The 72,089-nt window shown below is 36.1% G+C and overlaps 1 protein-coding gene across 1 annotated transcript; it reads right to left on the bottom strand.

Annotated features, from left to right (window-relative positions):
* Nucleotides 1-19,186: 19,186 nt before the first annotated feature.
* LOC131748104 (sodium/hydrogen exchanger 2-like) lies at nt 19,187-59,278 on the bottom strand. The gene is given in 10 exon segments (XM_067023163.1): nt 19,187-19,204; nt 21,250-21,361; nt 24,670-24,834; nt 28,248-28,318; nt 30,653-30,739; nt 43,433-43,629; nt 45,926-46,052; nt 54,829-55,083; nt 55,610-56,073; nt 59,104-59,278. Coding segments are annotated over 10 exon segments (1,671 nt in total).
* Nucleotides 59,279-72,089: the final 12,811 nt, after the last annotated feature.

Below are 72,089 nucleotides of genomic sequence, written 5' to 3' on the forward strand. Positions count from 1 at the left end.
ACCCCAGAGATGGGCATAAGATGCTAAGGCTGTTGCTTCCTCCATGAATAAGCCTGTGTGCAAGCACAGATCACTATCCACACCTCCCCTCCAGGGAGCCTGTGCAGCCCACCACTGCCAGGGTCCCATGATCCAGGGACAACTTCCCTAGGAGAATGCATGGTGAGCCTCAGGTTGGTGCAACGTCACGTTGGTCTCTGCCACAGCAGGCTTGCCCCACGTCCGTACCCTTCCCTCCCCCCAGCCTGAGTGAGCCAGAGCCCCCGAATCAGCTGCTCCTTTAACCCCATCCTGTCTGAGCGAAGAACAGATGCCCTCAGGTGACCTACACGCAGAGGCAGGGCCAAATCCAAAGCTGAAACCTGGGAGCTGTGCGAACAAAGAAGAGAAAATGAAATTTCCAAGCAGCCTCAGGAGCAGTGGATTAAAGCTCCACAATCAACTTGATGTACTCTGCATCTGTGGAACAACTAAATAGACAATGAATCATCCCAAATTGAGGAGGTGAATTTTGGAAGCAAAGATATATTAATTTCTCCCTTTTAAAAATTATTTTGTGAGTGTGTATGTGTATTCTTCTGTGTGTGATTTTGTCTGTATAGCTTTACATTCACCATTTGTCCTAGGGCTCTTCTGTCCTTTTTTTTTTTTACTTTAAAAAATTTATTCCTTGATAATTATTTTTAATTTATTTTAATAACTTTATTTTCTTTTACCTTATTTTATTTTATTCTCTTTCTTCCTTTCTATATTTTCCTGCATTTATTCTGAGCTATGTGGATGAAAGGCTCTTGGTGCTCCAGGCAGCAGTCAGCGCTGTGCCTCTGAGGTGGTAGAGCCAACTTCAAGACACTGATCAACAAAAGACCTCCCAGGTCCATGTAATATCAAATGGTGAAAATCTCCCAGAGATCTCCATCTCAACACCAAGACCCAGCTTCGCTCAATGACCAGCAAGCTACAGTTCCAGACACCCTATGTCAAATAACTAGCAAGACAGGATCACAGCCCCATCCATTAGCAGAGAGGCTGCTTAAAAGCATAAGAAGGCCACAGACACCCCAAAACACACCAAGAGATGTGGCACTGCCCACCAGAAAGACAAGATCTAGCCTCAGCCACCAGAACACAGGAACTAGTCCCCTCGAACAGGAAGCCTACACAACCCAATGAACCAACCTTAGCCACTGGGGACCAACACCAAAAACAACAGTAACTATGAACCTGCAACCTGTGAAAAGAAGACCCCAAACACAGTAAGTTAAGAAAAATGAGAAGACAGAAAAACACACAGCAGATGAAGAAGAAAGGTAAAAACCCACCAGACCTAACAAATGAAAAGGAAATAGACAGTATACCTGAAAGTGTATTGAGAATAATGATAGAAAAGATGATCCAAAATCTTGGAAATAGAATGGAGAAAATACAAGAAACATTTAAAAAGGACCTAGAAGAAATATAAAGCAAAAAAACAATGATGAAAAACTAAATAAAGGAAATTAAAAATTCTCTGGAAGGGACCAGTAGCAGAATAACAGGCAGAAGAACGGATAAGTGACCTGCAAGATAAAATAGTGGAACTAATTACTGCAAAGCAGAATAAAGAAAAAAGAATGAAAAGAACTGAGGGCAGTCTCAGAGATTTCTAGGACAACATTAAACATACCAACATTCGAATTATAGGGGTCCCAGAGGAAGAAGAGAAAAAGAAAGGGACTGAGAAAATATTTGAAGTGATTATAGTTGAAAACTTCCCTAATATGGGAAAGGAAATAGTTAATCAAGTCCAGTAATCACAGAGAGTTGCATACAGGATAAATCCAAGGAGAAACATGCAGGACACATATTAAGCAAGCTATCACAAATTAAATACAAAGAAAACATATTAAAAGCAGCAAGGGAAAAACAACAAATAACACACAAGGGAATCAGCACAAGGTTAACAGCTGATTTTTCAGCAGAAACTCTGCAAGCCAGAAGGGAGTGGCAGGCCATATTTAAAGAGAAGAAGGAGAAAAAGCTACAACCAAGATTACTCTACCCAACAAGGATCTAATTCAGATTTGATGGAGAAATTAAAACCTTTACAGACAAGCAAAACCTGAGAGAGTTCAGGACCATCAAACCAGCTTTACAACAAATGCTAAAGGCACTTTGCTAGGCAAGAAACACAACAGAAGGTAAGGACCTGCAATAACAAAACCCAAAATAATTAAGAAAATGGGAATAGGAACATACATGTTGATAATTACCTTAAATGTAAATGAATTAAATGCTCCCACCAAAAGACATAGATTCACAGAATGGATACAAAAACAAGACCCATATTTACACTGTCTACAAGCGACCCACTTCAGACCTAGGCACACATACAGACTGAAAGTGAGGGGATGGAAAAAGATATTCCATGCAAATGGAAATCAAAAGAAAGCTGGAGTAGCAATTATCATATCAGACAAAATAGACTTTAAAATAAAGACTATTACAAGAGACAAAGAAGGACACTACATAACAATCAAGGGATCAATCAAAGAAGAAGATATAACACTTGTAAATATTTATGCACCCAACATAGGAGCACCTCAATACATAAGGCAAATACTAACAGCCATGAAAGGAGAAATCAACAGTAACACATTCAGAGTAGGGGACTTTAACAGCCCACTTTCACCAATGGACAGATCAGCCAAAATGAAAATTAAAAAGGAAGCACAAGATTTAAATGATACATTAAACAAGATAGGCTTAATTGATATTTAAAAGACATTCCATCCACAAACAACAGAATACACATTCTTCTCAAGTGCTCATGGAACATTCTCCAGGATAGATCATATCCTGGGTCACAAATCAAGCCTTGGTAAAATTAAGAAAATTGAAATTGTATCAAGTATTGTTTCCTCCCACAATGCTGTGAGACTAGATATCAATTACAGGAAAAGATCGGTAAAAATACAAACGCATGGATGCTAAACATTATACTACTTAATAACGAAATGATCACTGAAGAAATCAAAAAAATACCTAGAAACAAATGACAATGGAAACATAACTATGCAAAACATATGGGATGAAGCAAAAGCAGTTCTAAGAGGGAAATTTATAGCAAATACAATCCTACCTTAAGAAACAGGAAACATCTCGAATAAACAACCTAAACTTGAACCTAAAGCAATTAGAGAAAGAAGAACAAAAAAAACCCCAAAGTTAGCAGAAGGAAAGAAATCATAAAGTTCAGATCACAAATAAATGAAAGAGAAATGAAGGAAATAATACCAAAGTTCAATAAAACTAAAAGCTGGTTCCTTGAGATCATAAACAAAATTGATAAACCATTAACCAGACTCATGAAGAAAAAAAGGAAGACGACTCAAATCAATAGAATTAGAAATGAAAAAGGAGATGTAACAACTGACACTGCAGAAATACAAAGGATCATGAGAGATTACTACAAGCAACTCTATGGCAATAAAATGGACAACCTGGAAGAAATGGACAGTCTTTGAAATACACAACCTGCCGAGACTGCACCAGGAAGAAATAGAAAATATGAACAGACAAATCACAAGCACTGAAATTGAAACTGTAATAAAAATCTTCCAACAAACAAAAGCTCAGGACCAGATGGCTTAGAGGTGAATTCTTTCACACAATTAGAGAAGAGCTAACAGCTATCCTGCTCAAACTCTTCCAAAATATAGCAGAGGAAGGACCACTCCCAAACTCATTATATGAGGCCACCATCACCCAGATACCAAAACCAGACAAACACGTTGCAAAGAAGGAAAACTACAGGCCTATATCACTGATGAACATAGATGCAAAAATCCTCAACAAAATAATAGCAATCAGAATGCAACAGCACATTAAAAGGATCATACACCATGATCAAGTGGGGTTGATCCCAGGAATGCAAGGATTCTTCAACATACACAATCAATCAAGGTGATACATGATATCAACAAACTGAAGAAAAACCGTATGATTATCTCAATCGATGCAGAGAAAGCTTTTGACAAAATTCAACACCCATTTATGATAAAAACCCTGCAGAAAGTAGGCAAAGAGGGAAATTTCCTCAACATAGTAAAGACCATATATGACAAACCCACAGCCAACATCATCCTCAATGGTGAAAAACTGAAACTATTTCCACTATTATCAGGAACAATACAAGGTTGCCCACTCTCACCACTATTATTCAACATAGATTTGGAAGTTTTTAGCCTCACCAATCAGAGACAAAAAAGAAATAAAAGGAATACAAATCAAAAAAGAAGAATTAATGCTGTCACTGTTTGCAGATGACATGATATTATACATAGAGAATCCTAAAGCTGCTACCAGAAAACCTCTAGAGCTAATCAATGAATTTGGTAAAGTAGCAGGGTACAAAATTTCTCCACAGAAATCCCTGGTATTCCTATACACTAATGATAAAAAATCTGAAAGTGAAATTAGGAAAACACCCCCATTTGCCATTGCAAGAAAAAGAATAAAATATCTAGGAATAAACCTACCTAAGGAGACAAAAGATCTGTATGCAGAAAATTATAAGACACTGAAGAAAGAAATTAAAGATTATACAAATAGATGGAGAGATACACCATGTTCTTGGATTGGAAGAACCAACATTGTGAAAATGACTCTACTACCCAAAGCAATCTACAGATTCAATGCAATCCCTATCAAACTACCATTGGCATTTTTCTCAGAACTAGGACAAACAATTTCACAATTTGAATGGAAACACAAAAGACCCTGTATAGCCAAAGAAATCTTGAGAACAATAAATGGATCTGGACAAATCAGGCTCCCTGACTTCAGACTATACTACAAAGCTACAATAATCAAGAAAGTATGGTACTGGCACAAGAACATAAATATAGATCAAGGGAACAGGATTGAAAACCCAGGGATAAACCCATGCACATACGGTCACCTTATTTTAAAAAAGGAGGCAATAATACACAATGGAGAAAAGGCAGACTCTTCAATAAGTGGTGCTGGGAAAACTGGACAGGTACATGTAAAATTATGAAATTAGAACACTCCTTAACACCATACACAAAAATAAACTCAAAATGGATTAAAGGCCTAAATGTAAGGCCAGACACTGTCAAACTCTTAGAGGAAAACATAGGCAGAACACTCTATGACATAAATCACAGCAAGATCCTTTTTGACCCATCTCCTAGAGAAATGGAAATAAAAACAAAAATAAACAAACGGGACCTAATGAACCTTCAAAGCTTTTGCACAGCAAAGGATACCATAAACAAGACCAAAAGACAACCCTCAGAATGGGAGAAAATATTTGCAAATGAAGCAACTGACAAAGGATTAATATCCAAAATTTATAAGCAACTCATGCAGCTCAATAACAAAAAATGAACAACCCAATCCAAAAATGGGCAGAAGAACTAAATAGACATTTATCCAAAGAAGATATACAGATTGCCAACAAACACATGAAAGAATGCTCAACATCATTAATCATCAGAGAAATGCAAATCAAAACTACTATGAGATATCATCTCACACAGGTCAGAATGGCTGTCATCAAAAAATCTAGAAACAATAAATGCTGGAGAGGGTTTGGAGAAAAGGGAACCCTCTTGCACTGTTGGTGGGAATGTAAGTTGATTCAGCCATTATGGAGAACAGTATGGAGGTTCCTTAAAAAACAAAAATAGTACTCTCATATGACCCAGCAATCCCACTCCTGGGCATATACCCTGAGAAAACCATCATTCAAAAAGAGTCTTGTACCAAAATGTTCATTGCAGCTCTATTTACAATAGCCAGGACATGGAAGCAACCTAAGTGTCCATCAACAGATGAATGGATAAAGAAGATGTAGCACATATGTACAGTGGAATATTACTCAGCCATAAAAGGAAACGAAATTGAGTTATTTGTAGTGAATTGGTAGGACCTAAAGTCTGTCATACAGAGTGGAGTAAGTCAGAAAGAGAAAAACAAATACTGAATGCTAACACATATGTATGGAATCTAAGATAAATGAAAAAAAAAAGGTCATGAAGAACCTAGGGGCAAGACGGGAATAAATACGCAGACGTACTTGAGAATGGACTTGTGGATATGTGGAGGGGGAAGGTTAAGCTGTGACAAAGTGAGAGAGTGGCATGGACCTATATCCACTACCAAACTTAAAATAGATAGCTAGTGGGAAGCAGCCTCAAAGCACAGGGAAATCAGCTTGGTGCTTTGTGACCACTTAGAAGGGTGAGGTAGGGAGGGTGGCAGGGAGGGAGACACAAGAGGGAAGAGATATGGGAACATATGTGTATTGATAACTGATTCACTTTGTTTTAAAGCAAAAATCAAACATACCATTGTAAAGCAATTATATTCCAATAAAGATGTTAAAAAAATCCTAATATAAGATCGGACAGCATAAAACTGTTAGAGGAAACCATAGGAAAAACAATCTTTGACATACATCACAGCAAGGTCTTTTTTGACTCAGACAAAATAGACTTTAATTTGAAGACTGTAACAAGAGAAAAAGAAGGACACTACATAATGATCCAGTGATCAATCCAAGAAGAAGTTATAACAATTGCAAATATATATGCACCCAACATAGGAGCAACTCAATATGTAAGGCAAATACTAACAGCCATAAAAGGAGAAATCAACAGTAACACAATAATAGTGTGGGACATTAAAAAGCCACTTTCATCAAAGTAAATTTGATCCAGACAGAAAATCAATAATGTAACACAGGCCTTAATGACACATTAGTCCAGTTGGACTAATTGACATTTATAGAACATTCCATCCAAAACCAGTGCAATATGCATTCTTATCAAGTGTACATGGATCTTTCTCCAGGATAGATCACATGCTGGGCCACAAACAGAGTCTCAGTGAATTCAAGAAAATTGAAATCATATCAAGCATCTTTTCTGACCACAATACTATGAGATTAGAAATCAACTACAAGGAAAAACACTATAACAAACACAAACACATGGAAGGTAAACAATATGTTGCTAAACAACCAATGAATCACTGAAGAAATCAAAAAGGAAATCAAGAAATACCTAGAAACAAATGACAATGAAAGCATGATGACCCAAAACCTATTGGATGTAGTAAAAGCAGTTCTAAGAGGGAAGTTTAGAGCAATAAAATAGTATCTCAAGAAACAAGAAAAATCTCAAATAAACAACCTAACCTTACACCTAAAGCAACTAGAGAAAAAGAACAAACAAAATCCAAAGTGAGTAGAAGGAAAGAAATCCTAAAGATCAGAGCAGAAATAAATGAAATAAAAATGAAGAAAAGAGGAACAAAGATCAATGAAACTAAAAGCTGGTTCTTTGAGAAGATAAACAAATCTGATAAACCTTTAGCCAGACTCATCAAGAAAATAAGGGAGTGGACTCAAATGAACAAAATTGGAAATTAAAAAGGAGAAGTTACAACTGACACCACAGAAATACAAAGGATAATAAGAGAGTAATACAAGCAACTATTTGACAATAAAATGGACAACCTGGAAGAAATTGACAAATTCTTAGAAAAGTACAACCTTCCAAGATTGAACCAGGAAGAAATAGAAAATATGAACAGACCAATCACCAGTAATGAAATTGAAACTGTGATTAAAATCTTCCAGCAAACAAAAGTCCAGGACAGATATCTTCAGAGGCAAATTCTATCAAACATTTGGAGAAAAGCTAACACCTATCCCTCTCAAACTCTTCAAATAAATTTCAGAGAGAGGAACACTTCCAAGCTCATTCTATGAGGCCACCATCACCCTGAGACCAAAACAAGAGAGAGATATCACACAAAAAGAAAATTACAGGCTAATATCACTGATGAAGCTAGATGCAAATATCCTCAACAAAATACTAGCAAACCAAATCCAACAACACATTAAAATGATCATACACCTTGAGCAAGTGTATTTATCCTTAGGATGCACGGATTCCTCAATATATGCAACTCAATCAATGTGATACACCATATTAACAAATTGAAGAATAAAAAACATATGATCTTCTCAATAGATGCAGAAAAAGCCTTTGACAAAATTCAAGACCCATTTATGATAAATACTCTCCAGAAAGTGGGCATAGAGGGAACCTACCTCAACATAATAAAGGTCATATATGACAAATATACAGCTAACACCATACTCAACTGAAAACATTTCCTCTAAGATCAGAAACAAGACAAGGATGTCCACTCTTGCCACTTTTATTCAACATAGTTTTGGAAGTCTAGCCATGGCAATCAGAGAAGAAACAGAAATAAAAGGAATTGAAACTGGAAAAGAAGAAGTTAAACTGTCTCTGCAGATGTCATGATACTATAAATAAGAAATCTTAAAGATGCTACCTCCAAACTACTAGAACTCACCAATTAATTCAGTAAAGTTGAAGGATATGAAATTAATACACAGAAATCTGTTGCATTTCAATAGACTAAGAACAAAAGATTAGAAAGAGAAATTAAAGAAACAATTCCACTTACCATCACATCAAAAAGAATAAAATACCTAGGAATAAATCTACCTAAGGAGACAGAAGACCTGTACTCCTATAACAATAAGAAGCTGATGAAAGGAATCAAAGATGACACAAAGAGATGGGAAGATATACCATGTTCTTTGATTAGAAGAGTCAACATTTTTAAAATGACTATACTACCCAAGGCAATCTACAGATTCAATGCAATCCCTGTCAAATTGCCAATGACATTTTTCACAGAACTAGAAGAAAAACTCTCAGAGTTTGTATGGAGACACAAAAGACCCCAAATAGCCAAACAATCTTGAGAAAGAATAACAGAGCTGGTGGAATCAGGCTCCCTGACTTCAGACTATGATACAAATCTACAGTCATCAAAACATTATGGTACAGGCACAAAAACAGAAATATAGCTCAATGGAGCAGGATAGAGAGCCCAGAAATAAACCCACACACCTATGGTAAATTAATCTATGACAAACGAAGTAAGAGTATACAATGGAGAAAATACATTCTCTGCAATAAATGGTGCTGGCAAAACTGGAAAGCTAAATGCAAACAAAGTGAAATTAGAACTTTCTTTAACAGCTTACACAAAAATAGATTCAAAATGAATTAAAGACCTAAATGTAAGACTGGATACTATAAAACTCTTAGAGCAAAACATAGGCAGAACACTCTTTGACATAAATTGCAGCAATACAGCAATATCTTTTTGGATCTGTCTCCTAGAGTAATGAAAACGAAAACAGAAATAACAAATGGGACGTAATTAAACTCAAAAGCTTTTACACAGCAAAGGAAACCATAAACAAGGCAAAAAGACAAGCCAAAGAATGGGAGAAAATATTTGCCAATAATTTGACAGACAAGGGATTAGTCTACAAAATATACAAACAGCTCATGCAGCTCAATATAAAAAACAAACAAACAATACAATCAAAAAATGGGCAGAACACCTAAACAGACATTTCTCCAAAGTCAACATACAGATGGTCAAGAGGCAAATAAATATATGCTCAATATCAGTAATTATTAGAGAATTGCAAGTCAAAATAATACAATGAGATAACCCCTCACACCAGTCAGAAGTGACATCAACAAAAATGTACGAACAATAAATTCTAGAGAGGGTGTAGAGGAAAGGGAACACTCCTACACTGTTCATGGGAATGTAAATTGGTATAGCCACAGTGGAGAACAGTATGTAGTTCCTTTAAACTACTAAAAATAGAGCTACTATATGATCCAGCAATCCCATTCCTGTGCATGTATCTGGAGGAAAACATAGTTTGAAGGGAAATATGCACCCCAGTGTTCATTGCAGCACTGTTTACAGTAGGCAAGACATGGAAGCAACCTACCTAAATGTCCATTGACAGATGAATAGATAAAGAAGATGTGGTACATATATACAATGAAATATTACTCAGCCATTAAAAAGAATGAAATAATGCCATTTGCAGCAAAATGGATGAACGTGGAGATTGTCATACTAAGTGAAGTATTTCAGAGAAAGTCAAATATCATATGATATTTCTTATATTTGGAACCTAAAAATAAAAGTGATACAATGAATTTATTTACAAAAGAGAAACAGACTCATAGACTTAGAGAACGAATTTATGGTTAATATCAGGGAAAGGTGGCAGGGGATGGATAGGTTGGGAGTTTAGGTTTGACATGTACACACTGTTATTTTTAAAATAGATAACCAACGAGGACCTATTGTATAGCACAGGGAACTCTGCTCAATATTCTGTAATAACCTAAATAGGAAAAGAATTTGAAAAATTATAGATACATGTATATGTATAACAGAATCAGTTTGCTGTACACCTGAAACTAACACAACATTGTTAATCAAATATATTCAAATATAAAATAAAAATTTAATAAATACTTAAATAAAATAATAAAATGCATAAACTTTAAAAAATTGATTTCTAGAAATCAAGCAAATATGAGTTAATTTTTCAGACTCTGGGTACACAGTGATAATAATAATATTAATAAAAATAATACTAATCACATTAAGATTGTATTGAGCACTGGTATATCAGACACTAAGCACTTCACATACGTTATCATATTTAATCCTCAAAACAATAACATTAGTCCAAGTAAAATTATTTTTTCCATTTTTCAGATAAATGAATTGAGATTTAAAGTATGAAAATAAATTGCCCAAACCAGTACCTGAGAGAACTGGGATTTAAATTTAAGTGATCTGAACCTAGGCTCTATGTTGTGAACTACTATTTATTATTGCCATTTAATTAACTCTTGGATCAGGAGTTGGTTCAAAAGATGCCTATTTTTCCCCTATATTCCATGGCCAGACCCAAATATGTGAATCTGCTACCATTATTTTTATGCAGTCATATAATAACTTCACTCTTGACCCCCCATCTTGGAACTAAATTATAATAGAGCTTGGTGTTCACTGTTTACATCTGCTTATGTCTGAGAATCTCAGAGTGGGCAAACCATAAACTATGGTAGTTCTATCTGTAAGACAGACTACATTTGTTGTAGGTGCTCCATCTGGGCAATATCATTCCTACTGCTCTAATACCATCTAATCCACTAAGGAAGAAACTGGACAAAAAAATGTCTCCTTGTATTCTCATTGCAACCTAAGCTTCAGTTCCATGGCAAAGGAAACAACTGACCTTTGTCCCAAGGATGGCAAGTTCATACCATGGTATATTCAGAGATATCAGATAGTTTTATAAATCAAGTCCAGCTTCAGCATGCCCAGCCGCTCACATTACTCACTCCTGGTATAGAGTGTAACCTAATAAATCAATTCATTCATGCACTAATGCATGTTTTCTTCACAGAATTTGAGCACCTACACTGAATGCATTTGAATTCTGATTCTTGGATCAGTTATCTACTTTTCCTTACTCATCAGTTTCTTCATTTATAAAACGGGCATAATGATAGTTACATCAAAGGGAATTGTGAAGATTACATGAGATAATATAAAATGTTTAAAATGGTTACTGCAGGCTTCCCTGGTGGTGCAGTGGTTGAGAATCTGCCTGCCGATACAGGGGATGTGGGTTCATGCCCCAGTCTGGGAAGATCCCACATGCTGTGGAGTGGCTGGGCCCGTGAACCATGGCCGCTGAGCCTGCGACCCATGGCCGCTGAGCCTGCACGTCCAGAGCCTGTGCTCCACAACGGGAGAGACCACAACTGTGAGAGGCCCACATACTGAAAAAAAAAAAAAAAAAGGTTACTGAATAGATAGTAAAAATTTAGTTAGTGTTACTTATCATATCAACACCACTATTATTCATTGCTACATGCTAGGCACTATTGTCAGGTGATGGAGACAGAGTGGTAAACAAGAAAATCATAGGCCACTGTTTTATGAAATTTAGAATCTAACCCACGAAGACTATGTACATTGAAGCCAATCACAAACTGCCTAACTTTTTCCCCAATTCTTACCTCCAACTAGCTGGATTACTACTTAGAAAATCCGAACCTTAGACTTCACCTCCAAGTTTTGCCACTAGCATTGTCTGGGGGACCACAGGGCTCCCTTTCTACCTATCTTCCTCCCCTATGTCCATCCTAAATTAATATGGTAGCAACAGGTAGTGTTTCTAAATAAGGAGATAGAAAATATAGCCCTATACCAAGAGTATTAATGCATTGTTTATTTGGTACCCAGATCCCAAGGCCCTGTTATATGGTCATATTTAACTCCAATATTCAAACTGAGGTCTTCCAGAACCGTATCAATAATAATTTGTGGCGAGAGTAAATCACACCTTTCACTTCCCCTGTTAAGGCCTGACTACAAAGAAGCTGTTAGAAAAAGTTCAGGTAATCCTATTTCTCGTACAGGGGAGGGAAGGTGCCAAATAAGAACTAATTAGAACAGCTAGAAGAAAGAGAAAATAACTTTATATATACCTCCTTTTGAGAGTGATTAGAGTCACTTTGAGAAAGACTTGGCTGCAGACTCTTGTGTCGGTGAATGAGGATTTCCTTTCCTTGTTCTGCTGTTCCTGTTTCTCCTGGAAGGGTATACCTGTTATATGTTGGAGACTGGTTAAAATATACAACACAGAGGTTTCAGAATTAAATTGCCAAGAATATGATTATTAATGAATAAACACAATCTATACATAAATAAAATTATTATAACTGTTAATGTGTGAAGAGCATTAGAGTTCATCAAAGAAGTTCAAGAAAATATGAGACTTCTTTTTATCCATTTTTATAAGTCTCCACTGAGCTAAGGAGTGAGGCATATTTCTCAAGGTAAAAATATTCAGAATGTCTGCAGTTAAAAGAGCTCAAAAAATGTAACAGAACAAAAAATTACATTTGACATTTAAACCATATTTATTTTATAACCATATCACATCTTTAGAGATTTCGAGTGATACTTTTGAAACTGAGTATATATTCCAATTTTGATGACAGAATTAATCACCATTAAAAAATAATGTTGATTATTTTTTCAAAAAGAAAAAAATGGAATTACAACCCACAAACTAATTAAAAACTTATTATATTTAGGTGGAAGGAAAAAGCAGTGTAGGAGGAGATAGCAATGAAAGCTAGACTTATCTGAATGTATCCTGCACTATACATTCAACTATAGAACCAAGTAAATGTTTTACATAATCTTTTAAAAATATTAAAAAGGAAAAAAAAATTGAAAACAAACTGGGTTCCAGCCAAGATGAAGTAATAGAGATCAGACTTAACCTCTCCCCTGAAACAAACAAATTAAAAAATTATAGAAAACAAGGATGTGCAAAACACTGTAAATCAAGCAATGTAGGAGATTGAAGCCAGAAAAATGGGCAACTAAAGACATAAGCCATGAAATTGTCTCAGCTAATTGCCTTGAGAGAGCCCCCATGCTCTGATGCAGGGAGAGGAAGCCTGGAATAAAATGGGTCAATTTACAATGATAAAGCAGTCCATCCTGGAGTGACATCAGCAAAGATGGCAAAATAGGAAGTCTGTAGCCATTGACCTCTACAGAAACACGGATTATTAGTTATCCACAGATGAGAATGTCCTTTGAGGGTTCAAAACTCCAGGGGAGAGGTGACAGCACTCCAGTAGAACACAAAAAAATGAGAAAAATGCATCCTAAGAGGTTAAGAAAAAAGGTTTACTTTTTTCACATTGTTCTTCCCCCAAATCAGCACAGTACGTCTAAGGATATATACAGTTTGCAATTTCTCTGTTGAGCGAAACATAAACTGAAGTGGACACTGAACTTTGCCAGCATTTGGGAAAATGCCTCTGAGGCACATTTCTGTGTTACCTCATGCAGAAGACTGAAGGAATTAGTACAGGTAGACTACCTGGGGACACCTAGAAAAAAACTAAAACGGGCAGGGGAACTCAGGAGTAAACATGCACAGATCTTAGAAGTAGCCCTGCAATCCCTGAAAGCTGAATGGCAAGATCTTGCCTCCTTCACGTAACTCGCCCCTCCCCCGATCCTCTGCCCCTCTGGCAACCACCACCTTGTTCCCTGTATCTATGACTGTTTCTATTTGCTTATGTTTGTTCATTTGTTTTGTTTTTAGATTCCACATAAAAGTGAAATAATACAGTGTTCGTCTTTCTTCATCTGTCTTATTTCTCTTAGCCTAATACCCTCTAGGTTCATCCATGTTGCCACAAATGACAAGACTTTATTCTTTTTAATGGCTGAGTAATATTCCATTATATATTCCATTGTATATACTGAGATATATATATATATATATATACACATATAATTGTATATAATGCTGCAATGAACATTGGTGTGCATATATCTTTTTGTATTAGTGTTTTTATTTTTTTTCAGATAAATACCCAGAAGTAGAATTTCTGGATCATATGGTTGTTCCATTTGTAATATTTTTTAGGAATATCCATACTGTGTTTCATAGTGGCTGCACCAATTTACAGTCCCACCATCAGTGCTCAAGGATTTCCTTTTCCCCATATCATCACCAACACTTGTTATTTGTTCTCTTTTTGATAATAGCCATTCTGACAGGTGTGAGGTGATATCTCATTGCGGTTTTGATTTAGATTTCCCAGATGATTAGTGATGTTGAGCAGCTTTTTCATGGGCCTATTGGCCATCTGTTTGTCTTTGGAAAAATGTCTATTCAGGTCCTCTGCACATTTTAAAAATTGAGTTGTTTGTTTTTATGATGCTGACTTGCACGAGTTCTTTGCATATTTTGCATATTAACCCCTTGTTAGATATATCCTTTTGTTTGGTGTAGTCCAATTTCTTTTGTTATAATCTTTTAATTTTATTCCCTTGTTGTCAGAAAAGACACTTGAAAATGAATTCCATGTTGTTAAATTTGTTGACATGTTTTTTTAATCTAGCATGTGATCTATCCTTGAGAATATTTCATGGGCACTTGAAAAGAAGCTGTAATCTGCTACTGTTGTGTGGGATGTTCTGTATATATTTGTCAGGGCCATTTGATCTATAGTATTTTTCAAGTCTGCTGTTTCATTATTGATTTTCTGTCTCAGTGGTCTGTCCATTATTGTAAATATTGAATTGAAGTTTCCTACTTTTTTTATATTGCTGTCACTCTCTCTCTTCAGGTGTGTCACTGTTTGCAATATATATGTGCTTTGATGTTGAGTACATATATATTTATAATTGTCATATCTTCTTGTTGAATTGACCCTTTTGTCACTATGTAATAAGCTTCTTTGTATCTGTGACAGTATTTTACTTAAAGTCTATATTTGCTGATATAAGTAAAACCACCCCATATCTCTTTTGGCTGAGTTGCAATATATATTTCCATCCTTCCACTTTCAGCCTATGTGTGCCCTTAAATCTAAGGTGGATTTTTTTTTAGACAACATATAGTTTGGTCTTTTTTTCTTATGCCTTCAGCCACTCTATGTCTTTTGATTGGTGAGCTTAACCCATTTATATTTAAAATAATTATTGATAGTTAAGGACTTACTATTGACATTTTGTTAATTATTTTCCATCTGCTTTGTAGTTCTCTTATTCTTCTCTTCTTCTTTTGCTGTCTTTATTTGTGGTTTGACAATTTTTTGTAGTGATATGATTTGATTCTCTTCTCTTTGTCTTTTGTGTATTTGTTATAGTATTTTTTCTTCATTGTTACCATGAAACTTGCACCAAACATCTTATAGTTATAATAGACTATTTTATGCTCATAACAACTCACCTTCAATTACCTTAAAGAGCTCTACACATTTACTCTTGTCCCCACACTCCATATTATTAATGTTAGAGTTTAATTATTTTTATATAGTGTATTCATTAACAAATTTTTGTGGTTATAGTTATTCTTAATACTCTTGTATTTTAATTTTATACTAGTAATAAAAGTGATTTACATACATCCATTACAGTATTATGATATTCTTTGTTTGTCTATGCATTTACCCTTACCAGTGAAATGTATACTTTCATATGCTTTCATTTTGCTGCTTAGTGTCTCTTCATTTCAATTTGAAGAACTCCCTTTAGCACTTCTTGTAGGGCAGGTCTGGTGGTGACAAACTCCATTAATTTTTGTTTATTTAGGAAAGGTATTTATCTCTCCTTCTGTTTTTGAAGAACAGTTTTGCCATTCACAGTATGCTTGTTTGGTCATTTTCCTTTCAATACTTTGAATACATTATCCCACTCTCTCCTGGCCTGCAAGGTTTCTGCTGAGAAAAGGTATATATTCTTATAGTGGCCCTTCTAAATTTGTGATGAGTCACTTTTCTCTTGCTACTTTCAAAATTCTCTCTTTGTCTTTTGACAATTTAATTATAATGTGTCTTATATAGATGTCTTCAGGTATAACATATTTGGGGGTTCATCTGAATCTGAATGTCCATTTATCTCTCACTATATATATATTTCAGCCATTATTTCTTTAAATAAGCTTCTATCCTTTGTCTACTTCTGGTACCCCTCTCATGCATATATTTTTTACTTGATGGCTTCTGATAAGGCCCATAGACTTCCTTCACTCTTTTTAATTATTTTTTCTTTTTGTTCCTCTGATTATGTAATTTGAAATAAACTGGCTTCAAGTTCACTAATTCTTTATTTTCCTTGAATGAATTTGATATTGAAGCTTGGCATTGAATTCTTCTCTTCAGTAATTATATTATTCAGTTCTTGGATTTCTGTGTTTTTTTTTCCCATGGTTTCTTTTCTTTGTAGAAATTTTCATTTTGTTCATGTGTTGTTTTTCCTGTGTTCTCTTTTAGTTCACTAAACTTATTTAAGATGACTATGTTTTAGTATTTGTCAGGTAGTTCATTGATCTCCATTTCTGTAGGATTGTTTGTTGGAGCTTTATTAGTTTCCTTTGGCAATATCATGTTTCCCTGATTCTTTGTGATTCTTGCATACTTGAGTTGGCATTTGAACATTTGAAGATGTGGTCACCTCTTCTGGTCTTACAGGCTGACTTCAGCAGGGCAAGATAGTTATTAGTCAGCAGAGACTTTGATTCTGAGAAATCCAGCTGGCTGTGCCCATAGGCAGGCAGTGTATTCTTCCAGGGTCTGCTAGTAGCTGAGAACTGCTGCCGGTTTCTGCAGATAGGCTGGGCCTGTTGCTAGGATCTGTGGTCAGATGTTGACTTCTAACAGCAACCTCACCTAACCACAGAAGAGTGCCACACAGACCTGCCCAAACTGGGAGGCTCCCAGTAACAGCCCAACACTGGATCACTACCAGCAGCCTTATGCAACAGTGGTACCTGTAGACTGACCCATGAAACTGTAGAGGCAAGCCAGTCAGCTGCAGCCAAATTTGGAACCAAGCCTACCACACCTGCCTGACCATGGAGCTCCACCAGTGACATCACCAAACCATGGACCCTGCCAGTTACCCCATGCAACTGTAAAGCCCAACCAGCCCCACTTGACTACAGAATCCATCCAGTAGGCTCTGCTCATCCATAATTACCTACCCATTCATGGAGCTCTGTTAGTTGCCACACCTGAGCAGGAAGCCCATCCAGCCAACTCAACTAACCCTTCACTTTTGCCTTCTGTCCCTGAGTGACAGCATAATCCTGCCAACAATGCTGACATATCATGGAGAACTGTTAGGAAAGGATAAAAGCACTCCTTTCAGGAGTATGGCTGCATGTAAATCACTTTTATTACTAGTATAAAATTAAAATACAAGAGTATTAAGAATAACTATAACCACAAAAATTTGTTAATGAATACACTATATAAAAATAATTAAACTCTAACATTAATAATATGGAGTGTGGGGACAAGAGTAAATGTGTAGAGCTCTTTAAGGTAATTGAAGGTGAGTTGTTATGAGCATAAAATAGTCTATTATAACTATAAGATGTTTGGTGCAAGTTTCATGGTAACAATGAAGAAAAAATACTATAACAAATACACAAAAGACAAAGAGAAGAGAATCAAATCATATCACTACAAAAAATTGTCAAACCACAAATAAAGACAGCAAAAGAAGAAGAGAAGAATAAGAGAACTACAAAGCAGATGGAAAATAATTAACAAAATGTCAATAGTAAGTCCTTAACTATCAATAATTATTTTAAATATAAATGGGTTAAGCTCACCAATCAAAAGACATAGAGTGGCTGAAGGCATAAGAAAAAAAGACCAAACTATATGTTGTCTAAAAAAAAATCCACCTTAGATTTAAGGGCACACATAGGCTGAAAGTGGAAGGATGGAAATATATATTGCAACTCAGCCAAAAGAGATATGGGGTGGTTTTACTTATATCAGCAAATATAGACTTTAAGTAAAATACTGTCACAGATACAAAGAAGCTTATTACATAGTGACAAAAGGGTCAATTCAACAAGAAGATATGACAATTATAAATATATATGTACTCAACATCAAAGCACATATATATTGCAAACAGTGACACACCTGAAGAGAGAGAGTGACAGCAATATAAAAAAAGTAGGAAACTTCAATTCAATATTTACAATAATGGACAGACCACTGAGACAGAAAATCAATAATGAAACAGCAGACTTGAAAAATACTATAGATCAAATGGCCCTGACAAATATATACAGAACATCCCACACAACAGTAGCAGATTACAGCTTCTTTTCAAGTGCCCATGAAATATTCTCAAGGATAGATCACATGCTAGATTAAAAAAACATGTCAACAAATTTAACAACATGGAATTCATTTTCAAGTGTCTTTTCTGACAACAAGGGAATAAAATTAAAAGATTATAACAAAAGAAATTGGACTACACCAAACAAAAGGATATATCTAACAAGGGGTTAATATGCAAAATATGCAAAGAACTCGTGCAAGTCAGCATCATAAAAACAAACAACTCAATTTTTAAAATGTGCAGAGGACCTGAATAGACATTTTTCCAAAGACAAACAGATGGCCAATAGGCCCATGAAAAAGCTGCTCAACATCACTAATCATCTGGGAAATCTAAATCAAAACCGCAATGAGATATCACCTCACACCTGTCAGAATGGCTATTATCAAAAAGAGAACAAATAACAAGTGTTGGTGATGATATGGGGAAAAGGAAATCCTTGAGCACTGATGGTGGGACTGTAAATTGGTGCAGCCACTATGAAACACAGTATGGATATTCCTAAAAAATATTACAAATGGAACAACCATATGATCCAGAAATTCTACTTCTGGGTATTTATCTGAAAAAAAATAAAAACACTAATACAAAAAGATATATGCACACCAATGTTCATTGCAGCATTATATACAATTATATGTGTATATATATATATATATATATCTCAGTATATACAATGGAATATATAATGGAATATTACTCAGCCATTAAAAAGAATAAAGTCTTGTCATTTGTGGCAACATGGATGAACCTAGAGGGTATTAGGCTAAGAGAAATAAGACAGATGAAGAAAGACGAACACTGTATTATTTCACTTTTATGTGGAATCTAAAAACAAAACAAATGAACAAACATAAGCAAATAGAAACAGTGTCATAGATACAGAGACCAAACAGTTGGTTGCCAGAGTGGAAAGGGATGGGGGGAGGAGAGAAATAGGTGAGAGAAATTAAGAGGTACAAACTTTCAGTTACAAAATAAATGTCATATGTCTGAAATATACATTGTGGGGAATATAGTCAATAGTTATTTAATATCTTTGTATGGTGATAGATGGTAACTAGACTTATAATGGTAATTATTTTGAAATGTATACACATATCGAACCACTATGTTTTGTACCAGGAACTAACAAAGTGATGTAAGTCAATTATACTTCAGAAACAAACAAACTCATAGAAAAAATGATCAGATCTGTGGTTACCAGAGATGGAGGTGGGAGGAGGGTGAATTGGATGAAGGCAGTCAAAAAGCCAGAACTTCAGTTATAAGATAAATAAGTACTAGGGATGTAATGTACAACATGATACATACATACTGCTGTACCTTATAAATAAAAGTTGCTAAGAGACTAAATCCTAAGAGTTCTCCTCAAAAGGAAAAAATATTTTTTTCTATTTTTTGATGTAGTTTCTATGTGTGATAATGGATTATTAAACCTATTGCACTAATCATTTCATGATGTACATGTCAAATCATTATGTTGTACACCTTAAACTTATTCAGTGCTGGATGTCAATTTTACCTCAATAAAACTGGAAAATGACTATACGCAGTTCTTTAAAATGAGTCTGACTTAATGAAGAATATAGACCCATTTGTTTATAACTCATTGAAAACTATAATTACTTCATACTCTAATGTAATAGGTAGTATTTAAAAATAAGAAATGCAGAGAACAAAGATGTTACATTGATATGCCAATTTGAGAAAATAATTTGGATCATGAGCAAGCTTGCGTTAAAAGAGTAATATTCATTTATTATTATTAGATGTTTATTGCTCTAATTACTTTTCAGCTTTTTCCTCAAGAGCTCAAAGTGCTTTTCATATCTATTGAGCTTTATTCTCTAAGACTCTCCACCACACAGTAGCTCTGTTATCCAGCACACTACTAAACAGAATGCTTTTGACATTTATGTTAACTGGCATTTCCATTACATTTCTTTTACAGGGTTGCAAAATGCACACAGGCAAAAAATTGTTTTAACAGCAATGACTTAAAAATATACAAATTTAAATTGGGCTGTTTCTAACCTAAAAGCCAACTTTTACATTTCAAAATGAGATTGCACATACTGATCTGCAGACAAGATTTTTTTTCATTGAATAAGGAAGAAAGATAGGATTCTAATATGCTTAGAAATTTTCAGATTTCTGAATTATTCAAGAAATATTACATACTCTCAATCTAGATGTATTAGGTCTATTTTATCATGTCTAAATTTTTTTAAATTTGGAATTCGGCAGCTCTGTAGTAACCAAAAATAATTTACTAACTAAAATACCCCATTTTTATAATATGCTAAATAGAATAGGGTTTACTGTAAAAAAAAAAGTATACTTAAAAAATGCTATTATCTATTAGGACTCTTGGACATCATGTAATGCACTGCACTGGCAATTAAATAGAAAATGTTAAAGCACTTTCCTATGAATAACAAGTTGGAATGTGACTTAAACACTGACCTGTCATTTCGTTTACCCTGCTAATATTCCTGTGATATATATGGGGGCAAGTTTCATTTGGAACTATAAAATGAAAAGAATATAGATTTATTCCATTTGTGTGACAAATAAAGTAATATGTACTGAAGAAGATCTTACCACTCCTTTGATTTTATAAAGGCTTGTGGTCAGTATTTCTTGAATATTATCCATAAGATCTTGATCCAGAGGCATTGGGGATGGGGCTGACTTGGCTGTTCCATGACTGTGGCTGCAAAAAAATGTACTGGATTTATTATATGCATGCAACACATAAATATACAAATTCCATAAATTAATTCATGAAAGATAAACTATCAATAGATGCATTATGAAGGTGGTCTGAAAGGCTAATTGAAGGTGGAGTGGAGAAGGAGGAGTGGAGAAAGGCTCATTGTAAAGAAGAAATCTGAACTTTAAGGGTAGCAAATTCAGACATTCAGGGAATTTCTACTTTTAAGTCCATTTATCTCAACAATGCGCTAAAAATATTTCAAAGGACAGTTCTCTTTTTGAGTACTAAAACTTTTATAATCCATACCTCTGTTTACTCTATATACTACTAAAAAAGTATTTATACAGTATTGATAGTACTTCTTCAAAATGGCTTTAATAAAGATATAGATTGAATACCCATTGAAATTTAAGTTAAAGTACTTATTCAATCATTATGCAAGGAAAATGGCAAAACAATTTAACTATGATGACTGAAACCAGGCATCAGAATTATGCTGTTTCATACTAGCATTTCAAATGGCTTTTGAGATTTTTCTTTTACTTTATTCATTTTAAGCATTTTAAAAGGTACAGTTCAGTAGCATTTAATATATTCACAGTTTAATGCAACCATCATCACCATCCATCATTAGAAATTTTTCATCTTCCCCAAATAAAACTGTACCCATTAAATCATAACTCCTGATTCTCACCTTCCCCTAGCCCTGGAAACCACCATTCTTCTTTCAGTCTATGAATTTACCTATTTTAGGTACCTCATATAAGTGGAATCATGCAGTATTTATCTTTTTGTAACTGGCTTATTTCACTTAGCACAATGTCTTTGAGGTTCATCCATGTTGTAGCATTGTTAAAATTTATTTCCTTTTTAAGGTTGAATAACATCCCCCATTGTATGCATATACCACATTTTGTTTATCCATTCATCAATATCCACTTAGGTCACTTCTACATTTTGCCTACTGTAAATAATGCTGCTATGAACAAGGGTGTACAAACATCTGTTCAAGTCTCTGCTTTCACAACTTTTGGGTAAATACCCAGAAGTGGAATTGCTAGATCATACAGTAATTCTATGTTTAATTTTTTTGAGGGATCACTGTATCATCTTCCATAGCAGCTGCACCATTTTACATCCCCAACAGGAATGTACAAGTATTCCAATCTCAGCACAATCTGGCCAACACTTGCTATTTTCTATTTATTTATTTATTTATTTTAAATAGCCATCCTAATGGGCATGAAGTGACTTGAGATTTTCCTATATATACAAGCCTACAACAATATTTTTATGATAATTATGCAATTAAAGCTTTAGTCTCCATCCAAATTCTGACATATTATCATTAATAAAGGCTTATAAATTCCTAAATATTTAGGATACTTCTTATCCTAATATTAATGCCAGATTTATACTATTACATCAAAGGGAAATGTCAATATTTCTGTGGTCACTTCAGACAATGATGAAAGCCAGTTTGTGTGATTTACATTAAGTGAAATTCACATTTAGGGTCCTGAATTAATCAGAATTGCTATATATATAACTCAAATATATCAAATTTATACTTAGCTCTCAACTTTGTTTTGATTACATATACCTGGCTTAATAAAAAATTACTAACATTCCTAAATAGGTCCAAAGCCTACTCTATTCAAGGATTTACAGCATAAAATTGTTACCCGTCTATCTGTCCTTCTCTGTAGCCAGTATACCCTTACTTGATACAGAAGATCCAGCTAATAGCAGAAATACTTTATAGCAGAAAATACTTCAGGAGGTCATCTGATGCAGTTCACTTTAAAAAGGCAAGTCAAAACCTCAACAATAAAAAAAAATATGTCCTAATTAATAATATTTTAAAACAAAATTATTTTGTACTATATTTTGATATCCTATTCCAGTGTTTATTTGCTAACTTATTCTTGAAAAGGCATCCCTTAATTTTAGTCAATTGTTTGGAACCCAGAGGATTCACATTCTTCAACTGTGGAGTTTGGGATTTTTTTTTTTTACCTTAAGTTCTGTTTTGCTTTTGCTTTTGAATTTCCTTTCCTGGATACCTTTACATTTTTTTTCTGGTTATAAAATTAATATATACATACACCAAAAATATATGAAAATATAAAGATAATACAAAACTCAAGTCATTACTTAGAGACAATTACAATTAACTCTTGGTGTATACATTTTTAGAATTTTTATGCACATATACAGATGGAGGTATATAAATTATATTTTCTACAAAAAATGATCATGCTATACTTTCTATTTTTCAACCTTCTTATTCTAATCAACATTGTGTCCTGGATATAGTTCCATGTCAACACATACCATATATATCTAAGGGTTGCAATAGTATTCTAGCTAATTACTATTCAACAATGGCTAAACTTTGAGGCCTTGACTTCTGAATGTAGAATAGAGAAATGAGTTATCCGCTGGTGAAATGTATTCCTGTCAAAATCAAGCACTTCCTGGTTGAGAATGATGAATCCAAGCATAAGTTAGTTAATCCTTTTGTCATAGGCTAAATACACAACTACAGTCACCTCATACCTGTTAAAACAAATTATTCTGGAAAGATTTTTTAAATTCTATAAAAATTTAATAAAAAGAACCTCCCTGCCTCAAAATCTCATGATGCAGGAAACACCAATTCCTACTCAAACACCAAATACAGTAAATAATTATTTATAGTAATATTTTCCTTCCTTTATTACTTTCCCTTTGTTATATTTTCCCTTTCCAAGATCTCTCTACAATTGTCTCCTAACAATTGTCTGAAGACTTACATCAAGGAAAACTCCAAATTATATTTTTGTCTATTGACTTTCCCCAGCAAAATAATAATAAAAAAACTAAATACATTTTAATACTCAGTTCAGTCCTTAATCAACAAAAGCTATTGATAAATTATTTTACCTAACATGAGTCTTTAAATAAAATAAAAATACAAATGTACTTCTTGGAAGATAGATAACTTTTTTAAACTTTTAGAAACTAAAGTTTCATAGAGTTTATTTAAGTTTCATAGACAGAGTTTATTTCATTACGCTTTGTTCACCACTGTATGCTAAACAATGCAGCCTGTGGTACTCAAAGAAATGTTCTCCATTTTATCTAAGTTTTTCTTCATATTTTCCCAGGAGGTGATGCAAGGAAAGATAACTGTGCTTGAAAGGGAAGGGACTTTAAATAATTCTGTAATTTTTGTGTGATATCTCATTAAACAAATGAAGACACACAAACATGCACAAACACATGGGTGTATACACACACACACACACACACACACTTACAGAAAAGATGCACTAGATGGTGTGTATATTAACTGGCCGGCTTCTGCTAGTTCAATGGCATGTTTTCTTTCAAGCTTTTCATAAAGAAGCACAATGCTTGATTTGAGCTGGTCATATTCTCTGAGCAAAATCTTCTGCAGATACTTGCTGTTGAAATACTCCAGTCTGTTCAAGAAGCATATAAGATAAAAAATTACTGTCATTTTATTCAGCATTTTATACACTAGCTAGATGGTCCCAGAACTGGTTCACCAACTGCCTATTCTAAATGTGCTTTGTTTAAATGGAAAAAAAATAATCTATGGTGTAAAAAGAAAATAACGTAAGAAATTTTTACTTAATTTCAAATATGTCTTTATTAGGAAATTGATGTTTTAGGTTTATCCCATTAATGTCAACCAAGCCAAGGGAAACACAGACTATGAAGATAAAACCTTTGCACCAAAGACAGAAATATTGGCCAAGTAGGGTCTATATTTCAGCGAAGGTCATTGAAGGAAGAGGGCTTATATAGTTCATTTCAATGAATGGGAAAAAAATAGAACAACTGTGTTAAATGTTTACTTAGGGAATCTGAATTTAAACTCACACAGTAAACTCACAAAATGAAAAATAAATCATGTTAAACCACAGTTTCACAACACCTGAGTGAAAATGTTCAACTAAATATAAATTTATGGTCAATAAGTTCATATTTTTAAAAACATGCACCATAATCTTGAATAATTTCCTGAGGTCTACTTCTTTTTCAAATTTTTACATATTAAAAGGCACTTTTTCTGCACTCTTATTCTATAAAAACAGAAAAATTGGAAACACTCATAATGCCTAACAATAAAAATAGTTAATTAAGTGCATTACAATTCCTTCATGTCAGGAAATATTTTAAAACCATTTAAAATGATTTTCATTAAGAGTTTTAAGAATTTGTCAAAATGTGTGTAACTATTCTAAGTGAAAAAGAAAAGCAAAATTATATATATGGTATGAGCATAATAATAAAAATAATAAGCATAGGAAAAAAGACTGGGAAGTATACCAAGTGATTGTTACTTAAGAATAAGATGATATTTTCTACTTTTCTGCATTTTTAACATTTAAAACAACAAATCATATTTTACTTCTTTAAAGGGAAAAGTAAACTGTATTACATTTTTTAAAAAAGGCACTTTCTGATGCTCCAGGAGTCTAAGGTGACCTTGACTCTGTGCTCAAGTTGTCAACCTGAAATTGGCTCAGGAAGACAATAGGTGGCAGTATCAGAAAAACAAAACAAAAAAACTGTAGAATGTTAAATAGCAATTTTTATCAATGAAAAAAATCGGACCCAGAAATTTATAGAGCTTGGTAGAGATGCTATTTTAGAGGAAGAGGATATTTGTGAGAATAGGTGAGAGCAAAGGCAAGAAGAGAAGGAGATGACCCAAATCTATGTAACAATGAAGTATTTTTTAAACATCTTTATTGGAGTATAATTGTTTTACAATGGTGTATTAGTTTCTGCTTTATAACAAAGTGAATCAGTTATACATATACATATATCCCAATATCTCTTCCCTCTTGTGTTTCCCTCTCTCCCGTCCTCCCTATCCCACCACTCTAGGTAGTCACAAAGCACCAAGATGATCTCCCTGTTCTATGTGGCTACTTCCCACTAGCTACCTATTTTACATTTGGTAGTGTATATATGTCCATGCCACTCTCTCACTTTGTCCCAGCTTACCCTTCCCCCTCCCCATATCCTCAAGTCCATTCTCTAGTAGGTCTGCGTCTTTATTCCTGTCTTGCCCCTAGGTTCTTCATGAAGTTTTCAAAGTCTGTGCGTGTAGCTCTTCCACAGACAAAAGTCACTGCATAAAACCACATGGAACATAAACAGAAAGTCAAGTAATTAGCTCAAACTGTTTATTGTAAAAAATATTTAATTGTTTGGCCGTTTGAATTATCAGGAAGGACAAGACAATAAGTGTCCCATTCATGGTTTACAACCCTTCTCTGTGATCAAAAACAAACATCCAAATCAAACATGTGGAAAAGACCGATTTTTGTTAGATCTTCTGCATTTATAAGAAGGGTAAATTAATCTATTCTTTATCAGAGTTTAAAATAAACTTGCTTTGGGGGTGACCACTATTATAATTTCTCTTGGTTCTCTAACATTAACTTCACCTTAGAAAACATCTTTTCTGGATGGTGGCATAAAAGGATGTTGACAGTTTCAACCCTACCGCTTGTGCCAAGGGTTTGTTGCTAAAACCGTATCTGCCAAGCATAGAGTGGATAGCTAGTAGGAAGCAGCCGCATAGCACAGGGAGATCAGCTTGGTGCTTTGTGACCACCTAGAGTGGTGGGATAGGGAGGGTGGGAGGGAGAGAGATGCAGGAGGGAAGAGATATGGGGACATGTGTATATGTATAACTGATTCACTTTGTTATAAAGCAGAAACTAACACACCATTGTAAAGCAATTATACTCCAATAAAGATGTTAAAAATAAAAAACCAAAACCATATCTGTTGTTTTACACAGCTCCTTCAAGGAATCTAGACTGAAGCAGCAGATTTAATAAGGGTTGCTACCAGGGCGCTTAGGAATAGATCATAATTTAGAATAGTTTAAACATTTGGATTTAAAATCTAGGACTAGATTTAATATGAACATTAAAAATATCCCTTTTATAATTCATTTAGTCATTCATTCAAAAATATTGCTTGGGTACTTATTATGTGGAAGGAACTTTTCTAAGTGCTGCAGTTACAGAACTTAGTGCAGACAAGGTCTCTGCCCTTTTGCCACTTACATTTTAGTTGGAGAGAAACATACAATAAGAATAATGATTATTTATATGAATTACATTTTTTCAAATTAAAATAAAATTTTATTTAATAAACAATATAAGACATTAAAATATTAGAGAGTTATATGTTATTCAGATAATTACAGTACATTGATATAATAGAGAATGATTGAGTATTAAGGGAAGAACTCTTTGAGGAAATGAAAGTTTAGTCAAGGCTTAAATGACACGAAGGTACTAGGCATGCAAAGACCAGACAGAAGAGCATTCCAGACAGACAGAACATTACATAAAGGCTTTAAGTTAGACATGTGCTGAACTTAATGTGTTAGGAAGGACAACATGGCTACAGTGTAGTATGTGGCAGAGAGAACAGAATGAGATGGGGAAGGAAAGCTAACAGTAGCCAGATCTGTAAACTGAGGTAAAAAGTTTGGATATTTTTAAAGTGACAAGATAATAGAAACTTTAATTAAGATAGTAACATGATCTGATGTAAAATCCCTTTCTCTAGAACTGGGCATAATATCCCCTACCCCCAAAAAAGGGAGGTCTGAGAATTTTATGGCACACAATTTAGTTTTGGGATCTGGACTTGGCATCAGTCATGTCCTTCATGATAAAAAGAAAAAGAAAGATCTTTGTTATTTAGCTGTCATCTTTTTTATAACATGTGGATGAATAAATCTCAATTATACCCAGGAGAAACATACAGAAAGAGATACAGTCTCACTTCCACTTTTCTATACATGTACATAAGCATATTTTTGGCAAATTCTCACTTGTCTTTCCAGTAATATTGTCCCCAGTGTCCTGATATGTCTTCTATGCCAGCCAGCAAATTATCAAATAACTACAATAGGAGAAAACATATGTCTAAATATACAGTATGCATGAGGAACTTGGTCAATTACTACCAAATAAAATAATCCCTCTAGAGTGTCTTAAAAATTGTTGATTTCATCCCACTTGCTTATTTTTTTAATCTTAAGCTCTTTTCAGGGTAAGCATAAAAAGGAGCATCTATATTTATATGTAAGAATATTTGCAGTAATTCTAGTATAAGCATTGGAGACACTCCATTTAAAATTGAAAGTGCACATATCAGTCAATATCATATGATAGATTCATTCATCTACCAAAAATCTGGTCCTGGTAAAGTGAAAGACATAAAACTATAAAAGGCATGGCCCTTGCCTTTGAAGGACATAGAACCAAATTGAAGAGACAAGACTTAAAGAAGTGGACAAGGATCAAAACACATGCATGATAATACAGTTCAAACTTAGCATGTGTACATGTATAAATGCAACAAGAAAAGGAAAATTTAGGAAAGAAATGGAAAAAGATGGAGTTAGAGAAGGCTTATATGAAAATGTGCATTGTGAGCTGGCCCTGAAGAAATGGGGTTACATATGGAAAAAATAAATCATTCTATGTAATGGGAACATTGTGAGTAAAATGCATGGGAGAAAACAAGGAACTATATAAGAGATTTATGAGAAAAAGAAGGTTGGATAGATGTAGGTCAAGGGTGGGGAAGAGAAAATAGTTAACAAAGGACTTTAAATACTAAGATTAAAAGTTTAATTTGATATAACATCACAAAAATAACCTGAATATATGTATGAGGAAATAATAAACCCAATTTGAGTGATATTCTACAAAGTAACTTCATGCACTTTTAAAAAATGCCAGTGTCATAAAAAACAACAAAATGCAGAAAAATAGTTTTAGATTAAAGTTAACCAAAAAGATATGACAAGTAAATGCAATGTATATCCTAGATCAGGAGAAAAATGCTATGAAAACATTATTGGGGGATTCCCTGGTGACTCAGTTGTTGAGAGTCTGCCTGCCGATGCAGGGGACATGGGTTTGTGCCCCGGTCCAGGAAGATCCCACATGCCACGGAGTGGCTGGGCCCGTGGGCCATGGCCACTGAGCCTGCACGTCCGGAGCCTGTGTTCCGCAACGGGAGAGGCCACAACAGTGAGAGGCCCACGTACCACAAAACAAACAAACAAAAAAACATTATTGGGACACTTGGAAAAATTTTGAATATGGAGTTAGATTATACTATTGTTTCAGTTTTAAACTCTGAATTTGATAAAAAATTGTGATTATGTACTAGAATGTCCTTTTACTTAGGAAATATTAATACATGCTGAAATATTTAGCAGTGAATAGTCAGCTGTCTACAACTTAATCTCAAATGATTCAGCAAATGACAATAATAATATATACATATATAGACAGAGAGTGGTAAAGCAAAGATGGCAAAGGTTACACTGAATCCAGGTAGACGGTATATACATATACATTGAACTATCTTTGAAATCTGTATGCTTGACATTTTTAAAATAAAAAGTTGGAAAAAAGAAAGTAAAGTTTGACTCCATCCTATAAATTATTGAAATAAATTAAATTATGTCTTATCAATATAATATATATTATACAGTCATTAAAAGTCATCCATATGGTAGAAATAATACAGTAAAAACTATGATTTCCCCCAAAATAGCCTAAAAATGTAATTCTATTATAATAAAAATCCCAACATATTTTTTTTTTTTTTTTTACAATTTGGGCAATCAAGTATTAAAATTTGAAGAAAAGAACGTAAAAAGTTGAATTAGTCATGCTTATCTGTACACATTCTTAGGCACATAGTTATTAATAAAACTTAAGTGTTTTATGTATAAAAAGCCATTACATGTGCTGAAAATTATAGTTTAGTATTAAGAATTAATATGTTAAACAAACCAAAAACAGTTATAATTTGAAGTAAAATAACTCATTATTATTATTATTATTATTTATTATTATTCAACCTGGATAGGACTTTAGAGATCATTTAAACAGCCATTTAAATTTACTGATTAGGAAACCAAGGTCACAAATAAGTTAAAAGACTTTTCTAAGATAATGAGGGAAGCTGGATAGTAACAGAGCAAATGCTAGAATTCAGACTTCCATTGTTCTTACCTCTTACCAGAAGAACTGACTTATTGATTTTCACATTACAGATTGTCACAATGTAACAAATACCTTTTCAGAATTCATAAAATCATGTCTCCTTTTATTAGAGAAATTCAAGTATTAGAAGACCTAACATGTAAGGACCTAATATACAAGGGTTAGTTCCAGTCGACAAAATGACCTACATGATGTATAGACATCTTACCCGAATGAAAATTTGTTCGCTCACAGTTGGAGAGGTCTCTCTTCTAGTCACATCTAATAAGTCAACAAGAGGATGAATGGCCATCCTCTACAAAATGAAAAACAGAAAGCTGAATTTCTTTCATATGAAATTAGTGCTTGAATATTTCCCTGGCGTGTGTGTCTGTGTGTGTATGTATGTCTGTGTGTCTGTGTGTCTATGTGTGGGTGCATATGCACATATCTCTTAATCTGGCCATGATAGGAATTTAGAATATTCTCTTAAAATTCAGAGGGAACATTGGTCTAACACCAGAGAGACGTGCTGTGGTTTTCTCTCACAAAGATCAATGGGGAATATATATATATATATGTATTGTTTACAAATATGTGGGTCATTTAATGAATCCTAAAAAAAAATCTACCACTATATTTCAAAAATAGAAAGTAGTCAAATCACAGAGCTAAAGTGTTGCAAGAGATTTTCATTTCAATTATTGCCAAATACCTCAGGTATATCATTTTGTCGTTATTATTCATCATCCATTATATGTGGGATTACAGTCCTCTCCACATGTTACTTTAAATTTTTCTTAAGAGGGATAATAAAAGAAGCAAACATTCTATATTAATAACTATTCATCGAGTTGTGTCACAATATTTATTGAACATGTATTATTGCCAAATTCTATATTAGGCTCTGGAGTTGCAATGGGAAAGTAAAGTCAAAAGGGTCCATAACCTTATGGAGGTTACAGTGTCTCAGGGAGAGAGCCATTAGTTTGATAATTGCATTAATGAATGAACAACTACAACTTGTGATAAGTGTTCTGAAGGAAATGAAGCTGGTTTATGAGAGAGTAACACAGTTTAAATTGAAGGATACGTTTTTCCTAAGCTAAAACTTAAAGGATGAGCAGACTTTAGCTATATGAAGGGAAAAGAACCATTCCTGGCTGAGGGAATAATAGCACTGATAACACCCCTTGGCATGGCACATTAGAGAAAATGAAAATCTTGTGTAGTTGGATTGTAGAGTACAAGGGAGATCATATTATTATTAAGACTGGAGAGAGAGGTTGGGGTTAGACAATGCAAAGCTTTCCAGGCTGTGTTAACCATTTTTTAAAAAATTCCAAGACTAATTGAAAATTGAAATGGCTTGACCAGATTTGTGCTTGAAAAAGATAACTAGCTGCAGTGTGGAAAAAGTGCTGAAAATGAGCCATAATGGATATGAGGAGACTGTTTAGGAGACCGTGTTTTTGTATTCCATGTTAGAGATGGTGATAGCTTAGACAAAGATGATGGCAGAGCAGATACAAAGAAACTGACTTAGTGACCAAATAGACATAAAAAAAGGGCAGTATGACAGAAAGGATGACACTAAGATTCCATGCTTGAGCAAAAGGGGTAGAGGATGGTAACACTAATCCAAATGAGGACGAGTAAAGGTAGGAACCAGATTGGCAGGGAACATCAAAAGTTCAATTTTAAACATACAAAACTTAAGATCCCTGTGAGATAGCCAAGTGAGGATGTCAAGAAAACAGTATGTTCTAGAACTCAGCTATTTAGGCTAGAGATATAAATTCATAAGTCATATGTATACAGTCAGTAAATGAAGCCGTTATGTGGGTATGGGTGAAATCATTAGGGAAAGAGTAAAGAGTGAGAAGAGGAAAGGCTCTACAGGAATCTTTGAGGAACTCTGATATTTAGTGATATAACAATGAGAATAAGCTTGCAAAAGAGACAGAGAAAGAGGAATCAGAGAGGAAGGAGGAAAATCAAAAAGTGAGTTGTCACAAAGCACAAAAAAGACAATATTTCAAGAAGGTGGGAGTTTGACTCATGTGAAATCCCTGTGAAAGCTCAAGTGAAATGAGGATTACAAATTCTATTAGTAACCTTAATAAAAGAGATGGGATCAACAAAGTTTTATGGGGTCAAAAGAGAGAATTACTGGGCTTCCCTGGTGGCTCAGTGGTTGAGAGTCCGCCTGCTGATGCAGGGAACACGGGTTCGTGCCCCGGTCCGGGAGGATCCCGCGTGCCGCGGAGCGGCTGGGCCCATGAGCCATGGCCGCTGGGCCTGCGCGTCCGGAGCCTGTGCTCCGCAACGGGAGAGGCCACAGCAGTGAGAGGCCCGCGTATCGCAAATAAATAAATAAATAAATAAAAGAGAGAATTACTTTAGTTTAGTGTAGTTGTGTTGTGTTTTAAATAGGAGTGACTTGAGCCTGTTTAAAGTTGATGGGAAGGATCTAGTTGAAGAGTGTGAATATACATGAGACAAAATAAATGATTGAAAATGCAAGAAAAGAAAGGAATAGATTACAGAGTATAACTTGAGATAGGAGACCCCAACTCTGTAATAAGAAGAAAGAAAAGGCTAGGAGCAGATGCAGTTATGTTGGGAAGTTGAAGGAGCTTCCATGGATGATTACTATAAAACAAGTTGCTCTTTGCAGAATTCTCTTTTCTTTGTTTTGTCTTTTTAAATAAAAGTATGGTTGAATAAAAAGTAAGGGAAGTTGAGATTTGCTCTAACATTTACATGTGGGAACAGGGACTTTAAGAGAGAAAGCTATCAACTGAAGTATAAAACATGAGGTGGAATATGGAAAAAACTGGCTGCAAATAAACAACAAAATCTATTGCTTTCAATGAACTTCCACACGACTTAATCATTTTCAAAACACTTTGAAAATGCATCCCCATAAGGTTTCTATTTTCACCTTATTTCAGAGATGTGGAAAGAAGCAGATAATAATTCCCATTAATGTTAAGGTTGAAAATTAAAAGAAACTCAAGGTGTCCTAGCTCTTCATCAGCTCTTCAGCACTGTTAAATGACAAAAATGCCTTACTTTGGCCCTGGTTTCTTTAACACACCAAATGAGCATGTCACCCCAAAAGCTTCCTTTACAATTTGGAAAACTGTAATTTTTTGCAAATACATCTGAATTGCCCAAAGTCAGGAGATCATCCTATTCACATGGTTTTCATAAGTGATTTTGTGTAATTCCCGCTTTTTAGATGACTTTTGAGTTGTGTGATTCCACTAAATTCATTCTGACATTTGAAAAATCATCACACAATGCTTTCATAGGATAGAACTACATCCTTTAACAGTGTTTATCACAGGCAAAAAGCTTCCCAGAGTGAGCAGGTCTGTCTAATGACCTGGCATTTTGAAAGACTGACTTCATATTTGCATTTTTAAACCCATCTATGCAACTCTCCATCTTCACTTAATTTAATTCATTCCATTCAGTCTACCATGGATAGATAAAAATTAATGCTTTTAAAATAAAGATGTCGGGGCTTCCCTAGTGGCACAGTGGTTGAGAATCCGCCTGCGGATGCAGGGGACACGGGTTCGTGCCCCGGTCCGGGAGGATCCCACGTGCCACTGAGCGGCTGGGCCCATGAGCCATGGCTGCTGAGCCTGCGCTCCGCAACGGGAGAGGCCACAACAGTGAGAGGCCCGCGTACCACAAAATAAATAAATAAATAAATAAATAAAATAAAATAAAATAAAGATGTCAAACCAACCTGAACCAGTGACATCTCTTATAACCCATTTTATGTATTTTGTACTATTATATTCTGGTCTTTTGAAGATTTAAAATATAGGTGAGAGACAAAATTTTATTCCACATTTTGAATGTATGTAGCATAGCTGGTTAAATGAAGTCTTAAGTAAATCAATAAAAACCATGTTTTTTGAAAAAAAAATGGTCTCAAGTTCAAATCTCTACTATATATGTTCATAAATTATATTCATACTCCAAATTAACTTTTATTTACTATTTATTCATTTGTTTCCTTATTTCACAGATATTTATTGCACATTTCATTGGAGCCCACACTAGTAGACTCAGTATATAGTGGAGAATAAATCATATATGTTTCCTGCATTCATGGAACTCAGCCTAGTAGAGGAGACAGACATCACACAAGTGGAGAAGGAAATAACTAAAAGATTGATAGATACGTAGATAAATAGATAGATACATACATACATACATATATACATACATATAGTGATACATTCTAGGAAAGTGTTCAAAACAATAGGCCCAAAATGGAGATGCTTATACTAAGCGCCACACCAACAAAACAAGATATATTTTAATTACAGTTTCGGCTCTCCCAGAAATAAAATCAAATGCACTTACATAGAAGGTCTGGGAAGGCTTCTCTGAGGAGGTTGTATATAGCTGAGGATTAAAGGATAAAAGGAAGACAGATAAGCAAGGAACTTAGGAGATAGCGTTTTAGGGAGAAGGAATGACATTTTGGAAAACCCCAAGATGAGAAAAAGTTTGTCAAGTTTGAAGCAGTTAAAGAGGCATTTAAAATACAGTGATCAAGAGGAAGAATGGCCCCAAAATGTGAGGTTTCAAAGGTAGACATGAGCCATATTTCTCACAGCTTATAGTCATGTTAAGTGCTTTGGAATTTATTAAAAGTTTAAAAAGAACCAATCGAAGAATTTTGGAAAGTAATAAAATTTGTGTTTTAAAAATATTGCTTTCGATTCTGTGGGGATAACAGATTGAAAGTGGAAAGGAAAATGGATAATTTTAAGGCAGTTCAGGAAACAGATGATAGTAGCTTGGACTAAGATGATGGCAATAGTAATGGAGAATAGCATAGAGATTCTACAAGGAGACAGATACAAGAATATTTTTGACAGCACCATCTATAAAAGCAAAAGAGAAAAAAAAATTGAAAGGACAATGAATAAATAAATTGGTGTATAATCATAAAATGCAGTATTGTAGAACACTGAAAATGAATGAGCTACAACTACTCACAACTATGTAAATATTAGTAATAAAATGTTAATAGACCAAAAAATTCCAGAAGGTTACATGCAAAACATACACATACACACACACCCTACAAACACACTTTCATAAAGTTAGAAAACAATTTAAACTGATCAATAAATTGTTTATGTGTGTGTCTGTGTGTAATATGTGATTTCAAAAACTATTTTTTAAAAGACAAGAGATTGGTAAATGATTCATTCAGGATATCAGTTACCTGTGAGAGAGAGAGAGATGAAAGAAAATAGGATAGGAATGCATTGCACGGGTTATTGTCAACTTTCTCAAATTTAGTGCTGGGCTCACATCTGTTAGAAGTATTAAATGAAAGAATGAAAGAATGAATGGGTTTTCGAGAGAAGATGGCAGAAGAGTAGGACATGGAGATCACCTTCCTCCCCACAGATACATCAGAAATACATCTATACGTGGAACTGCTCCTATTGAACACCCACTGAACGCTGGCAGAAGACCTCAGACCTCCCAAAAGGCAAGAAACTCCCCACATACCTGGGTAGGGCAAAAGAAACAAGAATAAACAGAGACAAAAGAATAAGGATGGGACCTGTACCAGTGGGAGGGAGCTGTGAAGAAGGAAAGGTTTCCACACACTGGAAGCCCCTTCACGGGTGGAGACTGTGGGTGGCAGAGGGGGGAGCTTCAGAGCCATGGGGGAGAGTGCAGTAACAGGGGTGCGGAGGGCAAAGCGGAGAGGCTCCCGCACAGAGGATTGATGCCAACCAGCACTCACCAGCCCACGAGGCTTGTCTGCTCACCAGCCAGGGTGGGCAGGGGCTGGGAACTGAGGCTTGGGCTTCGGTCGGACCCCAGGGAGAGCACAGTAGTTGGTGGCATGACCACAGCCTGAAGGGGACTAGCATGCCACAGCTAGCCAGGTGGGAGTCTGGGAAAAAGTCTGCAGCTGCCGAAGAGGCAAGAGACCATTGTTTTGGGGGCACGAGTAGAGGGGATTCAGAGAGTCGCTTAAAGGAGCTCCAGAGACGGGCGCGAGCTGCGGCTAACAGCGTGGACCCCAGAGACAGGCATGAGACACTAAGGCTGCTACTGCTGCCACCAAGAAGCCTGTGTGTGAGCACAGGTAACTATCCACACTGGCCCTCCTGGGAGCCTGTGCAGCCTGCCACTGCCAAGATCCCGTGATCCAGGGACAACTTCCCCGGGAGAACACACAGCGTGCCTCAGGCTGGTGCAACATCACACCAGCCGCAGGCTCGCCCCACATCTCTACCCCTCCCTCCCCCCAGCCTGAGGGAGCCAGAGTCCCTGAATCAGCTGCTCCTTTAACCCCATCCTGTACGAGTGAAGAACAGATGCCCTCCAGCAACCTACATGCAGAGGCGGGGCCAAATCCAAAGCTGAACCCCGGGAGCTGTGCGAACAAAGAAGAGAAAGGGAAATTTCTCCCAGCAGCCTCAGAAGCAGCGGATTAAAGCTCCACATTCAACTTGATGTACCCTTCATCGGTGGAAAACCTGAATAGACAATGAATCATACCAAATTGCGGAAGTGGACTTCGGAAGCAAGATACATTATTTTTCCCCTTTTCCTCTTTTTGTGAGTGTGTATGTGTATGCTTCTGTGTGAGATTTTGTCTGTATAGCTTTGCTTTCACCACTTGTCCTAGGGTTCTGACTGTCCATTTTTTTTTTCTGTTTTACTTAATTTTTTTTTCTTAATAATTATGTTTAATTTTTTATCTTAATAACTTTATTTTATTTTATCCTACTTTATTTTATCTTCTTTCTTTCTTTCTTTCTTTCTTTCTTTCTTTCTTTCTTTCTTTCTTTCTTTCTTTCTTTCTTTCTTTCTTTCTTTCTTTCTTTCTTTCTTTCTTTCTAGTTTTTCTCCCTTTTAATCTGAGCTATGTGGATGAAAGGCTTTTGGTGGTCAACCCAGGAGTCAGTGCTGTGCCTCTGAGGTGGGGGAGCCAACTTTAGGACACTGGTCCAAAAGAGACCTCCAAGCTCCACATAATATCAAACAGCGAAAATCTCCCAGAGATCTCCATCTCAACGCCAAGACCCAGCTTCACTCAATGACCAGCAAGCTACAGTGATGAACACCCTATGCCAAACACTTAGCAAGACAGGAACACAACCCCATCCATTAGCACAGAGGCTGCCAAAAATCATAATAAGGCCACTGACACCCCAATACACACCACCAGACGTGGACCTGCCCACCAGAAAGACAAGATCTAGCCTCATCCACCAGAACACAGGTGCTAGTCCCCTCCACCAGGAAGCCTACACAACCCTGAACAAACTTTAGCCACTGGGGACAGACAACAAAAACAACGATAACTACGAACCTGCAGCCTGCAAAAAGGAGACCCCAAACACAGGAAGTAAAGCAAAATGAGAAGACAGAGAAACACACAGCAGATGAAGGAGCAAGGCAAAAACCCACCAGACCTAACAAATGCAGAGGAAAGAGGCAGTCTACTTGAAAAAGAATCCAGAAAAACAATAGTAAAGATGATCCAAAATCGTGGGAGTAGAATGGAGAAAATACAAGAAACGTTTAACAAGGACCTAGAAGAAGTAAAGAGCAAACAAAAAGTGATGAACAACACAATACATGAAATTAAAAATTCTCTAGATGGGAACAATTGTAGAATAACTGAGGCAGAAGAACGGGTAACTGACTTGGAATATAAAATAGTGGAAATAACTACTACAGAGTAGAATAAAGAAAAAACAATGAAAAGAATAGAAGGCAGTCTCAGAGACCTCTGGGACAACATAAATGCACCAACATTCGAATTATAGGAGTCCCAGAAAAAGAAGAGAAAAAGAAAGGGACTGAGAAAATATTTGAAGAGATTATAGTTGAAAACTTCCCTAATATGGGAAAGGAAATAGTTAATCAAGTCCAGGAAGCACAGAGAGTCCCATACAGGATAAATCCAAGGAGAAACATGCCAAGACACATATTAAATAAAACTATCAAAAAGTAAATACAAAGAAAAATATTAAAAGCAGCAAGGGAAAAATGACAACACACAAGGGAATCCCCATAAGGTTAACAGCTGATCTTTCAGCAGAAACTCTGCAAGCCAGAAGGGAGTGGCAGGACATATTGAAAGTGATGAAGGAGAAAAACCTACAACCAAGATTACTCTACCCAGCAAGGATCTCATTCAGATTTGATGGAGAAATTAAAACCTTTACAGACAAGCAAAAGCTGAGAGAGTTCAGCACCACCAAACCAGCTTTACAACAAATGCTAAAGGCACCTCTCTAGGGAAGAAACACAAGAGAAGGAAAAGACCTACAATAACTAACCCAAAACAATTAAGTAAATGGGAATAGGAACATACATATTGATAATTACCTTAAATGTAAATGGATTAAATTCTCCCACCAAAAGACACAGACTGGCTGAATGGATACAAAAACAAGACCCATATATATGCTGTCTACAAGAGACCCACTTCAGACCTAGGCACACATACAGACTGAAAGTGAGGGGATGGAAAAAGATATTCCATGCGAATGGAAATCAGAGGAAAGCTGGATTAGCAATTGTCATATCAGACAAAATAGACTTTAAAATAAAGACTATCACAAGAGACAAAGGACACTACATAATGATCAAGGGATCAATCAAAGAAGAAGATATAAGAGTTGTAAATATTTATGCACCCAACATAGGAGCACCTCAATACATAAGGCAAATACTAACAGCCATAAAAGGGGAAATTGACAGTAGCACAATCATAGTAGGGGACTTTAACAAAGAGCTGAAAGAGACCATGTGTAAAGAATTAAAGTATGATGACACTACCACACCAAGTAGAGAATATCAATAAAGAGACAGAAATGACTTAAAAAGAACCTAATGAGAAGTTCTGGAGTTGAAAACTACCATAACCAAAATTTTAAAAAAATTCATTAGGGGGGCTCAATGGTAGATTTGAGCTCACAGAGGAAAGACTTAGTGTACTTGAAGATAGAATGATAGAGATTATGCAATCTGAAAAACAAACAGAAAAAAAGAATAAGAAAAAAAAAGAAGAGAGCACCCAACAAATGTGAGAACGCTCCGAGTGTACCAATATAAGCATAGTGAGAGTACCAGGATGAGAAGAGAAAGAAAGAAGCAGAGAAAATACTGAAAGTAATAATGACTTAAAACATCCCAAATTTGGTAAAAAAAAAAAAAAAAAGTCTACACACCTGACAAGCTCAATAAATCACAAGTAATTTAAATGGAACAAGATTCACACCCAGACACATCATAGTTATAATTCTGAAAGACAAAGACAAAAAGAAACTCTTGAAGTCAGCAAGAGAAAAATGACTTACCCAGTACAACAGACCTCAAATAATATTAACAGCTGACTTCTAATCAGAAAAAATGGAGGACAGAAGACAGTGGGATCACACATTCAAAGTGTTGAAAGAAAACTGTCAACCAAGAACCTGATATTCAACAAAGTATTTTCAAAATGAAGGTGAAATAAAGACATTCTGAGATAAACAAAAACAGAAAAATTCATTGCTAGCTGACCTGCCTCACAGGAAACACTAAAGGAAGATTGTCAGGTTGAAAGCAAGTGACACCAGAGAGTAATTAAAAGCTATATGTAAAAACAAAAAGTACCAACAAAGGTAATTATATAGGGAATTATAAAAGACAGTATAATTACCTGTTTGTTCTCCTTTCTTCTCTTATCTGATTTAAGTTGCAATTTTATAAAATGATATGTATATAATTGTATTGTTGGGTCTATAATATATAGAAATGTAACATACTTAACAATAGCTGTGCAAAGAGGCATAAAGAAATGAGGACGGGCTTCCCTGGTGACACAGTGGTTGAGAGTCCATCTGCTGATGCAGGGCACACACGTTCATGCCCCGTTCTGGGAGGATCCCACATGCCGTGGAGTGGCTAGGCCCATGAGCCATGGCTGCTGAGACTGTGCTTTCAGAGCCTGTGCTCCACAACAGGAGAGGCCATGGCAGTGAGAGGCCCACATACCACAAAAAAAAAAAAAAAAAGAAAGAAATGAGAACAAGAAATAGTAAATAAAAATGTTAAAATGGGAAAAAAAAGAATGAATGAATGAATAAATAAATGCCATGTATGGGCCAATGATTCTAGTGTGTTATAAATCAAAATATATTATTAATACAATTTTGTAAATCTAGAAACTTTTAAAAATCAAATATATATACTGAAGATCTATTTTGGAGTTAGAAACCACAGGGTTTGACGTGAAGGATAAGTAAAAGGAAATAATCAAAGATGTATTCTACATTTCTAACCTTAGTAAATGTATGGATATCAGAGCCATTTACTAAGACAGAAGCAAGACAGATGAGAATCAAATTTATCCTCTGTAGATATATTGCCTGTGTGGATGAAAAAAAATGTTGCCTGCCATAAAGCCATCAGCCACTACAGCTACCTACAAAGGTATGCCCTGAGGGGAATTCAGGATGGAGAAAAACAGGACAGTGGCCCTAGAAAGTTAAGATGCATATCTAAGGAATAATTTCAATGAGCTCAGACCCTTGCATCTTCCCATACATAGAAAAACACTAAAATCTTTAACTTGAGATGTCTGCTTTTTGTGATTAGCAGTAATGTTTTGATGTTTGGCTACATTTCTTTTCAGCAAAAACTCCTATATATCCTGGCTCCTCTCTTACCTCTTTGAAATAGTTCCTCAGAGCTATCTGAGAGGCTGTTCCCAGGCTATAGTCCTCAGTAAGGTGTCCAAATGAAACATAACTCAGAACTTTTAGGTTGTTCTCTTTTTTTCAGTTAGCAGCTGTGATATTTTTGTGAGACATCCAAGGGGAAGTATGAAGTAACAGTTGAATGTAAATATCTACATCTCAGCGTAGATAGCTGGACTACAGGTAAACAGAAGCCATTGGAATTTATACTGCATTTGAAGCCATGAAAATGAATATAAATACTTAATGAAAAAGTATAGGGAGAACAGAATATTCAGGACCTAATACTGGAGAACCCTTACATTTAGAGACCCAATAGAAAAGGATCAGCCTGCAAAGATGTCTATGAAATGCCCAGAAAGACAGAAACACTACTGAGGTATGATGTCAAAACAAACAAACAAACAAACAAAAACCATTTCAAGAAAGAAGTAGCCCACTGTATACAACTTTCCTGACAAGTTTCATAATGTTAGGGCAAAATAATGTGTCCTAACTTGGAACTAAGGAGGCCAGCAGAGACTTTTTGGCAAGAATAATTTTGGTGGAACAGTGAGGGCAGAATCCAAATTGTAGTTAAGTGAAACTGACAAGCTGATGCATCATATGAAGATAAATTTCTTGAGTGTGCTCAGTCATAGTAATAATAAAAATAATACCTTATAAACACAAAATGCTTTTAAACTTATATTACTATTTGATCTTTATAACAAAACAACCCTGAAAGATAGGTCCTGTATCCTCTTTCTACAAAAAAAAAAAAAAAAAAAAGATACTGAGTAATCAGTAAAATGTACAAGATAGAAAGCTCATCTGGAATAAAGTTGTGAATAGCACCCACGTCTTCTGATTTTACCTCTAGTCCTCTTTTCCCCTCAAGAAGAATAAAGGGGTAAAAATGGCCAGATCACTACAGAGCATGTCCAGTGTATCACAGAAGAAAATTGAAGACATGTTCTACTGATGGTAGACCAGGCACTCATTTGCTTGAAGCATATCATGGCAATTTTATCAATCTCCAATAAGTAAAATATAACATTGTACTTTGGGTTTCTTTTTTCCCCCAATGGGTCTTAATTCTTAAACAAAATTTCAATTTCTGAAAATATGTTAACCACTATATGGTGGTTAGAATGACATGAGACATTATTGTACAATCTGTCTACAATTGCAATCATCCAACAATACCTCCGCAAAACACCTAAACTCCCCAATCAGGGTCTTAAATGGATTACAGTATTAATCAATAGGAAAATGTAAATATCAAATGATGAAGTCTCTAGGAGTAAGATGCATTTGAACATCTGGAAGAAATGCAAAATTAAAGGAGAATATGAGTGTTACTGATAAATTATCAGAGACATTAAGAATTCTAAATGCTATAGGAATTGAAAGTTAATTCTTTAAAATGACTGCATTTTGAAGTAACATTGTGCTACATGACACATATTAAAGTGAAAATCAGTTAGTGCTTATATAAAAACACAATTTGATTCGGGACTGTTTTAATACAATTCATTAAATTTTAAATAAGAAGAAAATAAATGTTCAATCTTAAGCAGTCATTTACAAACAAAATAAAACAAAACAAAAAATTCAAAGCCTAAGGAATGATCTCACCCATTCTAGAGAAATAATTATTTTGTTTAAGGGAAGCCTGCCTGATTCACATCTTCTGACTTGTCTTATTCCACCACACACACACACACACACACACAAATACCCACCATCATTACGCTCGTTAAAACATTTTAGCCAAAATTTGAAATACTATCTCATTAAGTTGCTGAATAGGTTTTTAGACATTTTTTCAATATTCTTTTGCCCAGCTTTATAAAACTGAAGTGAAATGGCAATTAGAGGGAAATGGTGATATGGAGAGGATAAAGAGATAATTCAAGAGAAAAGCTGACTTAGAATGAAACTCCTAAAGCATTTTATTTATTTCCTCTTCTGTTCTCAACCTCAACCTTACCTTTTTAAGTAGCTAAAATGCAGTCTTTGTTGTAAAGCTATTGGTGTCAACCACTTGAATAAATGGCAATTCTTCCATTCCCCTATTGATTTAAAAATGAATCTCATCTCAAGTTTTGCAAATGTTGTTTGAGTTATGGTAGAGACTATTTCACATGCTATAATTGTCTCTCCTACATATACACTCATTTCAAGTTCCTGAAGGAGAATGTTGGCCCATTCATATGCATCTAAGTGTAAGGTTTCAAATTGCACTACCTTGTTTTGTTTACCTGAACAATAACGGTAAAGAGGATAACAACTGTGGTTGCTGCAATGAAGAGCTTCTTTCTGGAAAACTCTGGGAGCAGAAAAACAAGGGAGAAACAGATTGCCCCCCTCAGTCCTCCATAGGCTATAATAAATTGGTCCTTTCTGGTGACTGTATTCACATGACATTTGTTCACGAAGAAAGTCAGCACAAGAACTCCTAAATTTTCCAATAAGTAGAATACTTGAGTAATCAACAGAAGGAAAATGCTACAAACGTGTTATAATAAATTAGTGTTAAACTAGATTGGAATTTTAAGGATTTGTGATGAATAGTTTAAAAGCCTAAACTAACTCAACTATTTAAGGTTTATTTCCTCAGAGAGATTTCTTTAAATAGTTACTTTTTATTTGGGTTGTGCTTTGGTTTTTCCTTTGATTTTTCTGTTTTTTAGGATGAGTGCAATTCCCTTCCTTAGGCCCATGTGGACTAATCCGGGGCATTCTGCAAAAATAGTCTCTACAAACAGAATATATCTTTCTCTTCAGTCTTATAAATACTAGTGAGGTGACCCAAGCTGGTGAACTAAAAGTTAAGTAATGTGACCTGTGTTGGTTTTAATCTTTGATGAGCCAGGATTCCATATTCTTCAAGGCTTTAAAAAAATGTTCCTTTTTCCTCCAGTCACCCAAAGTCTAGAGTTCTGAGACTCGAGCCTCAGCCAAAGCTTTTTACTCCTCACATTTGTCTGTAGTCTCAAAAATGAGCCTTAACCACGAGAGAAGTGCTTGCTCATGTACTAGTACTATTTGAAGGGCACCAGTTAAACCTTTGTCACATAGATCTTACTCCCAGTGATTATGTTTCGAACATCTTACTGTGAATGAGTTTATCAGATAATTTACTTCAAGACCAGAAAGAGAATGCACGGTTACTTGACAGATGGGCTGAAAGTGGGAATTCTTACACAAAATTTGAGCTGAAATAAGTTGGCTAACAGACAATTTAGCCAAAATTGATTTGCTTGGAAAAAAAATATATATGGCAATTTGGAGAGCCATGAGAGTAGTCTGGCAGCCTCTGTATATTACTAAGAATTGTGGTCCATATTTCTGTTTTTACATTTTAATTCAATTTAAATATTTTACACAGTGCCAGAAAACGAAAACTTAGTCAAACTATCAGAACAGTATGATTAAAATAATTGAGAGCTAAATCCACTGAAAATTTTAGATCTTTTAATTTTCTTTTAAAAACTAAGTTTCTTTAGCCTTTTAATTTTCTTTCTTATTACTACAAAAGAAAAGGAAGCTCTTAGAGAAAAATGCAAATATACAAAGGAAGCATATAGCACCCATAATCCCACCCATCCAGAGAGAAAATTATTGCTAACACTTTGGAACAAAACCTTCCAAAGCCTCACATGACTTTATATTATTATTTTTCTAATAATAACTACTTCCCCACTGTTGAACATTTAAGTTGTTCCAATACTGCCTAAAGATATATAATCAAATTTCTAATCATTCTTATGCTGTATTAAAATTACCAGAACTCAAAGCTAGTGACAGGATATTCATTTGAGGCCAAATTACCATTTGGTTAAATGGAAATTCTTCCAGAATACTTTGAGTCAAACTGCATTTTGGTCAGCTTAGGTGTATTGCTTAAGCAATATTGACATATTGCCAGAAAGCTGACTTTTCAGTTGTGTTTATTATTTATCCTAAGTGGGTTCCCAAACCTAAAGAATGAGAATGTTCTACACAAATCTTCTAATTTAACAGAATTGCAAATAAACGTATCATTTAATATGGCTAAAATCCAAAGGGAAAAAAATCCTAGCCTCATATGATCTGTATTCAGCTCATCTTTCCTCTGTGTATCTAGGCACAAAATTAAGCTAAATTGTGATGTCAGGCTTAAAAGATGTACAGATACCTCAATGACTATTTTATAAGGATCTTTTTCCTTTTCTCATACCAAACGTAGTGGTTATCTACACATTATAATTTAGAAATAAAATGGTATTGGAAAGAGGATTTGTTTCGTCTCATGAGTTTTCACACGAAACTATACATACAAATCTATAGAAATCCTGGCATTCATCTTTAACATTTGCTCTTGCTAGATCTTAACATATTACTACTCTTTTGTTTTTCAGTTGAAGTATAGTTGATTTACAGTGTTGTGTTAGTTTCTGGTATACAGAAAAGTGATTCAGTTATATGTATACATATATATTGTTATTCATATCCTTTTCCATTATGGTTTATTAAAGGATATTGAATATAGTTATCTGTACTATACAGTAGGACCTTCTCATTTACCTATTTTATATATAGTAGTTTGTATCTGCTAATCCCAATCTCTCCCCTATCCCTTTTCCCCTTTGGTAACCATAAGTTTGTTTTCTATGTCCATGAGTATATATTGTAAATAAGACCATTTATATATTTTAGATGATACATATAAATGGTATCATATGGTATTTGTCTTTCTCTTTATGACTCACTAAACTTAGTGTGATAATCTCTAAACCAATCCATGTTGCTGCTGGAGGCAGTAGAGGTGGATATCATTGGAGCAAGTGCACACTCCTCAGTTGTGCCTAAGGAGTCAAAAGACCTGTATGCAGAATACTATAAGACACTGATGAAGCAAATTAAAGATCATACAAACAGATGGAGAGATATACCATGTTCTTAGATTGGAAGAATAACATTGTGAAAATGACTATACTACCCAAAGCAATCTGCAGATTCAATGCAATCCCTATCAAACTACCAATGGCATTTATAACAGAACTAGAACAAAAAACTTCACAATTTGTATGGAAACACAAAAGAAACCAAATAGTCAAAGTATTCTTGAGAAAGAAAAACAGAGCTGGAGGAATCAGGCTTCCAGACTTCAGACTGTACTACAAAGCTACAGAAGTCAAGACAGTATGGTACTGGCACAAAAACAGAAATATAGATCAATGGAATAGGATAGAAAGCCCAGAGATAAACCCACGCACATATGGTCATCTTATTTTTGATAAAGGAGGCAAGAATATACAATGGAGAAAAGACAGCCTTTTCAATAAGTGGTGCTGGGAAAACTAGACAGCTACATGTAAAAGAATGAAATGAGAACACTCCCTAACACCACAGACAAAAATAAACTCAAAATGGATTAAAGACCTAAATGTAAGGTCAGACACTAAAACTCTTAAAGGAAAACAAGCACTCTATGACATGACTCACAGCAAGATCCTTTTTGACCCACTTCCTAGATATATGGAAATAAAACCAAAAATAAACAAATGGGAACTAATGAAACTTAAAAACTTTTGCACAGCAAAGGAAACCATAAACAAGATGAAAAGACAATCCTCAGAATGTGAGCAAATATTTGCCAATGAAGCAACTGTCAAAGGATTAATCTCCAAAATTTACAAGCAGCTTATGCAGCTCAATATCAAGAAAACAAACAACCCAGTCCTAAAATGGGCAGAAGACTTAAATAGACATTTCTCCAAAGAAGATATACAGATGGCCAACAAACACATGTAAAGATGCTCAACATCACTAATTACTAGAGAAATGCAAATCAAAACTGCAATGCAGTATTACCCTCACACCGATCACAATGGCCATCATCAAAAAATCTACAAACAATAAATGCTGGAGAGGGTGTGGAGATAATGGAACCCTCTTACACTGTTGGTGGGAATGTAAACTGATACAGCCACTATGAAGAACAGTATGGAAGTTCTTTAAAAACTAAAAATAGAGTTACCATACTATCCAGCAATCCCACTCCTGGGCATATACCCTGAGAAAACTATAGTTCAAAAATATACATGCGGGCTTCCCTGGTGGCGCAGTTGTTGAGAATCCGCCTGCCGATGCAGGGGACATGGGTTTGTGCCCCGGTCCGGGAGGATCCCACATACCGTGGAGCGGCTGGGCCCGTGAGCCATGGCCTCTGAGCCTGCGCATCCAGAGCCTGTGCTCTGCAACGGGAGAGGCCACAACAGTGAGAGGCCCGCGTACCACAAAAAAAAAAAAAAAAAAAAAAATACATGCACCCCAATGTTCATTGCAACACTATTTACAATAAATATTGTAAATAGTGTTCATTGCAACACTATTTACAATAGCCATGACATGGAAGCAACCTAAATGCCCATCAACAGATGAATGGATAAAGAAGATGTGATACATATTTGTAATGGAATATTACTCAGCCATAAAAAGGAACAAAAGTGTGTCATTTGCAGAGACATGGATGGACATAGAGACTGTCATACGGAGCGAAGTAAATCAGAAAGAGAAAAACAAATAACATATATTAACGCATATATGTGGAATCTAGAAAAATGGTATAGGTGATCCATTTGCAAAGCAGAAATAGAGACTCAGACACAGAGAACAAACTTATGGATACCAAGGGGGATAAGGGGGGTGGAATGAATTTGGAGATTGGGATTGACATATATACACTACTATATATGAAATAGATAACTAATGAGAATCTACTGTATAGCACAGGGAACTCTACTCAGTTCTCTGTGGTGACCTAAAAGGGAAATAAATCCAAAAATGAGGGGATGTATATGTATACACATAGCTGATTCTCTTTGCTGTACAGGAGAAACTAACACAACATTGTAACGCTACTATACTCCAATAAAAATTCATTTAAAAAAAATCTAAAAAGAATTGGGCATCAAAAGCCTTAAGTGAACTCTCAAGTGCTAATTAATCTCCAGAGAATATATTTCTATATTATTTTCACTATGTTTAATAATTTCTTCCAATAAATAGCATTTGGTTACTTAATAATTATCATAAATGTCTTGCTTTCCAACCTGTTACATGTAGGTTTTATTCTCATATCCTATTCTGTAAAAAAAAAAAAAAAAAAAAAAAAATTAAAGCAGCTCTATAACCACAAATGTCCATTCTCTTGGGTCAATTTGTGATTGTTTGAGAGAAATGGAATAATGAAATCCTCAGGGAATAAGATTCACGTAAAGCATCTGCTGAAATTCCTGAAATACTACATGCTGTCTGGTGTTTTTCAGCACAAGACAGTTCTACATTTGCATCTTTGAGGATCTTAGAGGTGGTAAATAATTAAAATATTACCCAGAATATATTATTGCCACCAGATATGAACTATGACCACATGTAAGGCAATTCCAAGTTGATACTGCTTAATATTTTCTGAGCAGTATGGTGCATTGTGTGATTTCTTCCCCATACATAGTTTCTACTCTTTTTCTTTTAATTGAATTTTATTTAATTTTTTATACAACAGGTTCTTATTAGTTATCTATTTTATACATATTAGTGTATATATGTCAATCCCAGTCTCCCAATTCATCCCACTACCACCACCACCCCACTTCCCCCGCTTGGTGCCCATATGTATGTTCTCTACATCTGTGTCTCTATTTCTGCCTTGCAAACCCATTCATCTGTAACATTTTTCTAGATTCCACATATATGCGGTAATACACAATATTTGTTTTTCTCTTTCTGACTTACTTCACTCTGTATGACAGTCCCGAGGTCCATCCACATCTCTACAAATGACCCAACTTTGTTCTTTTTATGGCTGAGTAACATGCCATTGTATATATGTACCACATCTTCTTTATCCATTCATCTGTCAGTGGACATTTAGGTTGCTTCCATGACCTGGTTATTTTAAGTAGTGCTGCAATGAACACTGGGGTGCATGTGTTTTTTTGAATTATGGTTTTCTCTGGGTATATGCTCAGTAGTGGGATTGCTGGGTCATATGGTAATTCTATTTTTAGACATGGTTCCTACTCTTAATCACTTTATGATCTTAGGTAACATGAAGTCGCTCTGACTACATACATTAAGCTAGGAATACAATTTGCATATAAACTGATTATTTTCAAAGATTGATTGTAATTTTTCTTTCTATTCTGTTTTCTAACTATAGAAAAACATACATTCATACATCTCATAAAGAAAGACAATAACTAGATAAAAGATGAATGAAGTAGCTGTGGTTTTAAAGTACCCCCCCCACAACACTTAGGTCATTTCTAATTCTTTTTTAGAAATGACACCAAAAAGAAGGTATTAAGAGAGGTGAGAGTGAAAGATCAATTATGCAAAGACAGAACTATAATTTGGTCATTTCTTTTAGCTAGGGTAAGAAGAGCTAATGAAGGTGGCAATGTCAGGTAAAGGAAAAGCTATTTAAGTAAAATTTGGGGACAAAGCAGGATTAAAATATATTTTGATTTATTAACTAATAAATATAACATTCCTAATAAAATGGTTAGAACTGCTAATATTGAGTGTCTATTACATGATAGTCACATTTCATGAATTATTCCATTTAATCTTCATAACCTCACAAAATACACAAAATGTAAATAAGTTAACTAACTGGCCCAATGTTAAACAACTAGTAAGTTGCAAAGCATATATTTGAACCCAACTTTGACTAATTCCAGTACTTATGGCCATTCTATCACCCAATGCCACATTATGTTAAAATAGAAAAAATTATCCTGTATAGATCACTTATTTTTCATATAGTAAAATGTTATTAATATCCTTCTCATACAAAAAAAAGTTACTGTAAGCATCCCAAGACTGTGATTTATAATGAAGAAAAGCCAAAGATCTAAAACACAACAAAATCTAGGTGGAATATAGGCAAACCTCAGTGATATTGCAGGTTCTGTACCAGATCACTGTAATAAAGTGAATATTGCAATAAAGCAAGTCACATGAAGTTTTTGGTTTCCCAGTGCACATAAAATTATGTTTATTCTGTATTGCAATCTATTACATGTACAATAGCATTATATCTGAAAATCAATGGACATACCTTAATTTTAAAAGTCTTTATTGCTAAAAATGTTAACCATCAACTGAACCTTCAGTGAGTTGTAATCTTTCTGCTAGTGGAGGGTTTAAAATATTGCAAGAATTATCAAAATGTGACACAGAGACATGAAGTGAGCACATGTTATTGGCTAAATGGCACTGATAGACTTGCTCAATGCAGGGTTGCCACAAACCTTCAGTTTGTAAAACATGCAATAACTGTGAAGTGCAATAAAATGAAGCACAATAAAGTGAGATATGCCTGTACTAGACTCAAAATTTTTCAGGTATGTTTTACTTCGTAACTCTGCATACCTTTTGATTTCTCTTTATGTAACAAACTGTATATAGTGCAATAGTAAATTATTATAAAATTAAGTTGTAACTATTCACATTTTTGGGTAATGGCTAGGACTAAATTCTACAGTTTAGAACACCTGTCAAAAAAGATCCATGTCAGACCTTTACCACTAATAATCAGATATGGTTCCTGTAGCTCTCCATGCAAAACTAAATTTGTGGGGCTTCCCTGGTGGCGCAGTGGTTGAGAATCCGCCTGCCGATGCAGGAGACACGGGTTCGTGCCCTGGTCCGGGAAGATCCCACATGCTGCGGAGCGACTAGGCCCGTGAGCCATGGCCGTTGGGCCTGCGCGTCCGGAGCCTGTGCTCCGCAACGGGAGAGGCCACAACAGTGAGAGGCCCGCATACCGCAAAAAAAAAAAAAAAAAAAAAAAACAAACAAACAAACAAAAAAAAAACTAAATTTGTGTTCTTATATTGATAGTCTGGCACACCCCATGTGCTAATTTGGCAATAATTCTCACCTACTCTATAAGGTTTCCTGTCCCTACTTCTTTTATTTCTTTTCCCTTCACTATCAGCTGTCACCCAACAGACTTTTGGTCACCTTTTTTTCCTTTTCATTTCTTTCTCTTTTCACTGTACAAACCCAAAGTTTTATTTCAGCAAAACTTTTAAAAAAGGGGAGACAGATAGTATATTTTTGAAGTACAGTCACTTAGGAATCAAATTCTAATACTAGTTTTTTTTTAAAATTATTATAACAAGGATTTTAAGTGAGAACAGCTTTCTTTTTAGACCACTTAGATTACCAATTTCAACCACTTTCACCCTTACTATATGAAGTGTTGAAGTAACAGCAAGCTCTAATAATTTTAAAAGCGGTTGTATCTCTGTACACAAATTTTGTATGTAGCACCTAGCACTGTAACTTGGGCTACTAGGTATTTAATACACCTATCAAATTGTAAGCAGCTCTTTGCAGGAAACAGAGTTTTGCAGAAAGCAGCTCTTTGCAGGAGGCCCTTTGTCCCATCACTTTAGCAGCTGTATTTTAACTTAACCTTACACCAGGTGCCCCCATGCTTCACTAATCTCTGGCCCAAGCATACTTCTCAAATCTTTTGATCACATAATGCCTTGTCTAGCCTGTTGATTTTTTTCTTAGACTGAAGAAGTAGGAATGAAGAATAAGTAATTAACTGATGACTAGATCTTTTCCCTATTTTCCCCTTCAGTAATCTCAGGAGCAAACTGCATGAACAAGATAGCATCTAAAGAAAGATCACAAGGAGTCAGTAAGTCTGCACACAGTGAAAGATGACCAAGATTCTGACCCCCTCCCCAAATGATTAACTGCAACTAGCTTCCCCTTTCCCCTTTAAAAACTTTCATGGCTGAGCAGAATCTTTGGAATTGGTTGTTGGTCCACCTTCTCCCCAGGTTGCCAGCCTCCTGAATAAAGTAACTTTTTCTTTTCGAACTAACACTTGTGTCTCCAGTATCGGCTTTCAAGAGGCAAGCAGCTGAACCTGAGTTTGGTTAAAAAATAACTTTTTTTTTTTTTTTTTGCCGTACGCGGGCCTCTCACTGTTGTGGCCACTCCCGTTGCAGAGCACAGGCTCTGGATGTGCAGGCTCAGCGGCCATAGCTCATGGGCCCAGCCACTCCGCGGCATGTGGGATCTTCCTGGACTGGGACACGAACCTGTGTCCCCTGAATCGGCAGGCGGACTCTCAACCACTGCACCACCAGGGAAACCCAAATTAACAGTATTTTTACCAGTCCCCAAAGCGTTTTACCAGTCTAACTTTTATCTAGGAAGCACACAAAAGTAAAGTAATAATAATACTAAATAAATTAATTAATAAAACATCTTCAATAAATATTTAGCATCTATGGTATGCTAGTTAATTAGTTAAAACAGAAAAATACAGAAGATACTGTCACTATCTTACAGGAGCTCACAATCTTTGGGGGTGGGGATGGATAAAACATGCTCACATATGCATAAGGTAAAAATAAGTACCTTATAGCCACTTTCTGGAAGATTTAATGGGTAGCTGGTTACAAATTGTCCTCACACTTAAAGCAGTTAATATGAATCAAAAACTGTGCAATATTTAATGGCACTAAAGATTAAAAGAAGTTATTATGGAAGGCAAAAGGAGGAAGCAGGCAGAAAATTCTACAGCCTCTAGGTCTTCAGTGTTGAGAGAGCCATGAAGCCAGCCTCCTCTTCTGCCTTCTCTACATTCTCCCCTACTCTTGCTTTTCCCCTAGGTCTCAGATCTTCCCTTCTCCACAAGGAACTCTGGCCCAGGCCCAGGCATGACAGCAGATAAGTGCTCTTCATTGTTACCTTACATTTGAGTATTTCCCATCTTTCTTTGTTGTCAACCTATTATTTCATGTGTATGTTTCTCATCATTAAGTAGATTATAAGATCTCTGAAAGCAAGAATTTAAATTTTTTTAAAAGTTACTTTTATCACTCCTAACAACGAGAATAGCACTAAACATACAGGAGCTCATAAATACTTGTCTGTTTTTTTAATTAAAGTGTATATCAGGGACAATGGAGAAAGATTGACTGGAATTCATTCTAACCTGAGAGACCCCCTGTTTCTTTCTTTCAGGACTCAACACAGACATGGCAATACTCTCCACATTGCAAAGTTCTTTAAAAGTCCAGGGTGCTCAAAAGAAGGAAGCCACTTAAAAGATACTGTATTCAAAGCTTTGGAAAATGCCCTGGATTAGAAGAATTAAATTTAAATTTCCTAATCCAATTCCTTTATTGGATTTTTTTAACATGTCTTTCATTAATAGGTAACGCGAACAATAAAAATCAAAGACAATTTAAGCACAAACTACATCCCTCAACAAATTAAAATGCAATCACCCAGACCCTAGATAGAAGCCTTGCTTTCAACCTAGAACATTTTATTTAAAACAGATTAATTTCAAGCACTATACTGTGACATTTATCATGTACAGTAATTCCATTTAGAACTTAGAGCAACCTAAAATCAAATGGCATTAGCTCTATAGAACTTAATTTAAAAATCAATCTTTTTGGGCTTCCCTGGTGGCGCAGTGGTTGAGAATCCACCTGCCGATGTAGGGGACACAGGTTTGTACCCCGGTCCGGGAAGATCCCACATGCCACGGAGCGGCTAGGCCTGTGAGCCATGGCTGCTGAGCCTGTGCGTTCGGAGCCTGTGCTCTGCAATGGGAGAGGCCACAACAGTGAGAGGCCCACGTACCACAAAAAAGTAAAGTAAAATAAAATAAATAGAATGCATTTTTTTCAAATGTTGCATGTTTTCTGAAAGCTTAAAAAGAAAAAAAAGGAAAGATTGTTTTTTTGTGGTACGTGGGCCTCTCACTGTTGTGGCCTCTCTCGTTGCAGAGCACAGGCTCCGGACGCACAGGCTCAGCGGCCATGGCTCACGGGCCCAGCCGCTCCGCGTCATGTGAGATCTTCCTGGACCGGGGCACGAACCCATGTCCCCTACCTCAGCAGGCAGATTCTCAGCCACTGTGCCACCAGGGAAGCCCTATTCTATTTCTTTTAAAAACACAGAATGGGATGGTCTGTCTGAACCCTAGTACAAAAGCATTTAGGTGTTAATACTTACCATGTGGGCATTTAGCCTTACAAGCTAATTATTAGATATGAGGTACTATCATCATTGGTTAAATGCCAGTGATGGATAAGAAAAAAAAAACATAGCATATGTCATATGGTTTACAAAAGAAGTAATAAAATTACTTAATTGTTATGGCAGAAAGTTCATCTATACAAGGACTAATGCCAAGCTTATTTATATGCTGGTCCATCTAATTACTGACCACTGGAATGCTACTGGGCTCAGATAACTAATCCATTAGGAGAAATGATTGTCCCCTGCAAAGACAGAGAACTGCCCTAGGTAGCCCCATGCCAAATTCTCAGCATTTTTGTTATACAATGAAAGAGTCATACTGACCCCCACCCCAACATAGGCAAGGTAGTTGGGATGTAGTCATTTAATCTCTACAGGGAGCCCATGAACTTGACCACAATAACACTTGCCATTCTATGACTAAGTGACTATTAGAGGTAACAGGAAACCCTAGAAGAACAAAAAGGGAGGGTCCTTCTCCCGTATCTAGGAAATGCAATTTCCTAGATTTCTAGTGGGAAATCAGATTCAATTCCTAAAAGAAATTCAATAAATCAAAGACTTTTCCAGATACTTATGCCACAATCCCTGAGAGATGGAACATTTCAGCTCTCAGGTAGGAGAGATAGCTATATAAGAAGATAAAGAGAGGTTCGAGGACCTGGCTGGTTTTGGTAAAGCGTGTGGTAAAGGCAGCAACCATGCCAAACAGGATCCCAATGAAAATGCCTCCTATTCCAACCAAAAAATATTTTCCTATCCCAGCCAAAATATCCAATGGTTTGATAGATGGCATTTCAGAGAAAGATTTGAACAACTTATAGATCACCTTCATAAAAAAAGATTAGAGTGAATTTACCAATCAGAAAAGTTTCAACTTATGCCCTGTGTATCCTTCTATTTTGAGGTTTCTCAACTTTGAAGTCCTCCAACTCCCCATTTCCTTCCCATCATGAGTTCCTAGAAATCTTCCCTACATCAAAAGATATTTCTACAGGTCAATATCAAATTATGCATGATTCTGTTTGAAAATTGTCTGATGGGCTGTGAATATATGCTTCATGGCTAAAATATTCTTATTTGACATGACTAGAAAGACTGTGGTCTCCAGAAGTTTTATCCTAGTTTTCACTTAATAAACTGATACAAGATTAGTATAGTATCCAAAAAGCATGGTTATTTTTGAAAACATATTAATGACCAGTAAATCATACTCTCTCAATTCATAAACTTATTCCTAGGACTAAATTGCTCAATCATGGTCTAAACCAGAATTCAATTCTTAATTAAATTTCAAGGGTGACCATAAGGGAACCTAATTAATTACCATGAAAGCTCATGCTTCGGATATTTACAACAGTAACAGCATCGTTAAGGAGGGATTCTCCAAACACCAAAATATGAAGCTTTTCATTCACATGAATTTCTTCCAATACGGAGAGTACAGCCACAGGATCTACTGCAGCAATCAAACTACCAAACCAAAAGTTATGGAGCAATGACACATCTTGAAGTTTGAAGTACTTCACCTGACATATGCCACAGAGGGAAAGGCCTATCCCAAATGCATTCCACATGGTTCCAACTACAGCATATGACAGAATGGTCCCTATGTTTTCAAAAAATGGCCAACTAGGCATAAAATATCCTGCATCAAGGACTGTTGGTGGAAATAAATACAAGAAAAATATATCACTGTTCATGACTGGTGGGGATTTGTCATTTAAACTGTAAATTAGTCCCCCCATGATGAGACCTACAAATATCAAGAGGCAGCTTTCAGGTACAACTGTGGGTAACTTATTATAGAGGTGAAATCCTAGAAAAGAGAAAAAAAGATAGAGACTATTATAACATCTTTATTATCAATCTTCTCTATATGTCAGCCTTCTTCTCAAGCCTCATGATTTTGGAAAAATAGATTCTCAGGCATTTTACATTTTACATTTTAATAATGACTTGATAAAGATGCAGAGGCATGAGTAGAGACAATTTTCTTTATAATGGAAAATATTTATATAAATATAAATATAAATATAAATATTTTTATATAAATATATAATTTGTATTATATATAAATATAAATATATATATTATATATATTATATATAAAATATATATTTATATATATAAATAATATTTATAGAATAAAAGTATTCACAGTTAACAGCAAACGATTATTCATGTGTCCACTGAATCATTTTCAAATGTGAGTACATGTTTTAAAATGGAAACAATACATTTATCAGCTGGTAATATTCTTCTGTTCTTCACATGATCATAGTCAAAGACATCAGAAACTTAAAAATATAGAAATGACAACCATAATTCAAGTGTCTGGTTTGAATAATAAGAGTTGAAAAGGGCTTTAGTAATCATAACTAGCTCTTCATTGATAAGGAATCATACTTACTTAAAAGGAAATTGAGGCCAAAGAAGTAAACTGACTTTTCATGGCTAAATGGTAATTATGTGGCAGAGCTGAGATGACAACCCAGCCAGGTCTCCTGACTTTTAGCTCAGTGCTTCTATAGTTACCCCAAACTGTCACTTGGTCTGATTGACAGATACAGACTTAGCACTAATGCATACTACTGAATTATCAAAATACAATCCCAACTATAAAGTTAGTTTTTTTCTCATACAACGATATGAGTCTTTCATCCTATGAGGGAAATGCAGCCATCTCTAGAAACCCACATAGCAGCAGTTCTCTGTTTTATCCTGTATTCTTTTACCTTTGCCCACGTTATATACCACATCATCATGCTCTAGCTTACATGAAGCCTATAAATAACGACTCTAATTATCATCAATCCTCTCTGCTATAGAAAGGACCTTAATGGTCATCTGAGCTAATCCATCCCCTTCCTCTCTGCCCCAGTCACCGCTAATACACTGCTGAGATCCCTTTCTAAAATATTTGTTAATTAATTTGACTACAACTTTCTCAAGGATTGAAGCTAGTTTTTACGTTAATCCCCTAGCACATTGATAGCACATAGAAATAGCTCAACAGATACTTATTAAATAAATAATAAATATATTTTTAGAAAAGAAAACCAGTTGGTTCCTAAGCTAGACTTTAAATAGTTTCAAAAGTGCTTTCACATATACTCTTCTATTTGATTCTCTCATCATACCAACACAGCAATGTAAATACTGCTATCCCCATATTAGAAATGATAAATATGAAGCCAAAGAAGTACTTCACTCATCTAACACATACTGATTGCCTATGTGCCAGGCACTGGCTCCTAAATTTGAGCAAATATTAAATAGCTCAAAGTAATCTTATATTTCCACTAAACCATGCTAGGTCTCTCTTTATCCTCTACAGAACCACTTATTCCTCTAGGCATTGAAATAATTTGAAAACTCCTCATGGGAAGGATAGGGTCTTATTCATCTCTGTAGCCCATAGGCCCAATATAATGCTCCCCACATAAAATGTGCTCAAAAATATTTGTTGAATGAATGCTAACAAGGAAGGGTTTTTTGTGTTTTTTTAATTTACATTCTCTTACAAGGTCACAGCAAAAAATTGTCTGTCAGTGATGGCTCAATAAAGTCCTACTTAAACAAATGGGGATGGAAGACCTACTTGGAAGTCCCTTTGCCCTGTTATCCTGAAATTAACATTTAATTAGACTATTTATTACAATCTATATATCTAGTACTGAAAAAATAATTTATAAGAAACCTAACCCTAATAACCTTAATTATTAATCCTAGTAATTTAAAGAATCCACAAGTGCTAATTTCTATCACCCAAAACAGCATGTATTTCTAATCAAGGAAGCATGAGACTAGCATTCTAGTTCTGGTTTGTTGAACTTCACAAAGCATCTTCTCTCCCTGGGCCTCAGATTTACTATCTATAAAATAAAGGAGTTGGATAAGAATGATTTCTAAGGTTTTTCCAGCTCTGACAATCTATCGTGCTATGAATCTATGGATTTTCTGGGTCATCATTAAATATTACATTTCATGAATGGTAAAGCTTTGGTATCTATAAAGTCACTTAAATAAAACATTGAAATGCTGAACATGGTTTATTTTAGAATACATTCATTTTAAAATGACAAAATTCTACAGTCTTTTATGTTTTCCCGGCATTGTTTTTGGTTCTCAACCTACCTAAAAACGTCAACTCCATCATAAATACTTTGAACTGTTAAAGGACTCTCATAATTTTAATACCACCAAGGCAAAGTTCTGATAAATTATTAAAGAACATAAAAGGAATAACTGAGAATAAATCTCCTTAGGAGAATCACAACACTAGTAAATCAGGGTGTTCATAAAGGTGAAATAGTTAAAACATAGCAGCTCTTCTTTTCTTGCTTGATTTAGTCTTAGTTTGTGTTTCCACTTAAATTCTGAGTGGTGACAAAAAGGCCTATCTTTTAAAAAATAGGAAATGGACTTGTTCCACTTTCTCACTACCTGGCAACTATAAGCATCCTGTGAGGAAAAAAGGTTGCCTAAATACTCAGATCAGTTAGAATCATTCTATTAAGATTTCTCTGTTCTCCCTTTTAAAGTTATGCCTCATCTTCTCAACCCTTGAACAACTGGGACCCTTTGCAGTCTAAGTTCCTGTGCTGAGCCTATTCCTACCTCCTTCTGCTGGGAGACCACCAACATTTGAACATAATCACTGCAAGAGGGTTTGAGCTATGAAGATAAAGATCCTTGTGACAGAGCACAGGAGGCAAATATTCCAGTTTGCCTTTCTCTGGTCTATTAAGGAAAAGGTGCCTTTCTTAACATCTGGAAAAGCCCTGAAAGTCCCCTCCCCTATTAGGCAACTCCCTGGGAGAGCCTTGGGAAGTTCCTCACTTACCTATCTTTGTCAGAGAGGCTAACATAATCCAGAGTGTGATCTCAAAAGGAATTTGCACATGATGGTAATCCAGGGAGAAGAGGAGTGTGTGAGCAGACACCCTCGAGGCATTTTCCTGTGTTCTTTTGCGTCCCCAGCTGCTATTTTTTGCTGTCAGGTCCCAGTAGTGCAACATGTTACCCCCAGAGGTTCCCAGAAACTGGGAGCAGAGCTGCCCCAGTAGCAGAGGTAAGAGGAGGCCCAGCCCATGGGCCACCACCAGCTCTGCCAGTAGTGCTTGCTAAAGTACTTAATCTCCTACCACAGCTGCAGTTGCTCACAAATGCAGTCTGCTGTCCCTGACCCTTAGTCCTGCTGGCTAACATTTAATGGATCAGTGAAAATTCCAGCAGCTCCCCGGAATCCTAGAAGAGAAATTCTGGGCTGTTATGCCCTGGAATGAAATTAGAGCCCGAGCCAGCAAAGGGAGGAAGCTGGGACAAATTCATTGATTGACATGGAAAAAGATTTTACCCCCAATCCTAACTCTCAAGGGAAGAAAATCACTGGAAACTGGATTCTGGCCACTTAGCAATCTATTTTCTTACTAAAGATAACTCCAATTCAGAATGGATATAGAAAACTATTCAAGAAGGATTCCTAAATCTCCAGAGACTATCAAGACCTCTGCATACGAGAATTCTAACCTGGATGCCAAATTCAAGCTGCCTTTTGGGGAAAACTCTAGAGGTAGAGCTCCTTAGTTCCACAGAGAGAGGCGAAGGGGTCGACAAAATTAAATCAACTGCTTCTGGAAATTCTAGGAGAAAAACCTTTTCTTTATTCTGAATAAATGGCCTAGTACTTAAGAGGGGAATAGAAATACTATTTTTATTTTTCTGCCATAATTCCTATCTCCCATGTGATATCTTTCAATAGTACTTCTAAAAAAGGACAAGGACCTTCTACTCCAACTTCCACCCCATGTAAATTATGCCTACTTTACTTGTTAATCAATTTTCTCAGGTTTCACCATGAAAAAACATGTATTGGTTACTTATAAACTCAGTGAGATTTCACTAGAAAGGCCAACCTCCAGAATAGTTACATATCCTTTTGTATCATTGTGCCATTTTCATTTTTATTATCCTCAAATTAGGGATGATTTTAAACCTGGTGTCTTCTTTTCTGTTGCTGTCCTTTGTCAAATTCTTTAGAGTACATCTTGTTACATAGATTACCAAATAGAATAGCAACAAAAATTTAATACTTACATATTTATTTTGCTTGTGGCAATTGGGGAAGATGTAATTAAAAGTGGAATGTGATGAAATAAATTTTCACATATTGAGGTATGGGGAAGTCATTCTGTCTTATACATAAGTAAACTTGAGTTTTATGCTAACTAAAACAGGCTGTTTGTGGCCTATCAAACATACATTGTACATCTGCTTTAATTATTAAAGAAAAGGGCACATTAACCAGAAGTAAAGAATATCCATGTTAGAAATAAACATTAGCCTCCTTTCCTGAACACTAATGCTGGTACTCTTTTGATGATAAGACTCCCTACCCAGGTGCCAAAGCCATAGTGACTCACTGTGTACATGCAGATCTGCTTTTGTGAAACTTTGAAGGAATGTATCCCTGACTTGTTTAATGTTCTTTGTTCTGAAAAGATATAAAATTGTAATGAGAACAAAAAATTTCACAATTTGTATGGAAACACAAAAGACCCCGAATAGCCAAAGCAATCTTGAGAACGAGAAATGGAGCTGGAGGAATTAGGCTCCCTAACTTCAGACTCTACTACAAGGCTACAGTAATCAAGACAATATGGTACTGGCACAAAAACAGAAATATAGATCAATGGAACAGGATAGAGAGCCCAGAGATAAACCCACACACATATGGTCACCTTATCTTTGATAAAGGAGGGAAGGATATACAGTGGAGAAAAGACAGCCTCTTCAATAAGTGGTGCTGGGAAAACTGGACAGCTACATGTAAAAGTATGAAATTAGAACAATCCCTAACACCACACACAAAAATAAACTCAAAATGGGTTAAAGACCTAAATGTAAGGCCAGACACTATCAAACTCTTAGAGGAAAACATAGGCAGAACACTATACGACATAAATCACAGCAAGATCCTTTTTGACCCATCTCCTAGAGAAATGGAAATAAAAACACAAATAAACAAATGGGACCTAATGAAACTTAAAAGCTTTTGCACAGCAAAGGATACCGTAAACAAGACCAAAAGACAACCCTCAGAATGGGAGAAAATATTTGCAAATGAAGCAACTGACAAAGGATTAATTTCCAAAATTTATAAGCAACTCATGCAGCTCAATAACAAAAAAACAAACAACCCAATCCAAAAATGGGCAGAAGAACTAACTAGACATTTCTCCAAAGAAGATATACAGATTGCTAACAAACACATGAAAGAATGCTCAACCTCATTAATCATTAGAGAAATGCAAATCAAAACTACAATGAGATATCATCTCACACCGGTCAGATTGGCCATCATCAAAAACTCTAGAAACAATAAATGCTGGAGAGGGTGTGGAGAAAAGGGAACCCTCTTGCACTGCTGGTGGGAATGTAAATTGATACAGCCGCTATGGAGAACAGTATGGAGGTTCCTTAAAAAACTACAAATAGAACTACCATACGACCCAGCAATCCCACTACTGGGCATATACCCTGAGAAAACCATAATTCAGAAAGACTCATGTACCAAAATGTTCATTGCAGCTCTATTTACAATAGCCAGGACATGGAAGCAACCTAAGTGTCCATCAACAGATGAATGGATAAAGAAGATGTGGCACATATATACAATGGAATATTACTCAGCCATAAAAAGAAATGAAACTGAGTTATTTATAATGAGGTGGATGGACCTGGAGTCTGTCATACAGAGTGAAGTAAGTCAGAAGGAGAAAAACAAATACCGTATGCTAACACATATATATGGACTCTAAGGGAAAAAAATGTCATGAAGAGATTAGTGGTAGGACAGGAATAAAACACAGACTTACTCGAGCATGGACTTGAGGATATGGGGAGGGGGAGGGGTGGGCTGAGACGAAGTGAGGGAGTGGCAGGGACATATACACACTATCAAATGTAAGTTAGATAGCTAGTGGGAAGCTGCTGCATAGCACAGGGAGATCACCTCTGTGCTTTGTGACCACCTAGAGGGGTGGGATAGGGAGGGTGGGAGAGAGGGTGATGCAGGAGGGAAGGGATATGGGAACATATGTATATGTATAACTGATTCAGTTTATTGTGAAGGAAAAACTAACACACTATTGTAAAACAATTATACTCCAATAAAGATGTTAAAAAAAATAAAAAAAATAAAATAAAATAAAATAAAATAAAATTGTAATGAAAACCATGCTTCTCTGGAGCATTTCCTCAGAGTTATCTGAGAGGCTGTCTTCTGGGCTATAGTCCTCAGCTTGGTTCAAATAAAACTCTTTTCAGTTTCTATTATAAATTGCTTATTGATTATTTTCATCAATAAATGTATTGTGTCATTATTTTCAGAGAAAGAATAGAGCCAATCTAAAAAACGAAAAGGTTTTCTGAAATTTCCATGTGATTTCTTTCCTTGAGCTTTCAATGCTAAGCATCCGCATCACATTGTCCATATAACTAACTGTTAGTATGAATAATATACATATGAATCCTGTGACAAGTTGATAGAGATGGTGAATTTTCTCTACTATTGCATTTTTAACTATATCTTTGTATTTGTTCTGTATTATTATAAAATCCTTTATTAGTATTGTTTCTTAATTATAAATATTTTGTATTTTCAGCCTGTGAAATTAGATAGACCAGAATAGATCCCCATTTTCTCAGGGTAAAGTCATTGCTTTATAGGCATTGCTTATATAAAGACATATGTTTATATAACAATGCTTGCAATAGGTACTCTATAAAAAAAATTCATGGGGGAAGGTGATAAGTCTATTTTGTGTGTGTGTGTGTGTGCTACGCGGGCCTCTCACTGTTGTGGCCTCTTCCGTTGCGGAGCACAGGCTCTGGATGAGCAGGCTCAGCGGCCATGGCTCATGGGCCTAGCCACTTCGCGGCATGTGGGATCTTCCCAGACCGGGGCACGAACCCGTGTCCCCTGCATCGGCAGGCAGATTCTCAACCACTGCGTCACCAGGGAAGCCCGATAAGTCTATTTTAAAGTGATGTACACTTTGAGTATTATAGCAAATATAAATATTTGTGATACCAAGGAAAATGATTTTTTCTTGTTTTCTTTATGCTCAGAATACTGCAAAATTACACAGTAAAAGTGGAAAAATATTTTCCTGGTAAATTCTTGTTTTTAATAATAATCATCCTTGCCTTTCTGACAGAAAGCAAAAACTATATATACATATACACACGTAGAAAGGGAGGGAGGAAGAAACAAAGGAAAGCCAAAATAAGTAAATAAGTACGTCACAAAACAGGATGTAGGACTGCTATCATAGTTGACTATTCACAGAGAACACAAGTAATTAAAATATGGGAGCCCTAGGCTATTAGATAAATTGATAATCCATTTTTTTTCTTAGTTGCTTAAACACCATCTATCCTAACAGCTAATGATAAATCAATGACCCATTTTTCAACAAAAAGGAATAATTTGGAGACACAAACTCACCAATGCATATGCTTTTGATATGTCAACAAGCAGTCTTCTTGAAAATAAATCTAATTTTTTAAAGTGGGGTATAAATTTAAAATCTAACTTAAAATTTAATTTTTCTGTAAATTTCTCCATTTGCAATTTCATTTACCATGATCCTGTACACAGCATTTAGCTATTTACTTTATTTTTAGATCAGAGACTGCAAACTTGACACTAACCACTATTCTCAGTAATTATTTTCCAGGTTTACATTAGACCAAGTTCTGGAGTAATCATATTAGGTGTGGAATATTCAATACTGGTGTCCCTCATTATCTAAGTCTAGATTTTTATTTATTTATTTATTTTTTGGTACGTGGGCCTCTCACTGTTTTGGTCTCTCTCGTTGCAGAGCACAGGCTCCAGACGCACAGGCTCAGCAGCCATTCTCACGGGCCTAGCTGCTCCGTGGCATGTGGGATCTTCCCGGACCAGGGCATGAACCCATGTCCCCTGCATCAGCAGGCAGACTCTCAACCACTGCACCACCAGGGAAGCCCTAGGTCTAGATTTTTATATAAGAGGCATATAATGTGATTTTAGGATCTATGGAAGGTTATTCCATGAAAAGAAAAGCATCTCTCCATTCTTTTCTCTTTTTATTGATTATAATTTATATTTAATAAAATTCACAGTTCTTAAGTGTTCAACTTGATGTTTTGGCAATTTATATACACCTTTATAACTACTACCCAAAGAAAGATATTGAACCTTTGTCTCATGCTCCTTTTCAGCTTATCCCCACCTTAACACACAAACAACCACTGTTCTGATTTTTTTCCAATAGATTAGTTTTTGCCTATTATTGAACTACATATGAATTGAAATATAAAATATCTCCTCTCTTGTGTCTGACTTCTTTCGATCATCACAGTATCCGTGATAATTGTCCACGTTGTTATATGTATCAGTTGTTCAATCCTTTTTACTGCCAAGTGCTGTTCCATTGTACAAATATCCCACAATTTGTTTATCCATTCTTATGTTGATGGACATTTGTGTTGTTACTAGTTTTGGTGACTGTGAAAAAGACTGCTATGAATATTATTGAACAAGCTTTGTGTGAACACATGTTTTTATTTATTTTGAGTAATTGTTTATGCATGTAATTGATATGTATTTCCCTCCTTTTAAAAAAATACAAGACAAATATTTAATTATATAACCCATTGTTATTAAGACATATAATGTAAATCTGTAAAGAACATAATTATTAACTTAAATTCATAATATGGGGACTTTCCTCATGGCACAGTGGTTAAGAATCTGCCTGCCAATTCAGGGGACACGGGTTCGAGCCCTGGTCCAGGAAGATCCCACATGCTGCGGAGCATATAAGCCTATGCACCACGGGCTTCCCTGGTGGTGCAGTGGTTGAGAATCCGCCTGCCGATGCAGGGGATATGGGTTCGTGCCCCGGTCCGGGAAGATCCCACATGCCACGGAGCGGCTGGGCCCGTGAGCCATGGCCACTGAGCCTGTGTGTCCGGAGCCTGCGCTCTGCAACGGGAGAGGCCACAACAGTGAGAGGCCCGCGTACCACAAAAAAAAAAAAAAAAGCCTATGCACCACAACTACTGAGCCTGCACTCTACAGCCTGTGAGCCACAACTACTGAGCCTGCGCGCTACAACTACTGAAGTCCACACGGCTGAACTCATGCTCCACAACCAGAGAAGCCACCACAATGAGAAGCCCCAACACCACAATGAAGAATAGCCTCTGCTCGCCACAACTAGGGAAAGCTGGTGCACAACAATGAAGACCCAATGCAGCCAAAACCAAATTAATTAATTTATTTTAAAAATTCATAGTATGGGATAGATGACTGAACTCAGAGGACTTGGTAAATATAAAAGTGCAATAAACTATGAATTAGAAGACCTTGATTCTAGTGCCACCATTAGGTGCTAGTTCTGATTTTGGACGCACGCAGCAGGAAGTGGCAGCTTGCAGCAAGCAGCAGGAAACAAGATCCTAGTTCCCAGACTGGGAGTCCTAACTGCTAGACCACAGAAGCCAGCGGCTAGTGCCTGGATCCCCCAGTTCTTGCCTGCCTTGTCAGGAATTCTGGCCAGGAGACAGAAGGTAAAGAGAAAAGTTAAAAGTTTTTTGGAAAAGTAGAGTACATGTGGAAAGACACACGGGCAAACTCAGAGAGAGAGAGTCGCCCCTTTGGGAATTTAAAAAAAATTTTTAAAATTTATAAAGGGGCAGTTTGCTGGGTCTTTGTCTCCCATCTGGCCAAACATCTTGTTTTGTCCCCCTTGGCTAATTTGTGTCAGGACCCTCCCTTTAGGTGCGCACGCACCTCTCAGCCAAGATGGATCTTGACGTGAAAGGGTCTGGGAGAAGCAAGACTCACTATGGCCTGGAAGTGTCCCCTGACTTTTGACCCCCAAGGACCCCTTCTGCACATGTGCAGTGTCTCTCTTATCTCAAGGAAGGGAAATATATAACCTCTTGATCTTTACTCAAATGGGGTTTAGCCCCTCTCTGTCCCTGCCATGACCGTTATCTTAAGGTGTCCACAGGAGACAAAGGCTGGCTATTTACCCTGTTTCTGTTGTTACTTCCATTTTGGAGAGCAAACAGGAGGCTGATTGTAAATGCCTAACCTGGAGCCCACCTATCTCCTGTCTCAGGAAATGCAAACAGTAGGTTAGTTGTAAGTGCCTGGCCTGAAACCCATCTTTTTCTCACCCCAAGAAATGTAAATAGGAAGCCAGTTGTAAATGCCTAACCTGGAGCCCATCTATCTCCTGCTTCAGTTCTATGACCTTAGACAGTTTACTTAACCTTTGGGAACTTCTATCACTCCTCTTTAAAAGTAAGGTTTAGTGTTCTAAATCATTTGTATCTTCTATGCACCTATTATGCTATGTGGGGATAGAACTAGATGCTGTAGACATGAGGGGTAACACTGATTCCCTGCAATCAAGGAGCTTATGAGTTAGTGGGAGAAAGAGACACATCAACCTGAAAGGTCATTAGAATATAATAAGTGAGGTTCATTCAACAATAAGAATATAACCAACAGGTATCTATTGAGTGTCTACCTTGTATTTCCTGCTAGGTATTCGGCATATGATGCTAAATACTTCCAATATAGGTTTGGCCTTTGTGGTACAGACTAATGGGAGATACAAATTAAAAATTAAATCCTAATGTAGTACAACTAGATACTGGGGGAATACACGACACATGGGAGCACAGAATCAAGGTTCCTAACCCAGACTAAAAGAAGAAAGAAGACAGAGAAAACGTTCTGGAAAAAAACTTAACTGAGACTCGAAGAAAAGTTGGAGATAGTCTGACAAAAAGGGATTGGTTTCACTAGCAAAGCAAAATAGAGACATAAACAACCAGAGAAAGATCATGGCAAATTCCAGGAATGAAAAAAATATTGTGTGACTGCATCTTAATTGAGTGGCATGAATAAAAACTTTGAGACCGATTAGGAGATGACAGTAACCTGAAATAGAGACACAACAATGAAAACATGAAGTTAACAGATTAGAAAGATTAGCAGCAACAAGAAGCTGCTACTACCCCTAGGCTGAAGAGACAAAGAGAGGAGATGGAAACTTATCACAGAGGCCAGAATAACCTGGCAGAAACTAAAACATTAGCAGTAATGTTCAATGAGAGCTACAGTCATGAACAGTTGCTGCAAGAGACCCCCCCAAGGAAAATAAGAGAGCGAGAGAAATACTCTGGCCTCTCTCTTCTCTCTCTCCAAACTCCCATCAGTACCTACAATTGTATGAGTCCAGCAGGAAGCCAACTGACACAGGAGCCTGAGAAATACAACATAGAGGAGTCTGCCACTCTGAAAACAGAGCAAAGCAAGCAAATGTCAAGGAATGGATCTGAGAACAAACAGGTCCAAGACTGGGACACAATTCTAATTACTATATACTAATACTAATACAAATACTAATACTAATACTATCCCAGCTGCATGTGAGAAAAAAAAGGAGAAAAAAGAAGAGAAGACATCCAAAAAATAGCGAACATACAAGTAAGAAGTGAAAGCTTTCAATCTCTTCACTTCTTTGAATAGGAGAGGCCTGAGTGTACCCACACATAGACTGAAATCTTTATTTCTACACCCAATCAGTTAAGAATATGACACATCCCATCAAAATGTGTGGCTCAGCAGAGTAGTGATTTGCAAACAAGGGAGTGGAGATGGATATATTAGGTATTCCAGAGGTTATGTGTAGTTTGAAGTGTCTCCCCAGCTTTGATGCATGCTCTTACACACACACGTGCACACGCACACACATATGCACACACACTCAGAATCACTACACTTTTTTATTGATAACACCCACCTTATTAAAGAGGTCAGTATCAGAAAATCCCTGCCTGTACTTTTTCAGAGTCCTTTTGTTATACCAAGAGATATTCCTGCCTGGAGAAATGACTCTCTTCTAAGAAAATAGGATGGAGCATCTATTACTGACAGAAATAGAAAAGAAGAGGAAATTGATAAGTAGTCAGTCACAGGGGCATGTCCCAGACATGGGAATGTACAGGCACTGGAATATCCCTAAAGCAGATGAGCTTTCCCAAGAATTCACAAAGGGGAATAACCATGGAGAAAAAGTTTGAATTTTCACATATGACACATCATGAGGGCATTTGGTGCCAAAATACACTGGAGCATTTCAGTAAGATATATTTTCTTCCCCTCAACTCCCCTTCAAACTCAAACCCTCCTGCATGAGCTAGAGGCAGCCAAACAAGCAAGGAAGAAAGGCATAAAAAGGAATTTAAAGGAATAGGAAAGAAGCCATCCACACATAACCTCCTCTCTACCACCACTTCTCACTGCAGGCTTCCAATCATGAGTCAGACCCAAATACAGGAAGAGAGAGAGAGAGATTAAAAATATAGTAATAGACTAGATTGATGTTTGTCATACCTAAAATTGGATTGTTGATCCCTGAAAGTGACCAGAAAAGCAATGAGATATGCCCAAGATATAAACCATAAGCAGAATATGGATGTTCTACAGAGCTCAGTTAAAAAGTAATAAGCAGAATAAAATAGAGGAAGAAAAATAGAGCAAAGAAAACTCAGTCAACCTAATGAAGATTGTCAACTTAACAAAGATCGAAAAAACTCTAGAAACTGCAAATAGGAAGACACAAAATAAGATATAGGAATAGGTCTAAATATAATCATAATGATAGGCAATGTAAGTGGGATAAACTCATTATTAAATGGCAAATGCTCTCAGATTGGAGTTGCTAAATCCAGCTATATGTTGTTAACAAGAGATAAACCTCAAATAAAAGTTTCAAAGAAAAAGATAGAAAAAATATACAAAGCAAATTGCTTTAAAAATGAAATATAGCAATATTAATATCTCACAAAAGAGATTCAAGGAAAAAACTATTTGATATAAAGCTGGAGATGACACTGATATAGAAAGACCTGAAATACTGTCATTGTTCTCTGAATAAGACAGGAGCTTAAGGAGACCAGGATGATACATGGAGTACTGGCCTAGGTCCATTTGAAAATGGGTCCAAAGGTTCTATGGACCTACATTGTTGTTATTTCTCCAGTCCCTGGGTAATAATTAGTTTGGAATATTCAACATTTGGCAGAAATCTTATATTGCATCCCCTTCCAATATAAAACCAATTCAGGACTTCCCTGGTGGTGCACTGGCTAAGAATCTGCCTTCCAATGCAGGGCAAATGGGTTCGAGCCCTTGTCCAGGAGGATGCCACATGCCACGTAGCAACTAAGCCCGTGCACCACAACTACTGGGCCTGTGCTCTAGAGTCTGCGAGCCACAACTACTGAGCCCACGTGCCACAGCTACTGAAACCCATGTGCTTAGAGCCTGTACTCTGCAACAAGAGAAGCCACTGCAATGAGAAGCCCGCACACTGCAATGAAGAGTAGCCCCTACTCACTACAACTAGACAAAGCCCGTGTGAAGCAAAAAAGACCCAATGCAAACAAAAGTAAATAAATAAATAAATTTATAAAAATAAAAATAAAAGCAATGCAGTGATCGGTGGTCCTCATTGAATGTTGGATGCAGTAGTATATCACACTTGGAAATATTGTCCTTACCCATTTATCAAGAGATTTAAAAGGTACAGTTTTGAGTAAGGCTCTGAGCAGTAAGAGAGGGTGTTTTAATTGCTTCCCATTCACCCCATTGGTGAGAAACACCCTAGAGTTATGGCAATGACCAAAAATACGACAACCAACACTGGACAGATGAAATCAACAGCAGTTTAAGAGTCATATATACTCACAGCCCAAGGGAGGAGGACACCATATGCCACATAAGACTACCTGGGTGTTGCAATCTGGAATAGAGTGAACAAGACAGGGTTGTGGAAGACAGGCTTTATAGTATCAAGAGAGTGAGGTGCTGCCTAGTTCCTGTCAGAAGATGAAATTGGCTTGTTTGAATAATTCTATAGGCTGGTGAAGAACTGAAACCCACTACCCAGGGATAAGCAGGAATTGTGCCTGGCACCCTTGATAAGGAGGGTGGACTAACTAGGATACCTTATCCACAAGGCAGAATATAGAGAGGAACTTTGCATTTAAGCCATTAGGGGCCTTTCTGGTTTCAGATATCAAGGCAGCATATAATATTGGGCCTTAATTTTAGACTTTATATCACAGGAGCTATGAAAAAGATCCAGGTGAAAGCTGCCCTTTTATCAGGTCATATGACCTAGCAGATTTGATGGTGTGAGAGGTATCTGTAGTGGATGGGATGCTGTGTTCACTCTATAGCCCCAATTAGAGAGTTATAACACAGACTCCAGGGGGGTTGTGGAACAATGTCGTGCCTTCTGCAGCAGATAACTCCTTGATGTTTGAAAAGAAGACCTAGATGTGCTACTGAACCCTAGTAGAGACTAAACACATGACTAAGGGACATCAGTGACTACCACTAGAGCTGACCATCATGAGCTGGTTATTATCAGATTCACCAAGTCAATAGCAATCCATCATTCAATAGACTGGTCCCACAATAAGTTGCACAAACAGAAGGCCTAGACTTCTTGCCACTTATCTCTGTTGCACTGATGTCTCTCCCTCACCTAGGGTACCCTATGACCAGCTGTAAAAAAAAAATGACAGAGAGAGAGAGAGAATATTCCAGGGCCTGGTTCACATATGGTAGGCTCAATATACTGTTGTAAACCAAAAGTAACCTGTTACTGCATCTATCAGCCACATATATAGATGTCCTTAAAGGGGAGAAATAAATGAAAATCCTCCCAGTTGGCAAAGTTTTATGTAGTACACCTCGTTATCAATTTGATGTGTATAATACATTAATTATAAAAATGTCCTCAATTCTTTACCCTGTTCTTTCTGACTTCAACTCCTCCCATTAAGAGGTAAAGTCTATTTCTCCATCCCTTGAGAATGGGCTGGCCTTGTGATTTGTTTGGCCCGTTGAATGAAGCGTTAAGTAACATTTCAGGGCCTAGCACTCAAGAGGCTTTCTATGCTTCCCTCTCTCTCAAAACCCTTATATGACTATATGAACAAGTCCAGGATAGTTTGCTGGATGATGAGTTGCATGTGGCCCCCAATTATCCTAGCCAATAGGCAACAAATTACCATACATGTGAGAAGGAATAAACATACAATGTTTATTCCTTCTAGACCAGCCATCTCCCAGCTGATGTAGTAGTTGACCACAGATGCATGAAAAAGCCCAGCTGAGATCAACCAACCATGATCTAGAAAAACAGAATCATCCAGCTGACCAAAATCTCATGAGCAAAAATATATGTCTATTGTTTTAAACAGCTGAATTTGGGGATGATTTATTATGTAACAATAGCTAACTGATACAATGTGGAAGGAGAACTGGATGGAAATATGGATATCCATGGACTTCTGGGCAGTGATAATGGGTTGGCCAGCTGGTCAGAGGCCTGGAAATAGCAAGATTAAAATATTGGAGACAAGGAAGTCTAGGGCATGTGAATGACACATAGGAATGGGCAAAACATGAAAAAGTTTGTAACACACATTAATGTTGAGGATGTCCTCAACATTTAAGTGAATTGGATAATTCACCCTATAGCTATCAGCCAACCTCTCTTCTAGGCTCTCCCAGTGCTCTTGTAATGGAACCATGAATAAAGTGGCTACAATAGTAGCACTGAGAGCTAGGCAAAGGCTTTTCTTAACCAAGGCTGATATAGCTACCTCTGCTGCTGAATGACTAAACTACCAGCAGCAGAGACTGATATTGAACTCTTGATATAGTATGATCCCTTC

Source organism: Kogia breviceps, chromosome X (assembly GCF_026419965.1).
Source record: "Kogia breviceps isolate mKogBre1 chromosome X, mKogBre1 haplotype 1, whole genome shotgun sequence".
Classification (NCBI taxonomy): Eukaryota; Metazoa; Chordata; class Mammalia; order Artiodactyla; family Physeteridae; genus Kogia; species Kogia breviceps.